General features: G+C 40.8%; 3 protein-coding genes across 15 annotated transcripts; all 3 read right to left on the bottom strand.

Annotated features, from left to right (window-relative positions):
- Window positions 1-46,326: 46,326 nt before the first annotated feature.
- Window positions 46,327-46,815, bottom strand: LOC133814693 (uncharacterized). Its single transcript, XM_062247623.1, has one exon. It carries the CDS (start codon window positions 46,813-46,815, stop codon window positions 46,327-46,329), a length of 489 nt encoding a protein of 162 aa, XP_062103607.1.
- A 2,761-nt stretch (window positions 46,816-49,576) lies between these two features.
- On the bottom strand, window positions 49,577-50,887 carry LOC133814683 (uncharacterized). Its single transcript, XM_062247613.1, has 2 exons — window positions 50,621-50,887; window positions 49,577-50,560 (listed from the first exon to the last, which is right to left on the bottom strand). Exons 1-2 carry the CDS (start codon window positions 50,885-50,887, stop codon window positions 49,577-49,579), a joined length of 1,251 nt encoding a protein of 416 aa, XP_062103597.1.
- A 2,928-nt stretch (window positions 50,888-53,815) lies between these two features.
- On the bottom strand, window positions 53,816-68,562 carry LOC133792342 (mediator of RNA polymerase II transcription subunit 15a-like). 13 transcript variants are annotated; one of them, XR_009874251.1, is made up of 9 exons: window positions 68,235-68,562; window positions 68,054-68,158; window positions 67,508-67,609; window positions 66,046-66,113; window positions 65,671-65,694; window positions 62,538-62,577; window positions 54,604-54,675; window positions 54,285-54,497; window positions 53,816-54,039 (listed from the first exon to the last, which is right to left on the bottom strand). XR_009874251.1 is itself a non-coding variant. In XM_062230247.1 (6 exons), the coding sequence occupies exons 3-6, from the start codon at window positions 67,593-67,595 to the stop codon at window positions 62,548-62,550; spliced, it is 246 nt and encodes an 81-aa protein (XP_062086231.1). In that variant the 5' UTR covers window positions 67,596-67,609; window positions 68,054-68,158; window positions 68,235-68,562; the 3' UTR covers window positions 61,287-62,547. The 13 variants fall into 13 exon arrangements, 1 of the variants encoding a protein (XP_062086231.1); XR_009874248.1 differs by having other exon boundaries at window positions 53,820-54,039; window positions 65,671-65,730; window positions 66,213-67,609; XR_009874249.1 differs by having other exon boundaries at window positions 53,820-54,039; window positions 66,213-67,609.
- Between the last annotated feature and the right edge of the window lie 3,527 nt (window positions 68,563-72,089).

Raw genomic sequence — 72,089 nt, 5'->3', positions numbered from 1 at the left:
GACAAGAGCATGAACCTCCTGGTCTTCCCTGACCCAGAATCGAAGAGGGCCGAATTCGAGGCCAAGGAGAAGGAAGACGCGGAGCTCCTCGGGGATGAAGCCTAGGCCTGGACCCTCACCTTTCCTTTTTTCTTTCTTTTTTGTAATTTTGTAACAACTTTTTCGGATGCGTACGCATCCAAAACACTTTGTATTGCTTTCTCCGGTATATATAATTTTTGTTATTTCTTGAGTAGAAATTTCATTTATTTCCGTGCCTGATTGATCCTGAGGGTTGGGTCTCGGTTCCAACGGCCTGGACTAGACCAACTGACTAGCTTGTCAAGTTTTCAGACTTAACCGCCTAGTTTCCTATCCCGGCTCCAACGGCCCGGGCCAGCGTGGCTTAAATAGTTTATTTTGGAACCTTGTTCTCCTTTTACCAGTTGTAGGCCACAGCTTTGCCTTGGGGCATATCGGATGCTTCTCTCTCCTGGACATCGCTCGTCCGGAATGGAACGGACCGGCCTTGGGCTCGGTCCTTTTAATTTATACCCCCGGACATCGCTCGTCCGGGATGGGACCGGCCTTAGGCTCGGTCCTCTTCAATGTATACTCCCGAACATCGTTCATCCGCGGTGGGACCAGCCTTGGGCTTAGCCCACTTACTTTATACCTCCCGGACATCGTTCATCCGGGGTGGAACCAGCCTTGGGCTTGGCCCACTTTACTTTATACCCCTGGACATCGTTCGTTTGGGGTGGGACCGGCCTTATGCTCGGTCCGCTTTGATATATACCCCTGGACATCGCTCGTCCGGGGTGGGACCAGCCTTAGGCTCGGTCCGATTTGATTTATACCCCCGGACATCGTTCGTCCGGGGTGGGACTAGCCTTGGGCTCGGTCCGCTTTGATTTATACCCCCGGACATCGCTCGTCTAGGGTGGGACCATCCTTCGTCTCGGTCCGCTTTGATTTATACCCCCGGACATCGTTCGTCCGGGGTGGGACCAGCCTTGGGCTCGGTCCGCTTTGATTTATACCCCCAGACATCGCTCGTCCAGGGTGGGACCAGCCTTCGGCTTGGTCCGCTTTAATTTATACCCCCGGGCATCGCTTGTCCGGGGTGGGACCAGGCTTCGGCTTGGTCCGCTTTGATTTATATCCCCGGACATCGCTCGTCCGGGGTGGGACCAGCCTTCGGCTCGGTCTGCTTTGATTTATACCCCCGGACATCATTCGTCCTGGGTGGGACCAGCCTTGGGCTCGGTCCGCTTTGATTTATACCCCCGGACATCATTCGTCCTGGGTGGGACCAACCTTGGGCTCGGTCCACTTTGATTTATACCCCCGGACATTGCTCGTCCGGGGTGGGACCAGCCTTCGGCTCGGTCCGCTTTGATTTATACCCTCGGACATCGCTCGTCCGGGGCGGGACCAGCCTTAGGCTCGGTCCTTTTAATTTATACCCCCGGACATCGCTCGTCCGGGGTGGGACCGGCCTTAGGCTCGGTCCTCTTTACTTCATACCCCCGGACATCGTTCGTCCAGGGTGGGACCAGCCTTAGGTTCGGTTCTTTTAATTTATACCCCCGGACATCGCTCGTCCGGGGTGGGACCGGCCTTAGGCTCGGTCCTCTTTACTTTATACCCCCGGACATCGCTCGTCCGGGGTGGGGCCAGCCTTGGGCTCGGTCCTCTTTAATTTATACTCTCGGACATCGCTCGTTCGGGGTGGGACCAGCCTTGGGCTGGGCCCGCTTTGATTTATACCCCCGGACATTGCTTGTCCGGGGTGAGACCAGCCTTAGGCTCAGTCCCACGGGGTTTGTATCCCCCGGACATCGTTGGTCCGGGCCGGGACTAGCCTGATCTTGCGCCCCACCGGGTATTTGCTCATACCCGGGATACCCCCCGCAAGTGAGCGGAGACTGGTCTAGGGTCACTTGAGTAAGATTTTCATTGTGTGATAAAATTTCTTTATGACGTTTTGTACACGCCATTTTTATTATTCAAGGGGGTCGCCCTGAGGCGTACATTATTTACAACGAAAATGCAAAATTGGAACACGTTCTCCTGACTACTGATAGTATTTACGGAGATGTTCCGTATTCCAGGCTCGCGGGACTTCCGAGCCATCGAGCCGCTTTAAGCGATATGTCCCGGGGCACACTTCATGTTGGATCTCGTACGACCCTTCCCAATTCAGGCCCAGAACCCCCACTCCCAGATCTTGAGTAGCAGGGAAGACTCTTCGCAAGACTAGGTCGCCGGTTCTGAACTTTTGGCTTTTTACTTTCGAGTTGAAATGCCGTGTGACCTCGCCTTGGTACATCTTTAGTTGCATCTGCGACTCTTCCCGGATCTCCTCGATGAGATCTAGGGACTCCTAGAGTAAGGCGTGGTTCTGGGCAGGATCATACGTGTCTCTCCGGTGAGACGGGATGGTCGTTTCGATGGGGATGACGGCTTTGCATCCATAGACCATGGAGTAAGGAGTATGGCTGGTTGATGTCCTCTCGGTCGTCCGGTAAGCCCATAGCACGCGGAGCAGCTCTTTGGGCCATTTGCTCTTGCAGGTCTGGAGCTTTTTCTTCAGCGTCCCTTTTAGGATTTTGTTCACGGCTTCTGCCTGCCCGTTCGCTTGGGGCCGGGCGATCGCGGAGAAGCTCTTGACGATGCCATGTCTCTCGCAAAAGTCCGTGAAGTGGGCGCTGTCGAACTGTTTCCCGTTATCAGATATAATTTTGTAGGGGAGGCCGTACCGACACACTATGCTGATGATGACGAAATCCAAGGCCTTCTTTGAAGTGATTGTGTTCATGGGCTCTGCCTCAACCCACTTGGTGTAGTAGTCCACGGCCACGATGGCGTACTTCACTCCCCCTTTCCCGGTTGGGAGCGATCCTACTAGATCGATCCCCCACACCGCGAAGGGCCAGGGGCTAGTCATCAAGGTTCTTTCTATCGGGGGGGCCCGCGGGACCTTTGCGTATCTCTGGCACTGTTCGCACTTGCGGACGTAATCGATACAATCTTTCTTCATGGTCGCCCAGAAGTATCCTTGGCGCAGGATCTTTTTGGATAGACTGGGCCTAGCTATATGATCTCCGCAAAAGCCTTCGTGCACTTCATGCAGGATGGCGCTTAGATCTGTCCCGAACACACACCTGAGGTAAGGCATGGACAACCCCCGGCGATAGAGTTTTTCGTCCATAATGACATATCGGTGGAACTGGTACTCAAGCTTCCTGGCTGTGGCCTTGTCGCCTGGTACCTCCCCGGCTGTCAGATAGCAGATAAGCGGTCCCATCCAAGATGTGGGGTGGTCGACGGTGTGGACCACGGGGGCCCTAATGCTTGGGACCGGGAGATGGTTGACGGGGACTAGCCCGGCCAGCTCTGCTTCGGCGTCGGTGGCCAGCTTTGCTAGTGTGTCCGCGAAGACATTTTGCTCTCTGGGGATCTGGCAGACGGAGTGCTTTGTGAACGCCTGCAGCATCTCTCTCGTCTAGGTCACATAAGCCGCCATTCTCTCTCCTTTAGTTTGATATTCCCCCGAGATTTTCCTGACAACCAGCTGGGATTCGCTGTAGATTTCCAGGTTCGCGACCCGTACCTCCCTTGCTAAATGCAACCCGGCTAAGACAGCTTCGTGCTCTGCTTCGTTGTTCGATGCCTTGAACTGGAAACGAAGGGCATTTTGTAGCTGGTGCCCCTGTGGTGATACCAAGATGATCTCGGCCCCGGCCCATTCTCATTCGAGGCCCCGTCCATGAGGACCTTCCATACGGGCGCTGCAGGGACCTCGGGATCATCGTCTTCCTGAGATATCCTGGAACACTTAATGATGAAATCGACCAGGGCTTGCCCCTTGATGGACACTCTAGGGACGTAGGATATATCGAACTGACTTAGTTCCATGGCCCACTTTAGGAGTCTTCCCGATGATTCGGGCTTCTGTAACACTTGCCGCAGGGGGTGGTTGGTCAGGACCTTTATGGCGTGGGCTTGGAAGTAAGGCCGGAGCTTCCGGGATGCCATCAGCAGGCAAAAGGTCAGCTTCTCGATTAATGGATATCGAGACTCAGCGTCCAACAATCGCTTACTCACGTAGTACACCGGGAGCTGCGTCCTTTCCTCCTCCAGACCAGCGCGGCGCTGATCGCGTGCTTGATCACTGCCAGATAAAGGTACAGAGGCTCCCCATCCACTGGCTTTGCCAAGATCGGAGCTTGGGCCAGGTGTTCTTTCAGTTTACGAAAGGCTTCTTCGCACTCGATTGACCATTCGAACCACTAGCTTCCCCCGAAGGACATTAAAGAACGGGATGCACTTGTCTGTGGCTTTGGAAACGAAGCAGCTTAAGGCGGTTATCCGCCCGGTCAGGCTTTGCACGTCCTTTTGCTTCCGGGGAGAGGGCATATCAATCAGTGCCTTGATCTTGTCCGGGTTGGCCTCTATTCCCCGGTAGCTCACTATGAAGCCCAGGAACTTCCCGGAGGCCACGCCAAAAGTCAGCTTCATCCCGTACTTCCGAATGACTGCGAAAGCTTCAGCCAGGTCATCTGAATGCTCCCCGAACGTCTTGGAATTGATCAGCATGTCATCGATATAGACTTCCATGTTTCGCCGTAGCTGGGCCCGGAACATTCGATTGACAAGCCTTTGGAAATGATGGCGGCCCGGACATCCGCCGACTTGGATGATCTTGGCTGGATTGGTGTCGCTGATGCACACCTCCTCAATCTCGTCCATTGGCCCCAGGACGTGGTCGTCCCCTATCCTCGGGTCTATGTCATCTTCTTCCCGGATCACTCTCTCAGCAGGTGGGGGAGGAATCGGGTCAATGAAGTCCCGGCGTTTTTCAGTCCGAAGGGCATGACTATGTAGCAGTATATCCCCTTGTCGTTTGGAAACTGGTGTGTTCCTGATCTGCCACATGCATAGAGATCTGGTTGTAGCCAGAGTAAGCGTCCATGAAGCTTAAGATCTCGTACCCGGACGTAGCATCCGCCATTTGGTCGATCCTAGGCAACGGGAAACAATCCTTCGGACAAGCTTTGTTGAGATCTGTGAAATCGATGCACGTTCTCCATGTTCCGTTTGGTTTCAGCACCAGAACGGGATTGGCCAGCCACACGGGGTATACAGCCTCGCGTATGAAGTTGATCGAAGACACCTTCTCTACTTCCAGCTTAAGGGCCTCGGCCCCCTCCGTCCCCAAAGGCCTGCGTTTTTGGCAGACCGGGGTCGCGTTCGGGTCGATACTCAACGCGTGGTAGATGATGTTGCGGTCGATCCCCGTCATATCTGAGTGAGACCAGGCCAGAATGTCCTGGTTCTCTTTGACTTGGGCAATGATGGCGGCCCGGACATCCGCCGACTTGGATGATCTTGGCTGGATCGGTGTCGCTGATGCACACCTCCTCAATCTCGTCCATTGGCCCCACGACGTGGTCGTCCCCTATCCTCGGGTCTATGTCATCTTCTTCCCGGATCACTCTCTCAGCAGGTGGGGGAGGAATCGGGTCAATGAAGTCCCTAATGGGCTCGTCCCAGACCATATATATCGACTTGGCAGACACATGGTAGCACTTCCGGGCGCTCTACTGATCTCCCTGGACAGTCCCCACCCCTCTTTTGTCACAGGGGAACTTCATGCAAAGATGACGGATAGAGGTGATGGCCCCGAATTCAACTAATGCGGGCCGGGCAAAAATGATGTTGTAAGCGGTGGGACAGTCCACCACTACGAAGGTGCAGAACTTGAACGAGTGCTGCAACTCACTTCTCAACGTTACGGGTAATTGGATCTTCCCCATGGGGAGTAGTGTGTCTTCGTTGAAGCCGTAAATCTGGGTTGGGCATGATGCCAGATCTGCTTCAGTCAAGCCAATGGTGGTGAAGGCGGGCTTGAACAAGAGGTTGACGGAGCTCCCGTCATCCACCAACACGCGGGACACCAACTTGTTGGCGATTTGCACATCTATTACCAGCGGGAAATGGTTGTTGCGGGCGTCGTCCTCCGTGAAGGTGATGGGGAGGTTTATCAACTACGGGCGCTAAGCCGGGGCCTGGACAAGGGCGCATACCTCCTAATCATGGTCCAGTTTGCTCAGGTAGCGCTTTTGGTCGTTCCTGTACGGTCCTCCCAGGTGAGGCCCGCTCAAGATGGTGGCCACATGCCCGTCCACTCGAGGGGGTGCGGCCTCGGATGGGTAAGGCATTCCAAGGTCGGGAGCTTGCGCGACGAGGGCCCCCTGAGGGGCTTGTGCCGTCGATCCCAATGCATACCCTCCCTGAGGCGGGTATGCCCTGGGTGCTCCCGGGACCGTGGATTGTCCAGGATCTACTGACAGGCCCGGAACTCCCATGGGCATCCTAACCCATTGGTGGAGATGCCCCAGCTTGATGAGATTCTCGATCTCATCCTTGAGCTGCCGGCACTCTTCGGTAGTGTGGCCCACATCCTTATGGTAGGCGCACCTCTTGCTGATATCCCTCGGATTTCTTCCCCCCTTGAACATGGGGCTAGGCTTCCGATAGTGAACCTCCCTTTCTGTGGCCATGTAGATGCTCTCCCTGGTGTCCACCAAATTGGTGTATTCTGAATATTGGGGCTTGTAGCCCCATTTTCCTTTCTTGGTCGGCTCAGGCCGATTTTGGCCTTTGCTAGATTGCTTCCCCCAAGAAGGGTTTACGCTTGCTTCTGTCACTCCCGCTTGCGACTGCTGGGCCCCAACAGGGGCGACGCTGTGCCCCGCCGGCGCGGCCCCATATCTGGAGAAGTGGGCGGATTGGGCCGGGGCATATCCTGAAGAGGCGGGACCATACACCGTAGGGGTGTAGGTGATTCCAGGAGTAACGGCCGGTCCCGGGGCGATCGGGGGTGCGACATAGGACTGCGCCGAGAACTGTACCCTGGGAACGCTTGGGCGCTGGGCTGTGGTGCTGGAGGCCATCCGAAAGCCTGGATCTGAGCCTCTTCCCAATTGATAAATCCTTGGGCCCTCCTGATGAACTCTTCCAGGGTAGCCGCCTTGTTACGCTGCATGTCATCCTAGAGAGGGGACCCAGCCCGGATTCCGGACTGCAATGCTACCAAGCGATGTTCGTCGTCCACCTTTGTCTTGGAGGATTCTTCAGTGAAGCGTTGGATGTAGGCCCTCAATGTCTCCGTGGGGAGCTGTTTGATATTCGTGAGGGCGCTGATCTGCATGTCCATTCTCATGGCGGCCACGAACTTCTTGTGAAATGCCGACTGCAGCCCTGACCAGGAATTGATGGATCCTGGCTTAAGTCTTTTCCACCACTCCTCGATGGGACCACCTAACGTGATCGAGAAACAGAGGCACTTGCCATCGTCACTGACCTGGGCCACCGTCATAAGCCGGTTGTATTGGGACAGATGGTCCCTGGGGTCGGTGTTTCCAGCGTAGGTGGTGAGGCTTGGCATCTTGAACCCCTTGGGGAGTACAGCGTCCAGGATGTGCCTCGCGCAGGGCTCTTTGTCCTTTTCGTCGGAGTTTGTATCCGCTCCTTCCTGCTTGTGAACAAAACGGTCCGTGACCTTTTTCAAAGCGGCCAGCTGCTCCATGAGCTGCTTTGCCACGCCATCCTCCAGGGGGATTCTTTCGTTCCTCCTGTCGTTGATGTTGTTCCTGAGGTCGCCACCTCGAGGGAGGATCTTTTCCTTACGGGCCCACTCTTTCTGAGCGTTCCGTCCGTCGCGTAGATCTATCCGGGATGTGTCGTCCCCTGAACTAAGGGCATGATGCTCCTCGCTTCGCGGCCGCTCCCGACGATTTTTGTTTACCGAGGCGCTTGGGTGCAAAGACCTTTCCCGTTCGTCTCGCCCTGGGGCGTGCCGGGGCCATGCGTTCTGCGACCGCATCCCCTGCGGATCGGTCGGGTGGCCTTATCCTGGGATGGGGCGTACCTTCTCTTTCCTAGGGAGCGGCCGGGAACGGGTCCCGGCTTTCGTGACGGGGGTGCTCTTTTCTTGGGTCTTTCCACCAGCCTTCTTTTTCTCCCTGTCCGGGTTTCCTGGGCTGGCTCAGGAAACTGCTCCGGGGGAGGGGTCGGCCTTGCTTCTTCGGGGACCCCGGCTCGGGCTTGCGGAGCGGGCTGTTGCGCTCCCGGAAGTGGGCCAGCTGAGGGATTGGTCACCGGACACTGCGCGGTTATGAATGCCTGCAGGGCTTGGAGAGACTCTTGCATCCGCCGATGCGGCTCTGCTTGCTCAGCAATCCTGGCCTCCTGGTTCAGGACTTGCTGCCTCAGTCTAGTCACCTCCAGGTCTTGCTGGTTGGGATCTCCTTCTGGGATCTCGGGATCCGCAGCTTTGTCGTGGTACTCCCCCTCATTTTCCTCTTCATAATATTCCTCATCGTTCTTCTCTTCGTACTCTGTCCTACCCTCATAGTCTTGTGACTCGTCATGGTGAGATGTTTGGGGTGGAGCGTCCTCAGGCGGATTCTGAGGAAGATGCTGGGAAGGCAACGAATCTCCATTGCCCTGCTCTGAGTTACTAGGGTCGAAAGTGGTGTGTCGTGTGTTCACCATTGTAGTAAAGGCTTGGTGTTAGCACTCACTTTCTCAGGCTCTCAATGAAAGCACCAAAATGTTTATCGAGATTTTCGGAAACTACACTAATGAATATTAGATAAGACTAATGATATGGAATTTAGGAGATTAACACAGGATTTTTATGTGGTTGGGGCGTTAATGAGCCTTAGTCCACGAGTCAGTTGTATTAGAGCTTGGAAAGTCTTTTACAATGGAAGTTCTCTCTATGTTTTGATAGAGTAACTGTATATAACTCAAAGAGAGATCCCTTTTTCCAGTGCTCTATCGCCTGTATTTATAGGCTCATAGGAACACTGGACCTGGGCCGGGTATGACCCGGGCCCATCAAAGATGTGGATACTCTTGGCTTCTCTGGCGGAAGCCCAATACAAAAGATAAAAATACACAAGCCCAATAACTATATGTCGCCCGACAAAATGGTGCTTTTGGTCTGGGCACTCCGAGTTACGAGGCAGATTCAGGGGACAAAACTAGTCATTGTACTTGGCAGCGCAGGTCTAAAACAGTGGCGTGCAATCCCGAGGTGGCATTTTCTGTAGGTGAAAAGTGGGGACAACCCCCACGCATCGTGGGGCGGCTTCAGGGTCACGGATGCTTTTCCTTCCCAACCGGGAGGAATTGATCCGGGTTCGTTTACCTCTTTCCCTCTTCGTTTACCAGGGGCCCGGACCGTTACCAGGCTCCGGGGTCATCTTCGCATATACTTCGACCGTAATCCCAGCTGGCCATAAATTTCCTGGGAGACTGTCCTGGATCACCTTCCCGGACACCAACCGGATTCGGAACTACACTTGGGCCGTAGCCCTTGATTACTCCCGTACCAAGCGGGCCTGGGCGGAGCCCATATCCAAATGCCTAGACCATGGGTCCTGGACCATCGTCCCGGGCCCAAGACAGGAAATGGGGATAACAATGATTAACGAGATAGGTGGGAAATACCGATTTTGCCCTTGGGAGTCTTTAGAAACCTTTATTAGACCTAGGGGTATTTTGGTCTTTTTATCCCTAGGATAGATATAAGCTCTTTATGGCTGTAGAAATGAAGAGAAACAGAGTATATTCAAGAGCTTACCCGTACCTTCCTTCTCCTTCATTTTCTTTGTGATTTTTGAGCCATTGTTGAGGATTCAAGCTTGGGAAGTAAGCCTTGGGAGTTTAGGAGAGTGTTCTATCATTAAAGAGCATCACAATCTGAGTTTGAGGTAAGTTTCTAGCCACTAGTTCCTTGGTTTGCTCTATTTTGGCTTTTAGCTTCAGCCTGTGGTTTTGTTGTGGATAGTTGGAATTAATGGAAGTTTTGGTTCGTGTTTAACTTGGGTTTTGATGAGGGTGTGATGTAGATCAAGTTTAGGGGTTGTATTGGATGTTTGGGTGGTGTTTTGGTGTGGTTTGGAAGGTTGGTTTCAAGGAAAATCACAAAGGAGGAAAAACCAGAGTTTTGGCTGAAGTGTAGGTTGGGTCGCGGCTCATGATGGGTGCTGAAGGAGGCCGCCTCTGTTTGAGGGGAGGGCCGTGGCATGGCCAGGGAGGGCCGCGGCCCTTAGTAGCATTTTGGCCAGAAATGAGATTTTGGCTCGGGGATTCTAGCCTTAGGCCTTGGGATCAATCCTACAACCCGATTTAGTAGGATTCGATGTCTCGGAGGCTAGGTTTTGGTTTAGGAACCTTTGTTATTCATTTTATTGATAGAATCCCATAATTGGCTATGACCAGGTAACTGCTAAGGGACAAAAAGACAGGTCGTTCTCAAGGGTCGTTCTTATATTAATTCTCGCTCGAACCTGAGGTAAGAAAGTTGCACCCTATGTATGTGACATGCATGATTGTTATTGAGGCATGTTGGTTGATAAATGTGGGCATGGATTGCATATTAAATGCTAGTGAATATTGTTTACTTGTATATGGCACTGACTAGTCAGGGATACTGACCTAAGAGTCAGAAACAGCATAAGCGTCCTGAACGCAGGGCCGAATGAAGATTAGATCTAATCGATATCAACATTGAATGGCTCTGAAGCATTAATGCTGGACCGACCCTAAGGTCGATGAAACTTATAAGCGCTTGGCTAGTCTAAGACTAGTTACTCAGAGCCAGGGCCCAAGGCCTAGGTGACTGCTTGTCACATGGCTAGGGAACAGAGTTCCATAGTTATGACTCTAGAGTCATGAGGAAGGTTATGTTGGTGACTAGTCATCATGCACCTATCCTGTTTAAGCTAGTGAAAGGTTCACTTATTTGTTAAGCCTCGGTGACCTTATCGTCACAAGGATAAAGGGAGCTATACCCAACTTAATGACTTTTGCGACTGTCACTCATCTGTTTTGGACTGAAAGTCCTAAATGATAATTATGATCATTGTTGATATTATATCATGCTATATTGTGTTTTCTTGCTGGGCCTTGGCTCATGGGTGCTATGTGGTGTAGGTAAAGGGAAAGAAAAGCTCACCCAGCCTTAAGTGGAGAGCTTAGGTGGTGTTGTGTACATATGCGGCCGCTTGACCACCACGGCCAAGGCGTTCTCAGAGGAACTAGGAGGTTTACCCTATTTTTGTCGCTTAGGTCGGCGGGTTTGTAAATTTGAAACAGTAATGACCATTTTGAGTTGTAAATAACTTGTAAATGTTCTTGTGGGCCCATGAACAGTTTTATGTATTTAATAAAACATATCCTTTCCTTTTTATTGGTTTTTCACCTTAACTTGTTAATAACACTTAGATGCACGTTTTTAACCAAAGGACTCGGGTAGCGAGTCAAATTTTCGGTTCATCGTAACTGTTCTGAGGTAACCAGGGCATTACATTAACAAGTTGCAAATGCTTACACATAGGATGAAATCTGAATTCTCTATGTTGAGAAACTTGATTAAGAAGCCTAGTGAGATACTCCATAACCAACACAAACAACAGAGGAGAAATTAGGTCTCCTTGTCTTAAACCTTTCCTCCCTTCAAAGCTTCCTTGTAATCTCCCATTCAACATAAGAGTATATGATGTACCCGTCAAGCATATCATTATCCACTGAATAAACCTTCTAGGAAAACAGAAAGCTGTCAAAATATCCTCCAAAAAAATCCAATCAATAGAATCATATGCCTTACTAAGATCTATTTTAATCAAGCACCTGGGAGAAATATTCTTCCTAGTATAGCCATGAAGTAAATCTTGAAGAATTAAAATATTATGAGCAAGCTGTATATTCTTGATAAAGGCTCCTTGATTTTGATGGATGAGCATTGGAAGAATTTTAGCCAACCTAAAACATAGCATCTTAGAAATACATTTATATAGTGTATTACAGCAAGCTATAGGTCTATAATCAGTAGCTGAAGCAGGTGAATCAACCTTAGGAATAAGAGATAAAATAGTCCCATTCAACTCAGTCGGTATCTCACCACACTCAAAGAACAGCAAAATCGCCTCAGAGATTTCTTCCCCTATATCTTTCCAAAGAACTTTATAGAAACCTGAGCCAAAACCATATGGGCCCGGGCTCTTGATAGAAGAAATACTAAATAACGACCTCTTAACATCCTTCTTAGTAAAAGGCTGAATCAAGTGAAGTTGTTGCTCCAAAGTCAGGATTGACCCCTGCTGGAAACAATTCAAATCAACCCGACTGGTTGTTGTGCTCCCCTTGCCAAGAAAGCCTTTGAAATGATTGTAAAAATGAGCAACAACTTTTGCATAATTTTCTACAATCTGACCCTCTTCATTCAAAACATAAGTGATTCGGTTCCTAATCCTCCTCTGCTTAAGACTAGCATGAAAAAAAGCAGTGTTCTCATCTCCAAATCGAAGCCAATTTATTTTGCTCTTTTGGCAAAGGAAACTCTCATACATTCTAGACTTATTATCAAACTCATTATAAGCCTCTTGCTCATCCTGCTGCAGAAAACTCGAAGATGGATTTTGCTGTAACAAGAACTGGGCCTGCTCATACTTTTGCTTAGCAGGTGCATATTGCTGGACAACATCTCCTACTTGCATCTAATTAAACTTAGACAACACAAGTTTGAGCCTCCTTAACTTCTGTAGAATCTGTTGTAAACCAGAACCACCAGTCAGCTTAGACCAATGACTAAGGACTTCACTCCGAAAATCTTTGTGATTAGCCCACGTATTAAAAAATCTGAAAGGTCTGGTCCCTGACACTTGAATGTGAACTGTTTTGATAATACAATAATAGTGATCAGAAATTGTACCCAGTTAATACGAGCTTCTGACTCAAGTAAAGCATCAATCCACTTTTCATTAATAAAACATCTGTCCAATTTAGAGAATATTCTTGATCCTTCCTTTTGCTTGTTAGACTAGGTAAAATGAGAGCCACTCGAACATAACTCTGTCAACATAGCATTATCCCTCCAAAGACAACTATCTTCCACTTCCATTTCAGTAACCGGTCTACCCCCAATACGATCATCAAAATCAAAAACAGCATTAAGTCCCCTACAACCAACCAATGAGAAACTGAAAACTGAGATAAAGCTAATTGAGACCAAAGGCCTTTCCTCTCCTCCACCAAGTTCCTGCCATAAACAAAAGACAAGCAATTTTTTTGAAAAACTCCCTTGATCTTCACTTCACAGTTTATAAGCTGGTCTATTGTCTGAGTAACAGTAACAAAGACTATATCCTCTTTCCAAACTAACAAAATTCTTCCTTCCACAGACAAACTACTATACCAATTCCAACCCATGAAAACATTTCTCATCATCTCCTCTACCTTATTCCCTTAGTTTCAAGAAAAGCACCAAGACCTATTTTATTAACATAACAAAAATCCAACAAGGACCTTTGCTTATTCCTACTATTTAAACCCCTTATGTTCCAACACAGTAAATTACACCCCTCCATTTAATTTCGGATCCTCTTGAATACACTTCTGAGACCTCTCTGTCTGTTTCTCCTGCAAAATACTGTGTTTGTTAGCTCTCAACATCATAGCAGTTGATACAGTTTGCCTTGAACCTCCCACTGTTTTAGGGGTAGACCATTTCAACTCCTGCCCTGTCATAGACTTACTTGTTTCCTTAACTGTTATTATCTGAGTTTTCTTTCCCACCTTCAGATCTCTCATAACAGCCATCTGCTCTCCCTTACCAGTCTTCTGAGCTTCCTTTCCAGCTACCGGAATAGGAATTTCCTTAGATCCAGCCTCGTCACCTGGCTCACACAATTCAGTAGATCCCCCAGGTTCCCCATTATTAGGACCAGCTACCTTCTGCTTTGGCTTCCAGACTGCCTCCAGAGCATATTTACAACTTGCTACTGTATGGCCTAAAATTTTACAACATGAGCAACGGGTAGGAAGCCATTCAACTCTATAGCTTGTTCCATCAATTGACCTCGTTCATTGATAAAATTAATACATTGAGGAATATGATCGGATATCTCAACATCCACAAGTACTCTAGCAAATTTCACCATTGACTTATCCTTAGTAACCTTATCCATCATCATAGGCTTACCTATAGTGCTAACAAGAGCACTCAGGCTTTTAAGACCCCAATATTAAAGACCCAGGTTTGGCAATCTTATCCAGACCGGAACAGATTTCACCAACCTCATCTTATCAAGATCTGTCGACCAAGGCCTCAGTAAAACAGGTTTTCTGTCAAAGTGAACCACTCCAGATTCCAACACCATGTCTCGAGTTGCTTCATCCCGAAATTTAACTAGAGTATGACCTGCATTCATACGAGCAATTCTCTCTATTCCCAACTTGCCCCAAATACGATTAATAAATCCTTCAAATACAACTAAAGAGGGATTAGCACCTAATACAACACATACCATAGCTGATTGCTAGAAAGAAGCTTCCACTTTTATCTCCTCCTTATCAACTTGAGCTATCAACTTCCCATCTCTGACCAGGGGTTCCTCAAAATTGAGTCGAGCACTAGCCTGAGAAGCAAAAGAATCCTGAAAGTTGGACCACTTTTCCTTAGCTAATTCCTGGAAGTCCTTCTCCTCTGTTTCATTCGCCCACAACCTAGAACCAGAAGTATTCCCAGGCTTGGACACATCGCAATCCACCAGAGAATGGTCCTCCCCAACCTTTAGAAAATCATCGACCGTATCAGCAAACACCTCCTCCAGGAGATCCCCCCTCACTACGTCTTCTACCTCCACTCGATCATGAGTATTCTTGACTGTGATCCTTTCAACCGGAGATGATCTGAGACCAGGCTTCTGAGCAATTTTCTTACGCCTCACCATGGGGAGAGAGAAAAACAGTCGCACGCCTGCTAAAAAATTTGACTTTTGATGCTTTTACCCTTTTTTTTTTCTTTTCAGTTTATTTCTCTCTTAAAAAAAATAAGTTAAAAGAAGAAGAATCGGTTAAAAAAAAGAGATCATGACAGATAGAGAAAAACAAGGTTTTGAATCTCTCCAAAACAATGATAAAAGTTTGTCCTATACATATGTAATGGTAGACAGATAGAGAAAAACAAGGTTTTGAATCTCTCCAAAACAATGATAAAAGTTAGTCCTATATATATGTAATGGTAGAAAAAGATGAAAATAATTTTGGCAACAAAAAAATCAAAGACAAAAGGTGAGAAAGAGAAATAAAATCTAAAGAGGAAAAAATAGTACATATGTAATGCATTCATTCCTCTTCAACTCTCTCCTCATGCATTCATGCACTTCATTTCTCTTTGTGTGTCGAATTCTTTTTTGTCGTTATGTTGCCAAATTTACTTCAAATTTTTATGTTTTCCTTTGATTCATTAAACTCCTAAAATAAATTGACATATGATACATAATCAAAGACACATATTTTATGTTTTTAAAGATTACATTTATGCCCACCATTTCATGTTTTTGTCCAAGAATATATTCAACAAATACATATTTCTATATAAGTTTTAATAAGATTAAAAAAATATATTAATACACTTGTTTTAATTTCTTAATTTAATTATTATATTAATTTGATATGAGTATTGTTGACGACATTTTTCATCAACTAAAAAATAAGAGCAATCAAGCAAATATATGATTCAGTAAGAAAAAAAGAACAAAGATTTTAACGTGGTTCAACAGTTGAAATCTGCATATATCTATGAGTCACTTTTATTGAACTTTGCGTGAAAGCTTCAAGGAAGAGTAATTTCACATAGTGTTTTTCAGTAGAGAATCACCTCCCCCTACAAATGATTATTCCCAGACTATTTATAGGCCTGGTTACAAGAATTCTCCCTTAATCTTAGGGATATTATAAGATACATATCAGGTCTAAATGGGGATAACATATCCCGTAGTATAAACACAAGTGATCACAATTATTGCGAATAAATATCCCTAAACAATTGGGTTGATTACACAATTTGGACTAAATCCCCTAATTATAGGGATTTCCCAATAGCACCCGCATGCAGTAACTTAAGCATCTTCAAGCTTGAATACTACTCCAACGCGCTTTTGAGATCACATATAGCTTCGAGCTTATCGTTCTAGTTGTCCATACCTCCCTGCTTGATTGGTCTTACAGACTCATCTTTCGGGGAATACCCTTGCTGCCTTCGAGCCTACTACTCATGCTCGAGCGCTGATGACGTAGCTCTGGAACTTTGTGACAAATTGTACAAGTATGATGTTAACACATGTTAATCCTGAGCTTACATTTTACAAGCCTACATTTCGAGGTTGTTTATTTATTCTCAAAATTTTGGTGTAACATTTTGCCCCCTCAAAAGTGTTGGTTCGAATCCTATGAGAGGGAAACTTTTGAACTTCACTTTCGGAAAACGTGTCCACCTACCATACTTGAGTATGGACACATGTCACAATAGGAATGGATGCTAAGAGTACTCAAGTACTCTTTTTTTGCACATGTCCTTTCCTATTCCCCTTTTTTCTGCCAATTCTCGGGATTAAACTTGGCCCCTCGAATCACATTTTCATCTGAATCAAGGGCTTAGATTCCCCTTCGAATTCGCTTTTTTTTTTTTTTTGCCTATTTAAACCCATTATTCATCTTCTTCATCTTTACTTTTGTTTGATCACATTTCTGAAAAGACTCACGAACAAGAGCTCCAAACTTTTGCCTGTTCACCAAGCTGAAAAAACAAGGCAATTTCCAATCCTTTGGTTCCATAGGATCATTCATGTCTCCGACCTTTCAATCGACGATCACTTCATTTCCACGATCAAATTTGTGTAAGTTTTCTAGCCTTACTTTTTTGTGTCCGTTCTTTTAGTTTTCATGCATGAGAAATTTTTCTCAGTTCTTGTCGTATTCTTAAACTCTTTTCTGTAAAAAGGGTGTTTTTGATCTTTATGGATGAGAATTTGTAGTGAATAACGATCTGTTTAGGCAAAAACTCTGGTTAAAACTGGTAAAAATGGTACCTTTTAGGTTACGGGGTCATAGGTTATAGGCTTCGTGCATTACAAGAAATAGGGTTTTGAATTAGGGTTTTAACGCACATAATCCGAAGAAATCCCCTTTTTGGGTAACTGCCTGTTTCTTCCTAGAAATCAGGGATATCCCAAATTGAGAGTGACAATCCCGCTCACACGTGGATCTACTCTCGGTGCCCCGAGCTTATAACAACTCGGTCTTGGCATTCGAGCAGTCTCGCTATTTCGAGTCTTCAGACTTGATATATTCTATCTCGTTATCTCGAGCTTGCGAGCTCGAGTTATCAAGATTTTCCCATCCTATTTTTTCTAAGTAATGGGCCCTCACCCATTTCTTTCTTGTTAGATGATCCAGTCTTTAGAGAATTGGTGGGAGCCCGAGCTTGCGATCCCTTACCACCCACTATTTCCTCGAGTTGAGTATCCATTTACTCGAAACCAACAGTTGATTCAGGAGCACGAAGAGTGCCTCAAACGGGAATATATACGAGCCCATTTCTGACGTTGGATCGACGAGGTTGAAGAAGGGAAAAGAAGGAGATTGCGATTCACCGTGTATCCTGATCCAGATCCCGAGGTTCGAACAATCCCCCTAGATCCCAAGTGTAGGGTTACTATAACGTCCTAAATTTCCTAATAAGGCTTAAGGCCTTGATTAGGGGGCCAGGATGGCAAATTATGTGATATTTATGTGCATCATTATGTGATTATGTGAGTTATATTATAATATGAATTGATATGCATGTTTATGTGCATTAAATATGCATGTGGGCCCATTTCTGTTTAATTGAGCAATTTTCATAATTTGGCCCGTTTTGGGAATATTTGGCATATATGTGATATATGTGTGTGTGAGACCACATTATTATGTGGGTATGTTTGGGTTACTCGGCCCGAGACGATCCCATGGGAATTTTGACTATTTTACCCCCAGGGGCGTTTTTGGGACCCCGAGCAGTAGGATTTGCTTGAGGTTACTTAAGCTTAAAGTAACCTGTCAGAAATAAAAAGAACGTTTAGAACGTTCTCTCTCTCTCTCTCTCGTTCCCTTTTTGACACCCGTTTGCATTTTCAAAGGAAACTTGAGTTTTTGGACTCGGATTCAAGCAAGGATTGAGGCATAGAGATTCTAGGGAAGATTAGAAGCTTATTAGCCGAAAGATTTAGCTGGGAAACAACTCAATCGGAGATAATCCGAGTTTTATTTTTAAGTTTTCAAGATTTTAAGCTTTGATTGGATTTTATGTTTTGATGAGTTTTTGGATGGTTTGAGGCTTGGGATTTAATGGTTTTTGGAAATTAGGATGTTTGGAAACTTTGTTTTTGAGATTTGGATATGTTTGGATAGGTTCTTGGAGGATTTTAAATGGGAAAAAAATGAAGAAAATGGCTGGGTTTGTGGTGAAGTCGCGACCTTGTTCTAGGAAGTCGCGACCTGAGTGAACCCAGAACCAGGAGGAGTCTACCTGGGGGGCGCACCGCGACTCAAGAGGGCCAAGTCGCGGCCCGCACCCTGAAGCCTAGGTAGAGGCTCTCTGTCAAGGAGGCAAGTCACGACCCTCAAGGCCAAGTCGCGACCCGCCTGTGCATTTTTAGCCAGATTTGGTTTTTAGTCGTGGGAACTTAACTCTATGGGCTTGGGATCGATCCTACTACCTAATTAGGTAGGATTCGATGTCTCGGATGCTAGGACTCAGTCTGAAAGTATTTATTTACTCGTTTGTGATGGGACTTTACATCATGGTTGTGACTAGGTGATCCCTAGGGGCTTAGAAATAGGATCGTGCTTGAGGGTCGTTTATTGGTAACCTATGCTTGGACCATAGGTAAGAAAACTGCCCCCAGTATGTGATGCATGTGATACATATGGTTATGGCATGGCATGAATGTTGAATATGGAATTGATCAATGCCCGAGTCTCTGTAATTGTGCATTGTTATGATTATGCTTGTGATTATTGATTAAGCATGTTGAATGTTTTATATCTGGATATTTGACATGTTATATATGTTTGTTTGCATTACCTCATTGAGGAAGCACTGACTTATTAGTTAGAAACGACAATGGTGTTTAGTACTAGTCGGGAAGCTCAGACTTATCAGTCATGATCGGCAATAATACTGAGCGCTGGTCGTTTGAAATTGACTTATGACTCAAGAGCAGCATTAGCGTTCTGACTACAGGCCGAAATGATTAGATCTAATCAACATGAGCATGAAATGCTTGACCGACCTATTGGTCGAAGAAAACTAAGCACTTGGCTAGTCTAAGGCTAGTTACTCAGAGCCAGGGCTAAAAGGCTCAGGTGACTAACATGTCAATTGGAGATCTCATCAATGCAATAAATGCCAGCAATCTCCAATTTCAACAGATGTCAGAGCAGGCTTATGTGCCTCATCCTCAACAACCTCCTACATGAATGTCACAAGATAAGGAACCATTCAATCTCAAGATTATTCAATGATGTAGCAATTTGTCCCATAGTACTCTCCAAATTCTTGAGGGACGCTTTTGTACTCTAAAGAATAACTTTGGTATGTATAAATGAAGCCACCAAGGTTTTTAGCATATCTGAAATTGATGGTTCCTGATCTTGTGACATTCCTGTAGGAGGTTGTTGAGGATGAGGCACATAAGCCTGCTCTGACATCTATTGAAATTGGAGATTGCTGACATTCATTGCATTGATGAGATCTCCAATCGATGGATCTGAATATTGTGGCACAAACTCATTATATTATGATATAGAGTAGTAATTTTGCTCAACATATTGATTTCCACCATATAAAGTATTAGAATATTCCTCCCGTTGTGAATTGTAATTGCTAGAATATGAGTCATATCTATTCATTCGAGGATCATAACAATGTTGATAGTGCATTGCCATGTCTCAAACCAAGTTCAATGCAAGCCCTAAAAACATCAACCACAACTAATAGACCAAGTTAGTAAAAAGAAAAAAAATTAACAACAAATTAAATAACATAGTCCCCGACAACGGTGCCAAAAACTTGATGGGTGTCGTATGTCGTATCAAATTTAAATATATTTATTCCTTATTACTCACTAAATTAATAGTAAAGTTGTAACGTCCCAAATTAGCTAATAAGGCTTAAGGCATTGATTAGAGTGGAGGGAAATAAGTGATTTATTGTCTTCATGTGTGAATTTAATGCATATGCGATTAGAAATGCATGTTTAGGTGAATTAAATATGCATGTGGGCCCCGTTTGGATATTAGGGGCATGTTTGTAATTTTTTCCCATTGAGGGCATAAATGTGATAAATGTAATAATTGTGATATACTTGTGATATATCTGTGATGGACGATCTGAGACAGTCCTAGGGAGCGGTTTAGCTAGAAAGTCACAACGGGGTCGTATACCCGACTCGAGGCGAGTCGAGAGGTATTTCGGGTATTAGATATTTTATTGGGTTATCAGGTTATGAAAATAAATATTTAGAGATATATTTGAGGTTAGAACTGTTAACCGAGATTTTCGGCAACTATATTAATAACTATTATTTAATGATAATTATAATGAAAGCAGAAGATTAACGCGGGGTTTTTACGTGGTTGGGGCGTTAACTAGCCTTAGTCCACGAGTCTATATTATTAGAGCTTGAAGAACCTTTTACAATGGAGTTTCCCTCTATATTTTGACAGAGTCACTGTATCTTAGGTGAAGAGAGACCCTCCTTTACAGTGTTCAGTAGCTTGTATTTATAGGCTTATTGGAACACTGGATCTGGGCTGGGTACGACTCGGGCCCACCAGAGAAATGGATATTCTTGGCCTTTTCAGTGGAGGCCCAATACAAAAAGTTACAACGTACACGAATTCCAGACCAGCTAAGGCCCAATAAGTAGACTCAAGAACTATATCTCGCCCGACAAAATGGTGCTTTTGGTCTGGACACTTCGAGTTACGAGGCAGATTCAGGAGACAAGACCAGTCAGAGTACTTGGCAGCGCAGACCTGAAACAACGGCGTGCAATCCCGAGGTGGCCTTTTCTGCAGGTGAAAAGTGGGGACAACACCCACGCGGAGTGAGGCGGCTTCAGGGTCCTGGACGCTTGGCCCCTTCAACCGGGGGTGAGGTGATCCGGGTCCGTTTACCTTTGTCCCTCTTCATTTACCAAAGGCCCGGACCGTGCCAGGGTCCGGGATCAGGACGCGTAGGCTGAGGGGTCTGAATGATCTGCACATTACCCGAATGACCGTCCCGGAGGACTGACCCCGGAGGTCCATGCCGGACCCCTCAAATGGGCCCAGACATGCACCCCCGGTCCACGCCCCTCCTTTCGGACATTCCCGTACCAAGAGGTCAGGGGCTGGGCCCGCAAGCTCACACGGCCCCTGACTATGGGCTTGGACGAAGTCCCCGAGTCCATGCAGGAAATGGGGATAACAAGAACGTTTAGGAGGGAATATCAGGGAAATTTACCATCTTGCCATCGGGGACGTTTTTGGTACCCTGAGCCTTTGAGGTAACCTTAGAAACTTAAGTTAAATAATACAAAACCAAGGAAGCTTTCAGAACTTTATGAACCGACCCAAGGCACCCTCTTTTCTCTCTCATTTTTCTCTAAGTCATACCAAGGAGAATTTTGAAGATCAAGCTAGGATTTGGGGCTCTAAAACTTGGAGATTGTTCAATATCAATTTGTGGATTCAAGCAGAGCTAAGGTAAGCATTAAACTGCGGTTTTAGTTATTGTAACGCCCTGGTTACCCTAGAACCGTTACGGTGAATCAGAAATTTGACCCGCTACCCGAGTCCTTTAGTTAAAAATGTGTTCTAAGTGTTATTAACATGCTAAGGTGGAAAATCAATAAAAAGGAAATGATATATTTTATTAAATACATAAAACTGTTCATGGGCCCACAAAAAAACATTTACAAGTTATTTACAACTCAAAATGGTCATTACTGTTTCAAAATTACAAACTCGCCGACCTAAGTGGCAAAGATAGGGTAAACCCCCTAGTCCCTCTGAGAACTCCTTGGCCGTGGTGGTCAAGCGGCCGCATATGTACACATCACCACCTAAGCTCTCCACTCGAGGCTGGGTGAGCTTTTCTTTTCCTTTACCTGCACCACATAGCACCCATGAGCCAAGGCCCAGCAAGAGAACACAATAAAGCATGATATAATATCAACAATGATCATAATAATCATTCAGGACTATCAGTCCAAACAAATAGGTGACAGTCGCAAAAGTCACTAAGTTGGGTATAGCCCCCTTTAGCCTTGTGACGATAGGGTCACCGGGGCTTAACAGACAAATGAAACTTTTATTAGCTTAAATAGGATAGGTGCATGGTGACTAGTCACCAACATAACCTTCCTCGTGACCATAGAGTCATAACCCTGGAACATCGTTCCCTAGCCATGTGACAAACGGTCACCTGGGCCTTAGGCCCTGGCTCTAGTAACTAGTCTTAGACTAGGCAAGCGCTTATAAGTTCATCGACCTTAGGTTCAGTTCAGCGTTAATGCCTTAGAGCCATTCAACACTGATATTGATTAGATATAATCTTCATTCGGCCCTGCGTTCAGGACGCTTATGCCGTTTCTGACTCTTAGGTCAGTGTCCCTGCCTAGTCAGTACCATATACAAGTAAACAACATTCGCTAGCATTTAATAGGCAATCCATGTCCACATTTATCAATCAACATGCCTCAATAACAAACACGCATGTCATACATACACAGGGTGCAGTTTTCTTACCTCAGGTTCGAGCGAGAAATATAATAAGAACGACCCCTGAGAACGATCAACCTTTTGGTCCCTTAAAGGTTACCTGGTCATAACCAATTGTGGGATTCCATCAATAAAATGAATAACAAAGGGTTCCCAAACCAAAACCTAGCCTCCGAGACATCGAATCCTACCAAACCGGGTAGTAGGTTCGATCCCGAGGCCTAAGGCTAGAATCCCCGAGCCAAAAACTCAATTCTGGCCAAAATGCCACTAAGGGCCGCGGCCCTCCCTGGCCATGCCGTGGCCCGCCCCTCAAACAGAGGCGGCCTCCTTCAGCAACCCTCAAGAGCCGCGGCCCTCCTTGGCCATGCTGCGGCCCAACCTACAGCTCAGCCTATTCTCTGGTTTTTCCTCCCTTACGATTTTCCTTGGAACCAACCTTTCAAACCAAGCCAAAACACCACCCCAAAAATCCAATACAACTCCTAAACTTGATCTATATCACACCCTTATCAAAACCCAAGTTAAACCCCAACCAAAACTTCCATCAATTCCAACTATCCACAACAAAATCACAAGCTGAAACTAAAGACCAAAACAGAGCAAACCAAGGAACTAGTGGCTAGAAACTTACCTCAAACTCAGGTTGTAATGCTCTTCAATGGTAGAACACTCTCCCAAATTCCCAAGGTCTACTTCCCAAGCTTGAATCCTCAACAAGTGCTCAAAAATCACAAAGGAAATGAAGGAGAAGGAAGGCACGGGTAAGCTCTTGAACTTGCTCTGTTTTTCCTCTTCTTCACAGCCAAAGATAGCTTATACTAATCCTAGGGGTGAAAAGACCATTATACCCCTAGGTCAATTAAGGGTTTCTAAAAGCTCCCAAGGGAAAAATTGTCCTTTCCAACCTATCTCGTTAATCATAATTAATGCTCTCCAATTCCCGCTATTCTCGATAATCCCAAACGCCAATAATTTATATCCCGTTACCCTTTAATTCCCGATAATGCTCTAATCATTAAAATCACCCCGAGACTCATCCCGAGCCCCGAACTTAAACCTGTTATAACTAGACCGCTAATCAATATTCCAAGATCGTCTCATGCCAAATAGCTCGAACAAACCCACATTATAATGTGGTCTCAACAATATACCACCGACATGCATACAATTATACAATTAAGCCCTCAACGGGCCAAATTACGAAAACACCCCTGTTATTAAAATGTGGACCCACATGCATGCATTTAACATCATATTATAATATAATTCACATATACATGCATTCTATCAATTAATGGCATAATTAAACAAGTATGGCCCTCCCGGCCTACTATTCCCGCCATTAAAACACATCAGAGAATTTAGGGCATTACAGTTATTTACTTCTGTGATTCTTGGCTGGGTTTCAAGTTCTTTTGAGGTGTTGAAGTTGAAGATTGAATTTTGGGTTTGATGAGTTTTTAAAGCTAGAATTTGTTAGGATTTGTTGCTGAGACTATTCTAGGACTTCTGTGATAAATGAATTGGATTGTTAGATTGATTTGAGGGGTAAATTGGCTTGGTTTTGGTAGAAAAATGGAGGATTTTTCTGGGTTCAAGGGGTCGGGCCACGACATTGTTCTTGCTGAGCAGCAGTCCTTTAGAACATCTGGGCGGCCTGAAAACAAGGGCGCGCCGTGGCGCCCTATAGGCAGGGCCGCGACGCGTGTGGGAAAAAATGAGGCTGGGCCTCTGGTTGGGCGTGGGGCCGCAGCATAGGTTCATGGGGCCACAACACTTAGTGTGCTTTCGGGCCTTAAGGAGTTTTAAGGCTCGGGAATCCAAAAGTTAAGGCTCGAGATGAATTTTATCACCCGGATTGATAGAATTCAAGGTCCCGAAGACTAGAATTGTGATCCAAAGTTATTTAATGGGTTAGAACTTGATGGCTGGATATTGTTGATGAGTTGTGACTAGGGTTTCAGCGAGGCTCGGACTAGGGGACTGTGCTCGGTACATCGATGTTTGGAAAGCTTGGGACATAGGTAAGAAAACTGCTGTACCCGTAGAGCAGGGCGAGGCCCTATAGGTTGTGTTGTAGGGCACGACCCTATATGATTGTGTTGTAGGGCGTAGCCCCATTGATTGTGCTTATGCATGTTTAAGTATTTGTTTAATTATGTTATGTGTGCATATATGTTAATGAATGACAAGATCCGGGAATGGCGAGGGCCGAGAACGGCAAGGTCGAGTATGGCAAGGGGCCGGGAGCAGCGTTTAGCACGCGGAGTGTGAGTTGTCAGGCCGAGACCCTATAGGATACCTGGGATATCCTCACGGTGTAGACCGCAAATCCAGGGCCTGGTAAAGTGCCTGGGACGGCAGGGCCGTATGTGTTTAGCCCATTGGTGGTTTATTTGTATGTTGAATGATAGAAATGCATATGTTATCTGCTTGTGAAAGTTTTCCTACTGGGCTTTGGCTCACGGGTGCTCTATGGTACAGGTAAGGGCAAGGGGAAAGTCGACCAACCATGAGTACGGAGAGCGTGAAGCGGCACGTACATGTTTGGCCTGCCTGGCTGCCACGACCAGGGGTATTTTTGGGAGATGATTGTACTAAACCTAGATTTTGTCGTTTAGTCGACTTTAGTTATATTTTTTAGTAGTAAATATTTCTAAACAGTATTTTGGGATCCCAAATGTTAAACGCTTTATGATTTTCATTGAATGGAATTATTTTCAACGTATAAGACTCTATTTATGGTTTAATTACACATTTGACTTAAAACCTCGATTAGCGAGTTAATTGCATGTTTTAAACTCACGTAGTAACGACTCTAAGGAAGTAAGGCGTTACAAAAGTGGTAGTAAGGGTCGAACCCACGAGGACTATTATACAATTAATCATTCAAAATAAAACAAGAATTAAATAGGGGATTTTGTTTTAAGATTTAATAACACAAAATAAAGTAATAAACAAAGAGCAATGGATAATACGATTTTAAAGAAAAAATTAAGAATTATTCTCCACCTTCGATAATCAATCTATCAACAATGACGAATAATATTCCCTATTCCCAATTAAACTATTAACCTCGCAAATAACACTTAAGCAAACAATTATCCCAGTTTCCTTAATATAATTAATTAAAGCTAAGCGCTTTTAATTAATCATTTTTACCAAGCAATAAACCCATTAAGCATGCGATCTATTTAACCCAGGAAAATCATTATATTCAATGGAAACAAGTTAATCTAGGCCACAAATTCATTAAGCATGAAATTAATTTAACCTAGGTTGTATTCTTCATCACAATTAAAATACCTATCACAATACCCTAATTGTAATTTATCACTCTACTTAGAATCCTAAACTACTAAGTGAATAGAAATGCTGAGATGATAGTAGAATAATGCAAAACCTTAATTAGTGGCCATCTAAACAAGATTTTACAAGATTCATAACATTCAAATAGAAAAATAGAAGCAATTTAATATAAGGGAATAAAAGGAATAAAATTCATAAATGCATTCAAGATCTCATGTCTAGGGTTTTGAAATAACCCTCAACTATAAAGAAAACTACTCCATAATCAAATTCATATTCACAAACATAAATATTCAATGAAAATAAATGAATTTTTAGAAGAAAGAAAAACTAGATTGAAGAATGTAGATGATGATGTCTTTTCTCCTCCTCTGCTGCTCTAGCCTCTAAAATTCAAAATCCAAAGTTGTATGCAAAGTTAACCCTAATCCATTTAATAGCCCTTTCAAAAATACATTTAAAATTCAAAAATTAAGGAAAAAATAGATCGCCGGCCGCGACCAGTGTTTCTTAGCGGCCGCAGCCACTGGAACATGTATTTTCTAGAAAATTGAGCTCCGACCGTGGCATGGGACATTACTGGCCGCGTCCACTATGTTTTGTCCCCTAGGCTGCGGCCGCAGTAATTTTTCCATTTTTTTGGTTTTTTTTCAGCTGCAGCCACTAACGGTATTTTAATCACAACTTCCTTGATATACATTAGAATTATACGATTAAAAAAGCTATGGAAAGGTAAGAAAAAGATCTAAAACTTGTATTTCTAGGTGGATTTCCAAAAGAGTTTTAGAAAATTATCAAAATCAAGTGTGAATTTTCACACTTGTAATTCCAAGTTTAACCATTGCTTGTAAAACATCGCAAATTCATTCTTTTTCATCCAAATGTCTTGAAAATCCTAAAAAGAATAAACTAATTAAACGTATATATAAATAAATAATGAAGTGCATATTTATAGAAGAATAATGAATTAAAAATAGATAAATTTGATACTTATCAGCTTGAATCCGTTCAGAGCTGAACAGTGGATGGGCATGATTAGCTCCATCCTTGACTATTGATCACCAAAATGTAACACGCAAGTATATGTGGTCTAATCAAGTAATATATGATAAGTAAAGTGTCGATCCCACGAAGACTACTATTAATTACCAATAATTAACCTCTAATTCTAATTGATTTGAATAATAATTTCAGATTGATAAATAAAATAACTTTTACTAAAAATTACGAAAACTACTAAGCACTTAAAGAAATGGAAAGATGCAATTTGATTTAATTCAAATAGATGCAAAAGTTACGGCTTTAGTTTCATCAACCATCCACTTATGATTTCTAACCAATTCTCAAGATTTCTTAAGTCTATTGTGGTAGCAGATTACAATTATAAATTATAGTCTTGTTAGGATCTATAATTCTCTACAATATACTATTTCCTACGTCTCTGTGGTAAATCAATATATTGCAGGCTTTAAACGCATAATCCATAAACTACACAATTCATAAAAGTACTTTCGTCTAATATAAAATTGTGATTATTTATCTATAGCATAATTATCCTTCTCTTTTCAGAGTTTAGGTTAAAATCATATAAACATGTAAATGATGATCAAACATTCACAAGCATTAAGCATATGATAAATAATCCACAGCAGATGAAAGAAATTCAGGAAAATTTCATTAAGATATCAAAAGTTTCAAGAAGAATCCACTAAAACCCTAATAACAAGATTAGTTCAAAGCAGACATAATAAAATCAATCAAATTAAGTATAAACATAAACGTCAGTAGAGAAATTACAGAAGAGAATAAGAAATCAAACTCTAGGTCTTCAATGTTCTCCTCTCTCCCTAATGACTTTTCTCCTTTTCTAATTATGAATAGAATAGAATAATTAACTCTAAAAACGTATTTAAACAAAAACCCTAAAAAATCTAACAAATTTGACAATTCTGAAAGACACGCTTAGCCACATGCGCCGCGGCCCTAGCATCCAAGCACCGCGGCGCGTCCCTCAGGCGCCGCGGCCCTTCAAAAATTCCAGAATTTGCCTTCTCTGTTTCTCCCTTGCACCGCAGCTCTCCATTCAAGCGCCGCGACCCCTCTAATTCTTTCAAAAATCTTGATTCCAAACTCCAAATCTACCCATTATCTCCACACATGAGTCTTCAACTTTCTTCTCGTCAACTTTTAGCACAAATTTCCCAATTTCAGCTGATTTTTCAGTCATTTCCCAAACTTCACATTGTCTTCAACTATTTCCTGCAAACATACCAAAACAAGCATAATATCGCATAACACTCCACCAAAATGACTCAAACTTATCCTAAACACATGTTAAAACTATGCTAAAAATAGACTCATCAACTATATGGGAGCGATAGGCAATGAAAGAGTGGCTTGTGCCACGTACATGCTGCAGGAGGATGCCCAAACATGGTGGGAAGTTGTATCCCAGACCCAGAATGTTGTATGATGGGATGGGAAGAGTTCAGACAATTGTTCAATGAAATGTATTATTGTGACGTTGTTCAAATTGCGAGGACCAATGAGTTTATGAACTTGGTTCAAGGTATCAAGACAGTGACAGAGTATGTCAATGAATTTGATGGGTTGGCCAAATTCGCTTTCGTTTTGGTACCAACAAATGAAGGAACGATTCATTCGAGGACTGAACTCTGGGGTGGCTCAGAGAGTTAGGATAGCTCCAGTACATGAGATTTCTACCTACCCTTGGGCGATAGGGAAGGCCTTTGCTATTGAAAATGGAGGAAGTGAGATATGGAGCGAGAGTGCCACCGGGCAGGAAGCTCAGACAATGGTACCCCCATTTGTAGGATCAGGTAGGGGTGGAGGCCCTAGTAACTAGAAAAGAAAGACCCTTGACAATTCTACTATTCCTGGTCCTGATAGGAGGGGTCATAGTACTCAGGGTGGCCGTCAGGGCAGCAACAAGGTCTGGAGAAGTTATCTAGTGTGCCCCAGGTGCAGGAGATGCCATCTTGGAGAATCTCAATTGAAGGCATGTTTTCTATGTGGAATAGTGGGGAAATTCAAGAAGGATTTCCCAAGATCGAAGAGGGGAGAACCAAGGAGTGCAGATAGCTCGTCTCCGACCCGAGTGTCCGCCATGATGCAGACAGAGCTCGATGCTAGTCCTACAGAGGTGACAATCCTTTATATTGTACTAATTGAGCCTGGTGCTACGTATCTCTTAGTAGAGACATAGATATGTGGTACATACTGTATGATTATTACGCTATGGGACTTGAGATCTTAGTGTCTTCCAGGGAAAGTTGGTAGTTTCCAGGAGATGGGTCAGAGTATTATGGGTAGAAAGTTAGCAGTAATAATTAATTGAGCTGGTTATATGAGGATTTTGATATGATCCCGAGTATGGATTATTTTGCCAAGTAAGGGACAACCATAGACTGTAAAGAAAGGATGGTGACTTCTGAATTTAAAGGGGAAGGACCCAATTGCATTCATGAGATGCCTAGCTATGGTGAGAATTATCACTAGGGTTATATCAGTTAGACCAGAGGGAAACTGGATCGGTCAGTGAGATTTCAGATAGGTTTACAAGGATTCACTGGGATTGTTGTTGCTTCTAGGAAATTAAGGGTGCTACGGGACTAAGGCAGGGATAGAACTGGTACCAGAGACATCATGCACAATGGCACTAGCTAAGTGGAAAGAATTAAAGGTTCAGTCGAAGAAGTCATTGGACTTGGGGGACTATTTGACAGAGCATCTCACCATGGGATATGTCAACATCATTTTTTAAAAGGGAGGACAAGTTGCGAGAATGTTTTGGTGTACTTCTGGTTAGGAACAGAACACGAGTAACATTTTTTTGCTGATACTACCGAGGCTGAGGAAGCGGAGATTACAGGTAAGGTTCCAGAAAAGATAGGTTCCGATTTCTCCAAATGATATTCAAGGTCATATTAAGGGAAGTGATGAGATTATGTATGATTTAGTTAAAATAGAAGCCGTAAGGAATGCCTTAGTGTTAGAAGCACGGTGAGACTGGCGAAATACATCAACTTTCACTTGAAGCGTCTTCAAGGACAGCCATACCCTTGAATAAAGTAACGTAAGGACCTAAAGTTTGTTTGAATGGATAGTTGCGTGTTAGATTTTTAGAAGTTGAAATATAAGGTTGATTATCATGCTATGGTATTAGAATATGCATGTGATGGGCTGATACAGAAGGACAGTACGGTGGACACTGTCCTTGCTTAAAATTATAGTGCGGTGCGTCAAGGACTAGGGTGTGTCGTGTGTAGACTGAAAAGGTGATGGTTCGTGTTTCGCGGTGGGTAAAGGAATAAGAACATAATTATCCTACACGGGACTTTGAGTTGACAGTAATGCCAGATAGCCACGATTAGGGTGAGGTGACGACACTTATGGAAAAGAAGTGTGTGCACTAGTACGAAAGTTAAAGCGTTTTGTCACCCATAGAGGGTTGGACATGAGACAGAGGCACTAGTGGGAACTAGTGAATGACTCATAGTGAGATCCTTTATTGCTCAGAGAAAACTAATGTGGAGGTTGATTCCTTGAGTTAGAAAAGTTTGTACTAGTTGTATGATTTGCAATGGACTACAGTAAAGTCAAGTGAGGTAACGATCGAGATTAGTATAGAGATTGTAATTGATAATTGGCAGACCTACCTCTATGAACAATGAAATATAGAAGGAAGATCTTGTAGGAACGGTTAAGAATCCTACCATTTTAGCATGGATAGGTTGAGATACGGGGATCAGATGAGTGATCCAATGGATGCTGGCGTCGAGGTAGAGATTCTGGATGAGTCTCATACTACCCCTTATGATTGTTGTATCCAAGAATTTGTAATGGGTGTTAAGACCTAAAATTTGTATACTGGGAGGTGCACTGCCTAATATTTTAGCAAGTGAGAGATGATAATCATAAGCCAGAATAGCTATTGGGACTCTGCGGCATCCTAGAGTTAGTATGGAGGGATATAGTTATGGACCATAAGAGTAGATCACCTCATATTGCAGGTGAGATGAGTGGATACAAGAAGTGGTGACTTGACATATTAGATTAGCACATTCTAGTTTGTGTGAGCAAGTTATCATAGGAATCAGTATATGCGAAAGGAGACAGTATGTCTTTGTTGGACACCGAAGTTGATAGTGTCGGATTAAGACCCTTTATTTCCTAAGTTCTGAAAAGGGTCATAGAGGGTGATGAGTATAAGATTGGGATTTGGAATTATTGGTTACCTTCAGATAGACTGACAACCTGAAGGAACAACTCAGACTCTAAGTATTTCACTTCAAATATGTAAATTTTAAAGACATTAAGGCAAATACGATCCCTGGATTGGATTGTCACGATGATGAACGTCGTTCGATGGCTAGAATGAATCTAAATAAGACATTGTGAGATAGGAAGTGAGAATTATTTATTCTGGGGGAATGAAATGAGAGATAGGAAGTATTCTGGTTCAGAATCGTTTTGGAGGATCAATGAAGTTATTAAGGATTGTTAGAGCAGGAGTGTCTACTTCATTGAAAAGACATAAGAGTTCGCAAATTTAAATATGGGGATGTGGAGTTCTAGGATTTGAGACTTTGTTCTTCTCCGAGTATTGTGCACAAAAAAAAAAAGATAAGATAGTTTGGGAAAGAAAGAGGAGATTAGACTCTAAATTGGTTAGACTTGTGAGATCCTAATAAGGGTTAGGCTAGAGGCCTACAAATTAGCCTTACCCCAGCACGGGTAGAGGCTCATAAAGTGTTATTGGTGCCAATGCTAAGAAAAGAGGTGTCGAGTACTGCCCCTGTTTGGGTGAAGAGACCTTGGAATTGTAACGGGACTTATTATGTAAGGAAAAGCCAATGGAAATCTTGGATAGAAGAGATAAAGTCTTACAGAATAAGACTGTCACTCTAGTGAGGGTGTTACAAAAGATAGCAAGGTAAAGGGCTTGAATCTAAAGTTATAGTCAGATTTGTGGGATTAGTATCACAAGACATTTGAATAAATTTCGAGGAAAAAATTTCGATAAGGAGGGGATAGTTGCAACGTCTCGAATTTGCTATTATGGTTGAGTGCCTAAATTACTGTGCTAGGAGGGCATAATCAGATTTTTATATGGGATTAATGGAATGTATGTATGATTATGTGGTATAAATGATTTATATGGTAATGCGAATATTTATGCATGTTTGTGTGTAATAAATATGCATGTGGGCCCGTTCTTGCAAAATTGGGCATATTTGTAATTTTTGACCCGTTGAGGGTATATTTGTATTATGTATGCGTTATGAGTGAGACCCTAGTGTTATGGAGATACATTTGAGATCTGTGATTTGAGGCAATCTTAGTGAGCGGATTAGCGGAATAGTCACAATGGGGTTAAATACCCGGCTCGAGGTGAGCCTAGGGGTATTTTGGGAAACTTAGCATGTATTTGGGATTTATCGGGTAACGGGTAGTTATTTGGTGATTAATTGGGTATGTGGGGAATAATTGGGAATTTATAGGAATACTCGAGGATTAGCGGGAAATGTGACAAATGACGATATTGCCCTAGGGGGCATTAAAGAGCAAGTTTTGATCTAGGGGCTTTTTGGTCGTTTTGCTAGCATTTGGTTGGCCTTAGTTGAGGCTAGAAACCTTGAGAAGTAATCAGAAAGCTTCTGAGCCTCTCAGTCTCTCTCTCTCTCTCTTTCTTTCTCTCTCTCTCTCTATTCGGTTCTCTCTTTCCCTCTAGATGTGCTTGGGAGCTTTGTGAAATTCTTGAGGAATTGGCCAGGGAATCCAAGAAGCGAAAGCTAGGATTAGGATCAAGGGATTATTTGGGGTCAGATTACTGTCGAGGTAAGATCTGTAACCTAATTCTGCTGTAAATTCTAAGTTTTTAAATTCCATTTTTTGATGTTCTTTAGCCTCAAAGCTCAAGGTAGGATTTAAGGGTTCTGTGGGAATTTTTGGGTATGTTGTGGTGTTATATTATTGCTCTGGATATATTGATTGGAGTTTGTAGCTCAATTTTGGGTTTAGTTGTTATTTAGAGTGAATTCTGGTGAATTTGGCTCAGGGAAAAACGTAGGAAAGCTCGAAAATTCTGGGTTTCAGGCTCAAGCCACGACGCTGTTCTTCAAGCACTGCGACCCATGTACATGAGATGGCCTTGGTGATTCTCTTAAATTACCTCAGTGTCGTGACATTAGCTAAGGCGTACCACAGCCTGTGTCTCCTAGGAGAGAGCCCCGAGCTCTCTGACTTGTAGCGCGTCGCGGCCCCTGGGCCTGAGCCGCGACTCTAATTGAGAAAAATAGCCAAAACAATTTTTCTAGCTTGGGAACTCAAACCTAAGGGCTCGGGAAGGATTCTATTACCCAGTTTAGTAGAATTTGAGGTCTTGGGGGCTAGTATATTATTCCAAAGCTTTTAATTGGTTTATGTTTTTATGCTTATTCATTATTGCGTTGTGACTAGGTTATATCGCTAAGGCTCAGGGATAACGGCCATGCTAGAGATTTCCATACGCTATCTGCTCGGGATTCAAGGTAAGAAAATTATCTGTGCGCGTAGAGTGGGGCATGGCCTGATTATTTGTGCTTAGTGTTATGTGTAAATGTTTGTAATTATTATGTCATATATGCGTTTGTGACTGAGCGGTAAGGGTCGAGATTGGTAAGGACTGGGAGCGGCAAGGGCCGGGATCGATATTAAGCATGCTGAATGCAGGCTGCCATGGCAAGGCCATCTAAGGGTGTCGTACTCACCCACTTGGTAAGCATCATGAACTTGGTGTCTGGTAATGCACCTTGAATAGCTTAGGTTGTTGTTGTGAATTTTAATGGAAACATGTGGATTGTCTACTGTGTTTGATTTGTTACGCATTTATTGAAATGAGTTATTTTATATGCTATGCCGGTGAAGTTTTCTTGCTAGGCATTGGCTTAGGGGTGCTTTATGGTGCAGGTAAGGGCAAGGAGCAGGCCGACCAACCATGAGTTGGAGGGCATGGAGCGGTGCATACATGTTTGGCTTACCTGGCTGCCATGATTGGGGTACTTTTGAGGAGCACAGTGTAAATGTCTGATTTTGTCGCCTAGGTCGACTGTACAATAACTTTGAGTTGTAAATATGTCTTAAACAACATTTTGGGATATCAATGTAACTCTTTTTATGATCTTAATAAAATTATAAACCTTTTATATGAAATTTTTATTAAATGAGTCTTTACGTTAATTTAATTACACTTTTTGGGGTAACACCTCGGTTAGCGAGTTAAATACACATTTTAAAACCACATAGTAACGACTCTAGGGTAGTAGGGTGTTACACACAGGACTTATGGTAGTTCTTCGAGCCATTTATCTTTAGCTTCCTCGAGCCTTTTCTTCATAAAACTCTTGAGAGTCTTGTTTACGGCCTCGACCTGACCATTTCCTTGGGGAAGGGCCACTGATGAGAAGCTTTTAATAATCCTTTTTTTCTCACAGAATTGTGTAAACAACTTGCTGTCGAATTGGGTTCCATTGTCTAAAACTATCTTCTTCAGCATCCCATACCCGCAAATGACGTGTTTTTTAACTACAAAGTCCAGAACCTTCTTCGAGGTGATTGTTGTTAGAGGTTCAACTTCGGTCAATTTTGTGAAGTAGTCCATGACGACTACTGCATATTTAACTCCACCTTTTCCCATTGGTAGGGATCCAATGAGATCAATTCCCCACACCGTGAATGGCCAAGGGGAACTCGTCATGGTGAGCTCGGTTTGTGGAGATTGTGGTACCCGAGTGAACCGCTGACTCTTATCTCAGCATTTTACGTATTCAAATGAGTCTGCCTTTATCGTTGGCTAGAAATATCATTATCTTATTACTTTTTTCAAGAGGTTGTGCCCTCAGTGTGATCTCCACAAAATCCTTCATGGACTTCTTCTAGAATTTTTTTAGCTTCGGGAGGGTTTACACATCATAATAACGACATGGAATGTACTCATCTGTACAGTTTCCCTTCCAATATAGTGTACCTTGTTACTTTGTTCATCAGTTTTCGGGCCTCGTTCCAGTCTATTGGTAGGTTCCCAATTTCGAGATAGTCAATTATGGGTGTCATCCATGTAGGTTGCGAATTTATCATGTCGACTTCGACCTTGTCGAGCTCGGTTATGCTAGGTTCCGGCAAGAACTCTACTAGTACCACGTTGAGCGTGTCAACCTCTCTAGTTGTGGCAAGCTGAGCTAGGGCATCTGCGTTTGAGTTTTGTTCTCATGAAACATGTTTAATCACGTAGAACTCGAATTGTTTGAATTCCTTTTTTACTTTTTCCACGTATGTTGCCATCTTAATCCCCCGAACCTGGTACTCCCTTAACACTTGATTGACTACTAATTGAGAATCGCTATAATAGTGTATGGCTTTAGCTTTTAGCTCAGAAGCCATTCGGAGTCCTGACAGCAGCGCCTCATATTCAGCTTCGTTATTTGTAACCTAGATGTCGAATCTTAAGGCCGAGTGAAACCTACTTCCTGAAGGGGTTATGAAGATTATGCCTGCCCCTGATTCGGTCTCATTGGAAGATCCATTGACATAAAGTCTCCACAGCTCGTGGGATAGGGTTATGACTCTTTTGTTGGTGATTCATGTAGATTCGACTACAAAGTCAGCCAAGGCTTGGCCTTTTATCTTCGTTCTCGGGTGATATGTGATTTCGAATTGCCCGAGTTCGACCACCCATTTTAATAGTCTTCTGGATGCTTTAGGTTTCGCTAGTATCTGTCTTAGCGGCTGATCGGTCAGCAGATGAATATGATGCATGTAACGCCCTACTACCTTAGAGCCATTACTAAGTGAGTTTAAAAACGTGCAATCACTCGCTAATCGAGGATTTTAAAACAAAAGTGTAATTAAATCATAAACAGAGTCGAAACTTTAGAAATAACTCTATTTCATTGAAAATCATAAAAGTTTAACACTTGGGATCCCAAAATACTGTTTAGAAATATTTACAACATATAAATATAACCAAGTCGGCTAAACGACAAAATATAGGTTTTATTACAATCATCTCCCAAAATCCACTGGCTGTGGCAGCCAGGCAGGCCAAACATGTACACACCGCCTCATGCTTGCTACACTCATGGTTGGTTGGCTTTCTCCTTGCCCTTACCTGCACCACAGAGCACCCGTGAGCCGAAGCCCAGCAAGAAAACCCACAAACAGATAACATATGCAAAACCAACACATAGCATATAAACAGGCCATCAATAGGCTAAACACATACGGCCAAGCCGTCCCAGGCGCTTTACCAGGCCCTGGGTTTACGGTCCACACCGAGAGGATATCCCAGGTATCCTTTAGGGTCCTGCCCTGGAAACTTGCACTCCACGTGTTCAACGCTGCTCCCGGCCCCTTGCCGTACTCGGCCTTGCACTCAACGTGCCCAACGCCGTTCCCGGCCCCCGCCGACCTCGGCCTGCGCCGTTCCCGACTCTTGCTGAACATTTATACAATAGCATTCATAGCATAATAAACAAGTACTGAACACTAACAAATTCAACCAAAGGGCTACGCCCTGCAATTCAGACATATTGGGCTCAGCCCTGCATACAAGCTCTATGGAAGCAGGGGTTTTCTTACCTGCGTCCCGAGCTCTCCGAGCACCGTTATCCTGAGTACAGTCCTCTAACTTGAGCCTCCCCGAAACCCTAGTCACAACACATTAACAATATCCATCCATTAAGTTCTAATCCACTAAATAACTTTGAGTCATATCTCTAATCTTCGGGACCTTGAATTCTATCAATTCGGGTGATAAAATCCATCCCGAGCCTTAACCTTTGAGTTCCCAAGCCTAAACACACTTAAAAACACAAACTGGCACTAAGAGCCGCGGCCCTACCCACAAGCGCTACGGCTAGCCCCGAAATAGAGGCTAGCACCTCACTGAAGCACACACGGGCCACGGGGTGCTTGGCCAAGCGCCGCGGCGCGCTTCAAACTCCTTGGCCTCCCATGGCCGCGCACGCACACGGGCCGCGGCATGCCCCTCCTAGGGTCGCGCGCCCTCACCTCCAAACCCAGAAATATTCACCTTTTTCCTGCATTTTCTTCAAATCAATTCACCCAAAACTAAACTAGCAGTCCCAAATTATCACCACAAGAGTTCTAACACAGTATTAGCTTCAAAACCCAACAGAGTCTAGCACGAAATTCAGCCAAACCATTAAGAACAAACTTCAAACTTAGCTAACATGCAAACTCAGATATTCAACCTTAAAACCAGCTGATAAATTGATACAATTCAACATATTAGGAACTTACCTTTGCTAGATTATACTTCTGAGCCAATCCTCTAGATTCCAAGCTACAATTCTCCAAATCCCCAACTTGAAACTCTGAATTCCCTAGCTTTCTTCCTCAAGATTTCCCCCTTAGTGCAGCTTTGCGAGTAAAGAGAGAGTATGGTAGAGTCTAAGGTCGGTTTCTCCAAGTTTCCCAACAGTTCCCTTATTTTGTTTTATTTAACTTAAGCTTTAAGGTTACCTCAAGGCTCGGGGTACCAAAACGTCCCCGAGGGCAAAATGGTAAATTTTCCCCAATATTCCCTCCTAGACATTCTATCCTCAAATATATCCCCAAATATTTATTTCCATAACCCGATAACCCCATAATACATCTAACACCCAAAATACCCCTCGACTCGCCCTGAGTCGGATTCTCAACCCCGTCGTGACTTTCGGGCTAACCATTCCCCAGGACTGTCTCGGATCGTGCTACACATAAATATATCACATGCATGTCATATTTATCACATTTATGCCCTCAACGGGCTTACATCACAAACATACCCATAATATCCAAACGGGGCCCACATGCACATTTAACTCAACTAAACATGCATCTCTATCACATACTCACATAAATTCACATATTAACACATTAAATCATTTATTGCCTTCCAGGCACGCTAATCAAGGCCCTAAGCCCTATTAACGATTTTGGGTCGTTACAATGCGCTTGAAAGTAAGGTCAAAGCTTTTGAGATGCATGGACCAGGCATAGTGCTAGTTTCTCCATCAATGGATATCTTGATTTAGCTCTCAACAGTCTTTTCATGATGTAGTAAACTGGTCTTTGTACTTTTTTTATCCTCCCGAACGAGCGCTGCACTGATTGCATGATCGGTTGTAGCGAGGTACAAGTACAATATTTCCCCCGTGACTAGTTTGGATAAGATGGGTGGTTCATCGAGATGTTTTCTGAGAGCCTGGAAGGTGAGCTCGTGCTCGTCTGATACTCTAGCTTCTTGCCTCCTCTCAAAAGATTAAAGAATGGCAGGCACTTGTCCGTAGATTTTGAAACGAACCTACTTAACGTCGCCATTCATCCAGTTAGGCTTAGAACATCTTTATGCTTTCAAGGAGAAGACATATCAATTAAGGCTTTTATCTTATCTGGGTTTTCCTCGATGCCTTGAGCGTTTACTATAAATCCGAGAAACTTCCCTGAAAATACTCCGAATGAGCATTTTTGTGGGTTAAGTGTCATGTTGTATTTTCGAAGTATAGCAAAGCACTCCGTGAGGTCACCAACATGGTTATTACTGTGTTTGGAATTGACCAGCATATCATCCACATACACTTCCATGTTATTTCCTATCTGTTTAGCAAACATTTTATTCACTAGTCTCTGGTATGTGGCCCCAGCATTTTTGAGTCCAAACGACATCGTTGTAACAATATAACCTTTTATCTGTCATGAAGGTCATATGCTTTTGGTTGAGTGTATTCATGGCTATCTGGTTGTATCTAGAATACGCATCCATGGATGACATGGTGTCGTGTTCCGAGGTTGCGTCCACAAGCTGATCGATTTGAGGCAACAAAAAACAATCTTTTGGGCATGCCTTGTTAAGATCTGAATAATCGATGCAAGTTTGCCACTTGCCATTTGGTTTTGGGACCAATACTGGGTTGGCTACCCACTTCGGGCAGAAAGCATCTTAGATAAATTGGTTTGCTTTTAATTTGTCGACCTCCTATTTCAAGGCTTTCTTCCTCTCGTCGTCGAGAATTCTTCTCTTTTGATGTTTCGGGGGGAAGTTTTTATTGATGTTCAGTGCATGGCTTATAACGTTGGGATTGATCCCAACCATATTAGAGTGTGACCATGCAAATACATCCTAATTTTCCCTCAGGAAGCAAATTAATTTCTATTTCGCTTCCTTTGCGAGGTTCTTCCCAATCTTTACAACCTTGGTGGTGTCCTTACCATCGAGCTGAATGTCTTCTAGCTCTTCAATGGGATCGAGATTGGCTCTATCTTCTTCTATTATGGGGTCGATTTCTTCTTCAACCTCGTACATTCTCTCTTTAATTTCCTCAAAGATTACCAGTGCATGTGCACTGGTTTGACCTTTTCCCCTCATGGAGATATTGTAGCATTCTCGAACTGCTAATTAATCCCCTTTTAACGCCTCGATACAACTGGGCATTGGGAACTTTATAGCCAAATGCCTAACAGATGTGACTGCCCCAGCCCAATCAGGGCTGGTCTCCCAAGCAGGACATTGTAGGCTGATGGGGTATCCACTACTCTAAATTCCAACATCTTAGTTATTGAGACTAGATAGTCTCCTAAGGTGACTGAGAGCTCGATGGATCCTAAACTAGCGATTCCCTCCCCTAAGAATCCGTACAGGGTTGTTGCACATGATTTTAAATCTCGAACAGACAACCCCATTTATTTCAGCGTCGCCTTATAAAGGATATTGACTGAGCTTTCGCTATCAATGAGGACTCAACAGACCATCTTATTTGCGAGTTAGAACTTTATGACCAAGCAGTCATTGTGAGGAAATTGGATGTGGGAAGCGTCCTCTTTGGTAAAAGTGATTGGTTGGGTCTCGACCCTCTATTGCTTTGGAGCTCACGACTCAGGCATGTAGGGAGATCCATCTCCCGTCTTTAGCTCTTGGACATACCTCTACTGAGCATTTCGACTCGCCTCTGCAATGTGAGGTCCCCCAACAATGGTTATTATGTCTTCTCCATCAATCAGGGGAGGTCGATTATCCTTCCTTGCAGGCGGTGCCGCGGCCTGTTGGTCAGGTTGAGCTAGAACTGCCCTTTGATTAGGCGGAGCCTGGGTTTGATTCCAGTTTCAGACATACTGTCCGAGGTAGCCTCTCGAGATCAACCCCTCGATCTCATCTTTCAGCTGTCTACATTCCTCAGTTGTATGACCTATGTCTTTGTGGAATCTACAAAACTTATTTGAATCCTTCTTGCTATGTTGATGTCGCATTCCTTCAGGTCTTCTAAATGAGACTTGATTTTCATTTGCTACAAATATGTTCTCATGAGTGTCTGTGAGCTCGGTTTACACAGGGTATATGGAGAAATGCTTATCTCCCTTTTTCTTTTTACCCTCATCTGCCTTGGGGTTATTTCCCTCGTTCTTTTTTCTTTTAGAAGAATTGTCTCCTGAGGGTTGAATCGTAGATGTCGTAGCTGAGTTTGTAGTTGAGTTAATGTTGGTCGTTGTAGTTATTGAGAGGGGAGGAGTCAGTTTAAGTGCTGACCTCGCCTCTTCTACATTGACGAACCTCTGAGCTCGAGTGTTGAACTTGGTTATCATTCTCACAAGCTTCCTTTGCATATCGTCCTAGAGGGACTTCCTTGTAATACACCAGCTCGTACTGCCATGAGGTGGCCGTTGTCATCAACATTGCAAGCTCAGGCTACTTCTATGTTAAACCTTGCCAAGTAACTTTTCAGCGACTCTCCTGGCTGTTGTCTTATATTTGTCAAGGAGGAAGCCTCGGGCTTGATGCTTTTCGCAGCTTGAAATTGCTTCCTAAATTCCTTGGAGAGTTGTTCCTAGGATGAGATCGAATGTCTATGAAATTCTTCGAACGAATTCTTTGTTGGTCCAGTGAGTGTGGTTGGAAATGGCATGCATCTGAGCTCGTTTCCAACATTGCTAGCCCTCATTATCATGTTGAAGGTGCTCAGGTGGCTATCTGGGTTGGTAGTCCCATCATAAGGCATCACTTGAGGTATCTTGAACCCATTAGGGAAAGGCATGCTTGAGATATGTGGAGCAAAGGGTTCGAGCTCCTCATCTGAGTCATAAGCCTCCTCATTCTTTTTCCCTTCTCGAAGAAGCCTTAATGCTTCCTTGAGTTGGTTAATTCTTTATTGGATTGATCCCATTGGGGGGTTAGGCTATACCCTCGGGAGCTGGTTATTGTTCCTAGGAACTCCAACTCCTTGTTGTTATATATGGTTAGAATAATTCCTATATGCTGGCTGTATGGGTTCCATTTGAGCATTTAAGTGTACCCTCAAGTCTGAGTTTTGCTGGTGGAATTGCCCCCAGCTCTGGTTCAAGCGGTCTCGAAGATTAGGACGATCATTCAGATAATTCTCATAATACCCAGGCTTGGTGTTATAGACACTCACTAACCTGCTATAATCCTCTAGGAAGCTAACAGTCCTTTGTGGCTGTCATTATGGGGCATCTCTTCGAGGTGGATTATTCACGTACACCCTAACTCCAGTACCACCTGACCTCCATACATGACTTCCTGACGATTAGGGTGGCCTACCCTGTCCTTGTCCTTGGTGTACCTCCTGTGGACCTCACGATCATTCCTTTGTACAAGACGAGCCTGATGACTTCTGCCCCTACTTCCACTCCTTGCACTTTGGGCAGGCTCTTGTGGTTCCCATCCCCCAGCTTGAAGCTTGCTTTGGTACGTCTCGAGCTGGAGATGGATGTATAATAGGTGATGGAGGATGCCTAATTGGAGAGGGAGACGGTCTCTCATTGTTCAGGGTCAGCCTTGGTGGTTCTAGGTTATGATTCCGGGCTACTTGAGGGGCAGCTCGGTTGTTCCCAATGGGGACTAGAACTTTTCTTGGTTGGTTGGTTCATGAGGGATTTTGAGATGGCACCTCGGACTGGTTAATTCCAGCACTCGCTCCAGTTCTTGGTATTTTATTTTGTTGGGTTGCCATCTGCTCAGTTGCCCTTGCCGCATTGCTACCTTGAGGATGTCCCCTAGCCTGATGTGGGGGCGCCTGCACTTTTGCGGCCTTCCTCATCATCTCTTCATTCTGCCACATTGCCTCAGCCAAACTTTCTCACAGCCTTCAATTCTCCAACTCCACCATTGGCACATATCTCTTAGGATTATAGTGATCTTCGTTAGGTGTCCTAGACCCCTGGCTGGGTTCTTGTGGAGTTGATGATGCACTCCCTTCGAAAGGACTTTCCTCATTCATTGGTTGTTTGCCAGGCCATTAGGGAGGTGCCTCCATTTGGGGAATGTTCCCTTGAGGAATTCAAGCCAATGGTGGACCATTCCTAATCACAAGAATGTTTCTAGTGGGTGCAGACATTGCTCGTTCAATTGGAAGGTTTGGGAAGAACAAAGTTGCTTAATTCTCTCAACGAAAGCACCAAACCGTTGATGACATTTTTCGTCAACTAAAAAATAAGAGCAATTAAGCAAATATATGATTCAGTAAGAAAATAAGAACAAAGATTTTAACGTGGTTCAGCAGTTAAAATATGCCTACATCCACGAGTCACTTTTATTGAACTTTGCATGAAAACTTCAAGGAAGAGTAATTTCACAGAGTGTTTTTCAGTACAGAATTGCCTCCCCCTACAAATGACTATTCCCAGACTATTTATAGGTTTGGTTACAAGAATTCTCCCTTAATCTTAGGGATATTATAAGAGAATATTCAAAGTATGAATGCAAATCTTGATAACTAAAGAATAAGTAAGTAAATAATTAAAACATGAATTTAGAAACATTTAATCACAATATAACCATGGATTTAATGAGAGAATAACACAAATTATATCAAGAGAAAGAGTAGACCTTTGGAGAGAAACCCTTAGTTACATAAAATTACAAAATGGAACAAGGGTTTCTCTCCAAAGGCTTGAAGCTACTACAATGGAATGAGTTTGAGATTCACAAGTCTTGAATTTTCATGCAAGTCAAGCTTTCTTGATAAAGATCTTGGAGAAAAATGGTAATCTTGAGAGCTAGAGAGAGAGAGAGAGAAAGATTTAGAGAGAGAGAAAGAGAAGTGAGTGATCAATCTACCAAAAATTCAAGTGACCCCTTTAAATAGTATAGGAACCCTCATTAGACTCAACCAATGAGATTAGAGCATTAATTTTGAATTTTGGAGCTGAAACACGCCATTGCATGGTCATGTATGGACCACATAAGCGACGCATCGCCTGGACCTAGGCGATGCATCGCCACCATCTAGGAGATGCGTTGCCTATGTTGTGTTTCCAGGGACCAGCAACACATCACCTCCCAGAGGCAACACAATGTAGGTCCCTCTAACTTGGTTTCCCAAAACTTGTCTCAAAACATCCCCAAATGCCTCCAAACTTTTTGGGTGCTCTTATATACTCCAAAGAAACACTTTGGACCCAAAAAGAAGATTTATAGATGCTTGTACCAAAAGTCAACTCTCATATGTTGACTTTAGCAAAACCATTATGGTTTTTGCACCTCTTCATGCATAACCAATTTCACTATGTATTTAGCCAATCATAACAATCCCCTACTTGGTTAAACACATCCTTAATCCTCTATCCCAAATGATACTAGTGCATAAAATAAAGTACATTTTGGGTTTGACCTTCATCTTAGTGAAAACAAAGCTTCTATCGAAATGCTAAGGTATTCTTACAAGATTAAACCCAACTTTCTTAGTGATAAAAACCAGTAATGTCTCATGCTTCTATACCTGATTACTCATGTATTTTCCACTTTTGTGCTTAGCACTTTTATGGCCTTGTGCTTACCCATTCATGAACAACCCGAAGAGAAAACTCCTACTATCTTGAGAGGTGGCACTACCTCTAGGATCACATAGGTAAAATTCTTATAGCATCTTTGCTACCCTTAGAGATGTTTGTTGCTCTTAAACTAAATTTCATCAAAAGCCTATGGCTTAACCCTCATGTGCGGTAATAACCAACATTAACTCATCCTAGATGAAACTTCTAAGTCGTTAATGTTGTAACTATTCCCTTATCAACAACTTGTTCTTATTTATTAAACTCAACACTTAATGTATACAAGCTTTGAGTTGGGTTGCCATCATTGAGGAATCTATTGGTCAAGGAGTCTTAGTCTCATCCCTCAATTTGTAGAACTAATCAAATCTCTCACTAGAGGTTTGGTAAACAGATTCGTTAAGTTCTCACATATGATTCCATATTTGAATCAATTATATCACATATTCATGGCTATGACTTATTTGTCTAGAATTTTTCATAACCTATGCCATTTGTAGGCTCTAGCTTATGTGGCTTAACTATCACAATGTATCGAGATCGTTAATGCCTTATACGTGGATAATGGGATATTCCTCATGAAATCCCTAAGCCACTTTACCTCTTTGCCAATTGTCGCTAGAGCTATAAACTCATTCTCCATGGTTGAGTGTAATTTATGTTTGTTTCTTTGGGCCCTAATAAACCTCACCTCCTTTGAGCTTAAACACCTAACCGATGGTGGAGAGATTATCTCCAACACTAGATATCCAACTTGCATCAGTATATCCTCAAGCATCGTAGAAAACTTTGTATATTGTAGTCTTAGCTTCTCGGTCCTCTCTAGGTACCTTAGAACTCTCCCAATTTCCTTCCAATGTTCAATACTTGAATTTTTAGTGAACCTACATAGTTTACTAATTGCATATGTCGTACATTAGACTCCCTAATGCACTTGCATTCTCAAATTGAGCCATCGCTCTACCATTTGTTCTTTTCAAGCTTGATGATTGAATCAAATAGTGTATTCACCTCTTTGATTTTGAGATGATTAAACTTGTCAAGCACTTTCTCAACAAAGTGAGCTTGACTCAAGGCATAAATCCCACTATTTCTTCTCACTTTTATACCAAAAAGGTGTCGACCTCTCCAAGGTCCTTCATCTAGAAAGTTGAAGACAGAAACCTCTTCGCTTCTATGGTGGCTCTTATATCATTACTCAAAATCAACAATCATCAATATACAGACACACCAAGATGACATAGTCAATACAAGTCTTAGAGTATAAACACTTGTCCACATTATTGTGTCTAAAGCCATTCAAAACTATGACTTATCTTGCCATTGTTTTGGTGCATGTTTTAATCCATATAAAGATCTAACAAGCCTACACACTTTATGTTCATTTTACCTTAGAACAAAACTGTAACGGCCACATTTATTCAATAAAGTTGTAGTGTCCCAGAATATTTACTTAGCTAGCTAGATAGTAGTAGTGGTTAGTATTAGTTAGTAGTATGTTAGTTACCGTGGATTTTGGTTCAAACCGGGACTTAGTTGGAAACTCATAGAACCAATTGTGGATTTTATAAGTTTAACCTATAGTTTAAGAATATTAATTATAACATAAGGTTTGATTAATGTTGCTGGTCCTAGATATATTATTGATTATAACCTATGGTTTAGATAGAGCTAATAAGAGTGTGACACATGTCATAATTATGATTATTAAGGAATTAAGTATTTTTGATGCATAGTTTTAATAAAAGAAAGATCTAGAAGCTCTAGAACCTTCCAGCAGTTGTTAGGATCGTATTATGACTCAGTCAAAGCTGTTTATCCAATTCAAATTATGCTGAAAAAGTGCAAATACGGGTTTGATATATCAACGTATGCTGATATATCGCAGCATAGGGGTCGATATATCGCCTACGGAAGATACGGAAAACACGTCGACTTTGCACGAATGATCGAACGAGGCTCGAGAATACAGGGGGAGGCGATATATCGTCTACAGGGGGTGATATATCGGCTCCATGTATGTATTTTTGAAAGTTTGATTTTTGAATTTTAAAAATAGCCTTAACCACCTAGATCTGCCTTTGAACAATTTTGACCGAGTTATGGGCGTCAGTTGAACAAAAATTCAAATCTTTTTCATTTTATAATCATTTATTTATTAAAATTAAAAGGGTTTAGTTTCACTCCTTGAACTCTATAAATAGGATCTAGTGCTCAACCATTTTCCTTTTTTTTTTTTATCAAGAAGAAAGGGACTTCATTAATCAACCAGCCAATCTGAACAAACCAGCCAAACTGTACAAACACAGGCTGCAAACTCAGCCCACCCAAACTACTTACAAGGGAAAAACCCCACCAATTCTACAAACACAAGCAACAAAAACAGCCCACCCAAGCTAATTACATTGTAATCTTAGCTATAAATCTCTGTTCCTGTATAGACAATTTTATATTTTTTACAATGTATAATCTGTGTTGAATTATAGACTTTATCTCAGTGGCAATACCAACAGCAGTCTAAGAAAATCTGTCAAAAATACATCTGTTTCGGTTCCTCCATATGTCATAGACAGCAGCTGCCAATATCATGTTTGTGATAGAAAATAAGATACCAGGTTTTCTGCTAGTAAGCCAAACCTTCCAACCAGCAAACTCAGTAGGCCAAGCTTTAAAAGCCATCCAATCAAAGATAAGCTCCATAACCTGTTTGGAGAGATAGCAGTCAAAGAACAGATGGGAGTGACTCTCAGCAAAGCTTCCACAAATAGGACACATAAGTGATTCAATTGGCACACAAAACCTGAGCATATTGTCACGGGTAAGCAGCTGAGAGTTAACAGCTTGCCATAACAGAAATCTGTGCTTAGGGATAGACAACCTACACCAAACAACTTGATGATAGCCAACCTGTTGTTGGCAAAGGGTACTGTTGTACAGTTTAGATGTTTGAAACTTTCCTGATGTACCAGTAGCTTTAATCTCATCACAGCTGAATTTCCCCCTCATATTACATAACTTCCTCCAATACCAGCTTGTATCAGGAGGCAGCTTATAAGACCAGAAATTAGAACCTTTCAAGTAGATTGAATTAATACATTTAACCCAAAGCAAATCGTGCTTCTAAAAAATAGCCCATATATACTTTGCTAAGATGGCACGGTTCCAAACTGAACCAATTCTGAATCCAAGACCTCCATAAGCTTTAGGCAGACAGACCTTCGACCAAGATGCCACATGAATCTTGCTCCTATTACCATTAACTCCTCAGAGAAAACCACGACAAAGCTTTTCAACTTCCTTAATAATACTTTGGGGAAGAACAAAAATGCTCATCCATTAGTTCCTCAGCCCTAAGAGAACTGAATGGATGAGTTGGATTCTACCAGCAAAGGATAAGTGCCTACTAGCCCAAGTATGTAATCACAATTTGAATTTTTGGATGATAATGTCACAGTCTTCATGCTTCCATTTGGTTGGTCTCATAGGGACACCAAGATACTTAAGAGGAAAGGACCTTTCTTAAAGCTGTATCTCAGCAGCTATCATCTGTCTGTCAACAGCAGAAACTCCCCCAAAGTATATATGAGATTTGCTAGCATTAATTTGGAGCCCTGTAGCAGAACTGAAATCCCCTAGAGCACCCTTGAGCACTTTAACAGCTGAAAGAGATCCTTTACAAAATAAAATCAGATCATCTGCAAAACATAAACTAAGAAGTTTAAGACTTTTACACATTGGGTGAAACCTGAAAACCGAATCTTGAGCTGCCAGTTGGAGTCTCCGAGTGAGATATTCCATGATTAAAACAAACAAAAGTGGTGACATTGGATCCCCTTGATGAAGCCCCTTCTCACCCTTAAAACTGCCTTGAACCCTTCCATTCATAAGCAAGAAATACGATGTGTTTTTTAAGCAAGTCATAATCCAGCCTATAAATCTAGAAGGGAAACACAAAGCCTTTAGGAGATCCTCAATAAACCACCAATCAACTGTGTCATAAGCTTTGCTTATGTCAATTTTAATTGCACACCTAGGCGAGATAGAAGATCTCCCATAATTCTTGATAAGATCTTGGAAAATCAAGATATTATGAGCTATTGATCTACCTTGAACAAAAGCTCCCTGATTTAATTGAACTAAATCAGGAAGGACCCTGGCCAATCTAGAGCATAATAGCTTTGAAATACATTTATAAATGGTAGAACAACAAGCAATAGGCCTATAGTCCACAGCCCGAGAAGGATTATCAGTTTTAGGGACCAAGGACAGAGTAGTATTAAGAAGCTCCTCAGGAATACTGCCTGTCTCAAAGAACTGTCCTACTGCTCTACATATTTCACTACCAATTTCCTGCCACAACACCTTGAGAAATGCAGAACCAAACCCATCTAGACTCGGGGATTTGATATTGGGAATACTAAATATAGCATCTTGTATTTCCTTGTGAGAGAAAGGCTTCAACAATTGAAGTTGCTGGTCTATTGAGAGCTTGGATCCCATCTCTACACACTGTTTATTTATCTTCTTAGTAGCTGAACTAGGGCTACCCATAAAAATTCTGAAATGATTCAGAAAATGAGAAACCACATCAGAAAAATTATCCACCACCCTACCTTGTTTAGTTATGTAAGTAGCTATTCTATTCTCCTCTTTGCGCTTTTTCAGACAAGCATGAAAATAAGCAGTATTCATGTCACCCTTCCTTAACCAAGTAAGCTTGCTTCTTTGAGCCAAGAAGCTGTGATACATATGCTCCTGAATTAGGAATGCATCAGCAGCAGCCTTGGCTTTATCTTGAAGAGTAAAGTCTCAGGGATGTTGCTGAGCATGGAAAAGCGCAGCCTGATATTGATCTTTAGCCTTCTGAAATTTCACTCCTATGTCTCCAATATGATCCCTATTAAATCTTTTCAACTTATGTTTCAGCCGCATTGTCTTCAAATAGATAGCCTTCAAACCAGTCCCCTTAATCGGCTTCCTCCAACTATCTAAGGCCACCTCTTTAAAATCTTTATGTTCAGTCCAGAAATTATAAAAATGAAACAACTTAACACCCAAATTCTCCATGGCCAGAATAGAAACTGTACAAGAGCAGTGATCTGAAACTGTTTCCCAACTGAACATAGCTGTTGTATTAGGAAAAAAATCCAGCCACTCCTCATTAGCAAAAACATGGTCTATCTTAGAATATATGCGAGCAGACCCATCTTGATTATTAGTCCAAGTAAAGAAAGAGCCAGTTCTTTTAAGCGAATCCATTTGATTCCCAGCAAGCCACTAAGAAGAATCTAATAATTCCACTTTAGACACAGGCTTACCTCCATTTCTATCCTTTGCTGTAAAGATTGCATTAAAATCTCCTAATATAACCCAAGAAGAGGCTAGAAGAGAAAGCTTTGGTAATCTTTGCCATAAGATCTTCTGTTCCTCCATAGTATTGAGCCCATACACAAATGTAGCACTAAACAGATGTTTCTGACCAGCCATTTTAATATAACAGTGAACATATTGATTTGTCTTCTCTAGAACAATAACCTTGACAAAGATCTTCCTCCATATGATCAATATTCTACCTTCAATAACAGGACTGGAATAAAAATCCCAGTTCATAAATTTATTAGTCATCAACTTCATGACTTTATTCCCCCTCATTTTAGTTTCCAAGAGAGCTCCAACCCCCACTTTATTCCTACTACAAATATCTAACACAACGGTTTGTTTTTTCAGACCATTCAACTCCCTTATATTCCAGCTCAAGATATTACAATTATCCATAAGAAGAGCTAACATTACCTATTCCTCCTTTCTCCCCCTCTAACTGCTCTTGGAGCACCTCAAAATGATTTGTCAGATTCTGTCTTGTTTCCACAGATTTACTTGCTCTCTTATTTTTACTCTTTGTTGGCCCTTGTTTATACAAAGGAACCATTTTCTTAGGAGATTGCCACTTATCTCTAGCATTTAGGCCCTCAACAACATTAGGAACTTCAGCCAAATCCTTAGGCACATCAGGTATAGCACCCAAAGATTGTTCATCCTTGTCCCGCCCATCCTCAGGAGAAGTTCTAGGAAAATTGTCCTTCTTAACCCACTGAGTTTTCATCTCCTTGCGGCAGTCAGCCATAGAATGACCATAACCTGAGCATGTTTTACATTTAACAGGCAACCATTCATAGTCCACCCCTTGTTCCGTTAGCTGACCTTGTTCATTCAGATAATGCATAATCCGAGGAGGATTATCTGTGATTTCCACCTCCACCAGGATCCTAGCAAATTGAACTCTAGATCTCTCTCGAGTAAATTTGTCTACCATTATCGGCTTGCCTATCGTACTAACAAAGGCACTAAGGCATTTGCTTCCCCAATACTGAAGACCTAAATCATGTAATCTAATCCAAAGAGGCACTGAGCAGATCATGCGAAATGCACTTAAATCAGTTGTCCATGGGCGAATTATCATTGGTTTTCTATCGAAATGAAGGATACCATTTTCCAACACATGGTCTCGAGTAGCATCATCATTAAACTTGACCATAATCAGTCCCATTGTCATCCTGGCTATTTGGGCAATCCGTAGATGACCCCAAACCCTTTTGATAAACCCTTCAAACACAGCCATTGGAGGATTAGCACCAAGAACCATACAAATGACAGCAGAACTCCAATTAGTCGATTGGATCTTCACTTCATCAATATCAACCCGAGCAATCCTCTTACCATCTTTAATCAATGGTTCAGCATATTCAAGTTTCTGGTCACAAAATGAAAGTTTACTCGTTGTAAATTGTTGCTAATGAGTTTGAGCTGATGCCTGAAAGTCTCCTGCCTCCACTTTGTCCGCCCAGCTAGATGGGGTAGCCATTTCAAAAGCCTTTTGCGCATCATTTTGGGTTTCTCCACCGTCCGTCACTCCCATCTCTACATCATTTAGGGTCACACCCTGAGTCAGTTCTTCACCATTCATGTACACATCTTCAAGAACGAGTCCATCCTGATCATTCTCATCTTGGATTGAAGGCAAGCGCTGAGCAATCGATCGAGTCACAGGCTTCCGAGCCAATTTCTTCTTCTTCACCATCGAAGAGAGGGAACCGCAGGAAAACCTTTTAGTCTAAACTCTCTCAGCCATTTTCTTCATTCTTCAAGCATTTGATCAGAGCCTCCAAGGTGCTAATGTTACTATAGAGAGATACACTTGGGTTTTGGGTTAAAGCTTTATCATTCTAAGCTTTTATAAACACTTGGGAAGTGAGAAATAGTGAGATTTTGGTATTAAGGTTTAGACCAATCCATAAGATCATTCAAGGTATTCCTATTCCTAAGTTCAATTCTATATGGTTCTTTAGTTTTCTTTTATTCAGATCCTAACTCTTGTTATTGATTCTTGATTAGGTATTTAAGTTCTTGAAACTTAAGGTCCTTCTTGGTAAGTTTCTTCTTGATGGTTTAGTTCTCATATTTATATTTTCTTTGGATTTTCACCATTTTACTGTTGGTTTATAGCAGTGTTCTAATCCCGTTCTTGTTCCCAAATATCCCGACTTTTGGTAAGGAAAATAGGATAGATTTTATGTGCTTATATGTTGTGATATGATATTTTTATGTTATGATATATTTATTATATGATATGTATATGTATAGTATGTCTTATAGTCCTTGGGCATATGATTTGTTTAGATAACAAGCCCCACAAATTTATGGGCATATGATTTGCTTAGCTAGCAAGCCCCAAGAAGTATGATGGCCATTGTAGTCCTATATGATATATGTTTTTGATAGTCATATTGTTTTATAGTATATGATATAGTGTTATGCTTATAAATTATGATGTATGTTTTAATAGATTTTCTTTACTGGGCATTAGGCTCACTCCTTTATTTTTAGTGTGATGCAGGAAAATGATATGGAAGACGAAAGGATTCTTGGTTGCTTGGCTTGTGTGTTAAGGATGAATGAATTCAATGGACTGCGTGTCGATCGAGGATGGCATTATTTATTTTATGTCTTTTAAATTATGTTTTGATGTAATTCCGCTATTAGTATTTAAAGTTATATTTTATGATTTATAAACAATGGGTGCCCATACCATATTGTACATCTTATTTTGTAATTTGCACAGTATTTATTTTGGGGTTTAATAAAGTTATGATTATTTCTTATGTATGTTTTCTCAAAAATAGTAGCTATGTCTAGTAGTTTTAATGGTCCAAGGTCTTAGAAATAATTTGGTCATTACAAAAATCACATAATAAATTCAAGCGTTGAAAACTAATAATAAATGTTGCTTTTTTTATTATAAACAATGCAATAAGGTACCTAGTCAAAAGAAAACATACTTTAGATTCTTTAATGCATAAAATAATGTAAAATAAAGCAACAGTATTAATCTCTTATTTAAAATAAATAAAAACTAATAAAAATTGTGTGTTCCCTTTGACTACCATCAGCTATACGATCCTCACTGATACTCATACTGCTGGTTGGAATCAACTTGCACTCATCAGTCTAACATTCTATCTGGTTTTATATGCACATATAAAACATAAGGAGTGAGCTTCTAAGCCCAATAAGGAAATACATACAAACAGATAAGCATAACAATCGCATAATACTTAGCAAAAAGTTTACTTAACAAGTTATATCACATACCTATACCTATTCAACATAGCCATACAAAATCATACATAAACCTTACTAATATCATAACTTATTCCAAAGTGAACTTAGGAAAGGTCAAGGATATCTTTACATACATAATAACAAAACAGACACTTTATGAGGGTAGAGATAACCATAATAGGCAAACAAGAGCCACATTACCTCACATACACATCCTGTTCCTGGATAGTTAGCCATACATATACCATACATACATATCACACATACATATTCTACATAAATATCTACCTAATTTCCTTACCTTGAAAATCCAAGGCAACTTGTGTGAGAGATCGCAGAACTAAAATCCTAAATTAATCATGAATTCAAATTAGATCTCAATGACCAAAAGAATCTAAACCTCACTCAAAACTCAATAAGAAGATATAAAACTTACCTTAACAACTGAAATCCTCAAGCAAAAGATGAAAGAATGCCTCTTGTCTTTGTGTTATTCTCGAAACACTTTCCCTCGGTTTCAACCACTCTCTTTCTATATTTCTTTTATTCAATCATCTTCAATAACGCTTATTTATAGAATTAATAAACTATCACATTCTTTAAAATTTAAAATCCTAACCACTCGTATTTTAAAATCCCTAAAATATCTAAAAATTTAAAACAGCTAGTCTAGCTGAAATCTACACTAACTACCACCACAATAATAGTAAGAATATCTTCTTAGTTAACTATTGCTTGAACTAACATTATTATACTTTTAGTCAAAGGCCTAAAATATCTATTTTTAAGAATTTAAATATTTGATCACCACACTTTTAGGCTGGCCGAAACTTACATACTAGAATATTAGAGCACATTTTATTTATTCATTTAATTAATATCCAATTAAATCCTCAATTCAAACTTAAATCCAACACGTTAGATAAGAATTTATTTTCTATAGCTCTTAGTTTCTCTAATAAATAGCCAATACATTTATATATATATAATCTATCTTAATTAAAACTCATATAGCCGAATATATACATTATATAAACCACTTTATCTTATTAACCTTATCTACTAATTGCCTAACTCATTTTATTCAAACTTAATTACTTATTTGGCTATACTAGAATAATAATAATAACCATAATTAACTATATATAATTATATATCCATTTGAAAACCATATGACCAAAAATTGCCTATTCCTATGCTATGATCGAATCTACATCCTCTATTATAGGAATTTCATTATTTTATTGTAACGCCCTGGATAACTAAGATCGTTACACTGTGTGTTTAAGATAATGCTTAACCTGCTAAGCAAATCGTTTGAACTTAAATGTGTAATTAAAGACTAAGTCAAGGTCAAGTAAGAAAAGATTTGGTCAACAAAATGACTATTTTTCATTAAAATATTAAGTTCGTACATGGGATCCCAAAAATCAGTTTACAGATTGGTAAAAGATAAACAGATACAATTTAGCCATCCTAAGCGGCAAAAACAAGGTTTAACCCTAGTTCCTCCCAAGCTACCCCGACCGTGGCGATCGAGCAAGCCGCATATGTACACACAGCCCCTGAAGCTCTCCAACTCATGGCTGGTCCAGCTATCAACTACTTTACCTGCACCACATAGCACCCGTGAGCCAAGGCCCAACAAAAAAACTTAAAACAACATGCACAACTAGGCAATAGTATAAAGACAGTAAATACAATACACCAAATTCAACTGATAAATAAATTATAGGCAATAATCCCAACCAAAGAGCAACAGTAGCATTTAATCAACCTTGACCCAACCAGTCCAATTATTCAACACAATACAAGCATTAAGCTAAACAACGACAAACATATATTCTCAAGCATACATCTTAATCAGTAATACAAATGATTAGGTGTTGAAGCCCTTAGGTCGAGCCCTCTGTTTATTTAGCTGACCCTGGCTCATGTAGGCCGAGTCCTTTGACTATTTAGCTGACCCTGGCTCGCTTAGACCAAGTCCTCTGATTATTTAGTTGACCCAGGCTCACATTGGCCAAGCTGCGTCCAGTGCGCTTATCAACAGCCCCCAAACCCTTCAACTGTACTATCATATAAAGCATATCATCAATACAGTCACACATTGCATATATTCAAATATAGGGAACCTTAGTCCCAAACACAACCACATGGGTGCAGTTTTCTTACCTCGGATCCCAAGTAGCAAGCATATAATGGCCCCAAGCATGATTCTTAATTCCTGAGCCCTTGCGGTAAAACCTAGTCACACAGCAAAAATGAATAACCATAAGATTCTAAACCATTTAAAACTTTGGATTCAAATACTAGCCTCCAAGGCATCAACTTCTACTAAACCGGGTTGTAGAAATCATCCCGAACACTTAAGTTTGACTCCCCAAGCCTCCCCAAGCTTAAAAAAAACCCTAGACAAAAACTTCCTAGGTGGGTCATGACCTGACCCTAAGGGTCGCGGTGCGCCTTAAGTCAGAGGCACGGCCTCTTGCATCAGGGGGAGGTGGGCTGCGACTTGCCCCTTAGAGTCGCGGTGTGCCCTACAATCAGCAGCCCTCCCAGGGCCATCTAGGGCACGCGAGCCACGACGCCCATGAACTGGGTCGTGGCATGCCCTCGTGAATCCAGAAATCCCTGGGTTTGCAACGTTTTTCTTCATCTCAAAGGCCTAGAACCCAGCCTACTTATACACCCAAATCATAACCAAACCTGAAAATCAAGCCTAGAATCCATAATAGCACAACATAGTTATCATAATTACCCTAGGAACTAATCCATATCTTCAACAAAACTCAGATTCAGACCCAAAGTTAGAACTTAAATACGACTAAACCAAAACTTAGAATTCAGTCAAGAATAGAGAGATTCACTTACCCCTACTGCAGATTAAGCCCTTGAATTAAACCTTCAGTGATCCTAGCTTCAATTCTCCAACTCCAAAGCTCAAATTCTCAGCCTTTTCCTCAGCTATTCTCCAAGAACTCTACATGCCTCAATGCCCACCAAAGGAAGAAGTTTAAACCGACCAAGGAGGGGGAGAGAGAGAAATTGTAATGCCCCAAATTTCCTAATAAGGTTTAGGACCTTGATTAGGAGGTCGGGAGGGACATAATTGATTTAATATGTTATTAAATGATAATATGCATGTTTAGGTGTATTAAATATGCATGTGAACCCATTTCTGAGTAATTGGGTGATTTTTATATTTTGGCCATTTCGGGCATATTTGACATATATGTGATGTATGTGTGTGGTGCTTTATTATTATTTGGTTATGCCAGGGTTACCCAACACGAGATGATCCTAGGAGGTAAGCTAGTGGGAAAGTCACAATGAGATTTATTCTTGACTCGGAGTGAGTCAAGGTGTATTTAGAGCATTACCGGGTTATTGGGTAATGGGAATCGATATTTGGTGATAAATTGGGAGTTAGTAAGATCAGGGAAAATTCTAGAGATTTTGACTATTTTGCCCCCTAGGAGTGTTTTCGGGACCCCGAGCGTTAGGATTTTTTTGAGGCTACTTAAGCTTGAAGTAACCTTTTAAGAAATAAAAAGAACGTTTTGTACGTACTCTCTCCCTTTAAGTTTCCTTTTCGTCTCCCGAGTGCATTTTTAAAGGTAACTTGAGTTCTAGGACTTGGATTCAAGCGAGGATCGGGGAATAGCGATCCTAGGGAAGATTAGAAGCTTATTAGCTGAAGGATTTAGTTGGAAACAACTTAATCGGAGGTAATTCAAGTTTTAAGTTTTAAGTTTTTTAAAGTTTTTAAGCTTGAATTGGACTTTGTGTTTTGATGAGTTTTTGGGTGATCTGAGACTTGAGTTTTATGGGTTTTGGATCATGGGGATGTTTGGGAACTTTGATTTTTGAGTTTGGAGATGTTTTGATATGTTTTTGGGAGGTTTTAAGGGGTTGAAAACGGAGAAAAATGGCTGGCCCGAAGTTGGGCCGCAGCCCTGTTCTTGGGCGCTGCGACCCAAGCTCGATGAAGCAGGTGGCAGGGTTTTGTGTGCTCTGGGGGCCGCGGTGCTAGGTGTAGGGTGTCGTGGCACTTGGCCCTGATGCCCTTGTTTTGGCTGGGGGCCGCGGCTCAGCGAGTTGGGGCCGCGACGCTTGAGGACAGTTATGGCCGAAATGATGTTTTAAGCTTGGGAACTCCAACCTTAGGCCTTGGGATCATTCCTACTACCCGGATTGGTGGGGTTTGATGTCTCGGAGGCTAGGTCTTGGTTCTGGGATTGGTTTTAGAACTTGAACTCATTGGATCACCATTTGTGGTTGTGACTAGGTTATCATTAGAGGCTTGGAATCGGGTTCGTGCTTGTGGCTAGTTTATTGGTAACCTGTGCTTGGACCAAAGGTAAGAAAACTACACCCTATGTATATGTGACATGCATGGTTATTCTTGATGCATGTTGGATGTTTAAATGTGACATGCATAGTTATTGTTGAGGCATGTCAAGTGATTAAATGTGATGCATGTGTTGCACGAGAAACATGTGATTAAGGCATGCTATGAATATTGAATATGAGATTATTCAGAGCTTGAGCCTCTGTGTTTATGCATGATCCTAATTATGCTAGAAATTTTTAAGTAAGCATGTTGAATGCCCTATATTCAGATATTTGACATATGATATATGTTTGGTAGCATTGCTTCCTTGTGTATGGCACTGACTAGTCAGGGACGGCACCGGTCGCATATTACTGACCTGAGAGTCAGAAACGGCATAAGCATCCTAAACGCAGGGCCAATAAAAGATTAGATATAATCGATATCAGCGTTGAATGAATCTGGGAGCATTGATGCTGGACCGACCCTAAGGTCGATGAAAATTATAAGCGCTTGACTAGTCTAAGCTAGTTACTCAGAGCCAGGGCCAAAGGCCTAAGTGACAGCTTGTCACATGGCTAGGGAGCGGAATCCCACGGTTGTGACTCTATGGTCATGCGATAAGTTATATTGGTGACTAGTTCATCAAGCACCTATCTTGTTTAAGCTAGTGAAATGATCACTTATCTATAAAGCCCCGGTGACCCTATCGTCACATTGCTATTGGGAACGGAACCCACCTTAGTAACTCTTACAACTGTCACTCTTCTATTTGGGGCTAAAAGCCCGGGATGATTATTATGATCATCGATTGATGTTGTATATTCATCATTACGTGAACTCATTTTCCTGCTTGAATAGGGCTATATTTGCTAAGCGTGTGCCTTATGATTTGATGTCATTATATAACTGTTCATGAGCATATTGAGTTTTCTTGCTGGGCTTTGGCTCACGAGTGCTATGTGATGCAGGTAAAGGTAAAAGAAAGCTGGACCATCCTTGAGTTGGAGAGCTTAGGTGATGATGTGTACATATGCAGCTGCTCGACCACCACGACCAAGGTTTGAAGAGGAACTAGGGTTAAACCCTGTTTTGCCGCTTAGATCGGCTGGTTGTAAATATTTTCTTGTAATATACCTTTAAATTATATTTTGGGATCCTAATGTATATAATAAATGTTCTAATGAAACGTTACATCCTAACCAAAAAAATTTAATCCTTAAACCGCTAATCATACTTAGTTACACGATTTTAGCCCAACGACTCGATTAGCGAGTTTAGCACTATTTACAAGGCACACCGTAACGGCCCCTGGAGTTTAGGGCGTTACAAATTGGTATCAGAGCGAGCCAAGGTTTATGGTTCCTGAAGACAAGCTGGGCATGTACACTCGTCACTGAAGATAGCTTCACTCAGGGAATGGTAACTATTTCTGTAGTTATGTGCTTAACTGCTTAAATAGAATGTAAATGCTTTACCTGCACATTGTATTAGGGAGCATGAGATTCTGATAGAGTCTGGCTCTTGACTATATGATTATATGCTCTGTGAATATGTATATGAATGTGATCATATGATTACCTGCTTCATGAATATATAATTGTAATATTTGCATGCTGGAGTTGGAGGCATGATGTGAATGTTGGAAGAGCAGGGATTATGATTGATGTATGAATGTCATGGGCATGCTTTTAGCACTGCAAGTGGTTTGTAAATGTGGTGTGGTAAGATTGTTCCCGTGGGGAAAGTTCTTGATATGCTCATCATGATTAATGGGTCAAGTTATTGACTGCAGATTCAACTCGCAGATTTATATCCAAGGCAGATATGAAGCCTGGTGGTGGTTATACAGAGGCTGGGAGTTACAGCTAGGGTATTAGTTCTTCATCTGCTCCTATGAATTTTCAGCAGATGTTCACAGATTTGCAATCAAGATTGCAGCGACATGAGGAAGAGATTAGGTGTCTGAAGCAACAGCAGAATCTGTCGGGAAACATTTCTTCCTTGGTTATGCCAGGAGTGGCATCAGCTTTGGCTAAGCCTAGGGTTGAGAACAGATAGGAATTTCTCCGTAGAAGATTCCAGGAGTATTACCCTCCAATCTTCAAGGGAGGCCTAGATCCATTCAGAACTGAGCAATGGATGGCCATGATCAGTTCCATTCTTGATAGTATGGGACTTGTAGGTCACGATAGGGTGGCTTGTGCGACATTTGTTTTGCGGGATGATGCCCGGACGTGGTGGGAAGTAGTATCCTAGACACAAGACACAGCTGTGATGGATTGGAAAGAATTTAGGCAGCTGTTTAATGAAAAATATTATTGTGATGTGGCCAAGACTGCTAAGATGAATGAGTTTCTGAATCTCGTTCAGGGTAATGCAACAGTAACCGAGTATGTTAACAGATTTGATGGGTTGGCCAAGTTTTCTTTAGACATGGTACCCACAGATGTGGCTCGGAAGGAAAGGTTTGTTCAAGGATTGAATCATGGATTAGCTCGAGGCATTAGAGTTGCCCCAGTGTATGAAATCTCTACCTATGATTAGATGGTAGAGAAGGCTCTTGCTGTTGAGAGCAGGAGAAATGAGAAGAAGAGTGTATCCACAAACCAAAAAGACCATATTGCCCTTGATATTAGCTCAACCTCCTGATTTCCCTTAAGGGCAAAATGGTCATTTTTCCCCCGTTTCCCGCTAATTCCTCTAGTCATCCTTCCAATTGTCAATTAATCCTGTCAAGTCCAACTAATCATCAAATATTTACCTATTACTCAATAAACCCCAAATATACATTAAATTTTCCAAAATACCCCTAGGCTGGCTCCAAGCCGGGTATTGGACCCTGTTGTGATTTTTCTGCCAATCCGCTCACTAGGATTGCCTCGAGCCGTATACTACAAATATATCCCCATAATAATGTGGTCTCAATCATTTACTCACATATATTAACATTTATGCCCGCGACGGGCCAATATTACAAATATGCCCCAATTATCAAAAATGGGCCCACATGCATATTTAATACTCATAAACATGCATAAAATCATACTCACATTATCATATATATCATGCATACCACATAGTCATGCATTTATTCAGTTAATCACACATATATCCAGTTATGTCCTCCCGGTACGCTAATCAAGGCACTAAACCCTATTAGCATTTGTTTGGGACATTACATTTATATATACTCAATAAAAGACTAAGTAAAACATGTTGAATTAAATAAGATAATTCTTCCCCATAATAACACCATGGGTGTGACACAACAATTACATAAATATAGAAATTTTATACTTAGAAGGATACCATATTTTCTAATCTATGCAATCATCTCACAGTTTCTAGACTTACTAAAATAATACCACAACTAAGAGTGTTATTTGAAATATACCAAAATATATAAACATGCCAAACCTAAAAAGGATATAAGTAATTTATTCAGGTATTACAAAATCTTTCTGGTTGTTCCATATAGATCTCCTCATCGAGATCTCCATTTAGGAATGTCATTTTGACATCCATTTGATTAACATAATTTTTATATATTGATGATATGGCAAACAAAAATCTTACTATGGTTGTCCTAGCAATCAATGCATATGTGTCAAAATAATTAATTCCTTCCTTTTGTTTAAGCTATTTAGCGACTCATCTAGCTTTGAAGGTTTGTATGTGCCATCGGTGTGATATTTCCTCTGAAATACCCACTTGCACCCAATTGGTTTTGAACCTTGTGGAAGGTCTACCACTTCTTATGTGTGGTTTGATAATATTGAATCCATCTCATTATTTATTGCCTGCTTTCAAAAAGCAGAGTCTCTCAAAGACATTGCTTCTTGGTAGGTTTTGGGATCATCCTCAACTTGAAGAATAAAAAAGGATTTCCATGAGACTTCTTTAAGTTTACCGCAGAGTATCTCTACTTGAGAAAATTTCTCATTTGATCCCAAATATTAAAGTTTTTGGCTTTGTTGAGGCAATATAAGTTGCTCATTAACCATTGGATCTTTTCTCTTTACGAGATTCTCCAATACTTAGGGCTTTTGAGAGTTGCTATCACAATACTACAAGAAAAAATGTTTTTAATAACACCGAAAATGTATTATCAAAACATACAATAACACTTTCTGATGTGTTAAGACCGACTATGTTATCGTAAGTCAGGGTACTTTACATAACACTTTATCAGTGTTATACATGTGTTATTGTACTGTCAACGATAATACAATTTTTGTGTTATTTTAATATATAGATAAGTGTTGAATTATGTTATTTATAGTCAATTATATAACACTTTTTTGTATTATACTACACTTTAGTATAACACTTTTTTTGTGTTATACTACACTTTAGTATAACACATTTTTTGTGTTATACTACACTTTAGTATAACACATTATTTGTGTTATACTGCACTTTAGTATAACACATGTGTTATATTAGCTTAGAAAAACATAATCTTTTTTTACTTACACAAAACTAGGAAAACAAATATGATAGTTGAAGCCAAATAAGGTAACATAAATAGATTTTTATTAATTACTCAAATGTAATTACAATATTTAATCTACTAGTCTAGGCTTAAGAAATCATATTACAACATAATTTATGCCCAATTCAGATTCCTTTATCACTAAATACAAAACAAGAAATGTATACAAAAATTAGTGAAATACATTCTTCCATTCTAAAGGCGTCAACTACAAATGTTGTCAAGAATTGTTCCAAAGAAATCATCTCAATATACATGCACATTGTAAAAAAAAGTCCTTTTATTATTAAGAACATAAGATGTAAGCTAGTTTCCACCTGTAAGCATATAAAGTTTAAATTAAATTTGTAATAACTCCAAAACTTGACGAAACAGCAGGGTATAGCAAGATATACTACCATGCAAAACAACGACTGAAGCAACAAAACATGCAACTTAAAACAAGGCTTGTGAAATGTATCAAGATAACAAATATATCATTCTCAATGATCAAAAAGTATGTGAGGAAGAATTGATTCCAGAACTCTAAATTCTGTCAATATATCCCCAAATAAATTAAAGAATAAAAACAGAATCACACTTTGACTTCTTATACAACAAAATCATAAAGAAAAACAATAAAATAAAAATGCACCTGGAAACTTCTAGCTATGATTTATCACTAGCTAGAACTTGTTTCAGGACATACAGTAAGAACTTGCACTCTTAACAGTGGACCAATTCAACATCAAATACTAACATACAGCACAGAAATTAGATTACCTTATAAAAGATAAATAAAAAGGATGAAAGAAATGTATATTATAACCCTGATGAACACCAAACACAAAAGTGAGCCCCAGTTGATTAAAAAATATAAATCTTTTGTCTAAATCATTATCTTGATTACTCAATCAACTCATTAGTCATGGAACCCAATAGTGATCTAAGACCTCTTTCTGTTTTTAAGGCCCTTGAGTGGGGACATTGGGATATATGGCCACCAAACTATGCCAGCAACTAAAACCTTGTTACTAATGTACAAACACTTCTGTTACCCCTAAAACACAGGTAATTCAAGAAATTCAAGAAAAAGTAAATTCAACCACAGAAACAAGATCTTAAATTCTAATGAGTCCATCTTGATATTTGCAAAACAAAACAACTAATGGCTCAAAATAAAATTTGAATGATCATATGCCCTATGCAATGAAAACAACTCTTTAAATCTCTGAATTTTAATTTACAGCCATTCAATTGGTGCAGTAACAGAATAATCATCAGAGAAATACTCACATTATCCTGATCAACTTCTTGCATCATTCTTCAATTTTCTCTGTCCATTTGCGAGAAGAGTTAGCATTAGTGAAATGATATTTTAAAGTAATAAAACCAGCACACACAAAAGACTAGTTATACATTAAAGTGACCTGCAAGTTAGATAACTGCTACAATATATATACTCTCTCTTCATGATCATGTACCAGAATGCATGGAAAATCAAACTCGCTACTGTTAGAAGCCTTTTTTGTGCATTAATGGTACTCACATACCTTGATCCAGAGTGAAGAACAATCAAAGTTTGTCAGAAGCCATTTATGTGCATTCATGTTAAATGAGTCAACTTCTTCAACACAATCAATGTATTGGCAATATTCTGGACATATACAAGCACTTCCAACATATGCAGCATCCACATGGAACCACATTCCATGGCTCTAAAATGGCCACATTACAACTACTGTAAGACTGTGTAAACATTTAGTTTTCTTTATTCTAATTATCTGAACTTTTCAATTGTCCCAAGTGACCTAAGTTTCCATTATCCATGTTTTGTTTTAGATGTTAGGAAATGAAATATATATGCTCAGTTAGTTGCAGAGGAAAACAAACGAAATTACCAACTAAAACCAGAAAAAGCAAATATACTTACCAAAAATTATTGAGGTCTTGACGGTCATGGTGGGAATAGTATTATCTAAGCACATCTAGTTTCTCACAAACAATACTCCTTTACTCATTCGAAGATATTCAAAATATACTTACTAGTTACTTAGAAGATATTCAAAGTCATCAATAAAAAAATAAATAAAAGAGTCAAACTTATCAAAGTGAAAAAGGGCACTGAGTTTTAAAGTGGGAAATTGATCAAATATACAATTCATAGAGGAATGCTTAAAGACCACAGGTGACACTAGAAGGTCAACAAAAACTCATCTAAGCAGAAGCTCATGTCCAACTACTCTTTAGAATGGTGCTTAGTAAAAGACTAAAAAATCTTCTAAAGCTAGCTGGGTATTTCTACAATGAAACATTTTTTAATCTCCTCCACCACTATACATAATAAAACATAACATCTCAATTCAAAGTATTACTAAATTAACTACACACAAGAAACATTTGGACAAGATATTTCAGCAATATGCTTGTGGTACACAAATTTCAAATCATGTTAATGAGATGTATAGTAGCCAGAACCTGCATATGTATGGATTCAGTAGCTTATAACAGATAGAAAATCTACAATTATATCCAAATATATATGTATGAATGCAGTAGCTTATAACATAAGGTCTAAAATTATGTATATATATTATCCAACATAAGGTCTAAAATTGATTGCAGAACTTGAAACTCTGTCAATATGTACCAACAAGATAAGAGAATTATCTACACTTGCTTATTATCCAACATAATCATATAGAAAAACAATAATAAAAAAAATGCACCTGAAAATTTTCTGTAGCATTTTAATCAGTTAAAGGTTTTAGCCCAATTTCTTCAATATTGCTTACTGTTAGCCAAAATACCCATATAAGTGAATCCATAACAAGTTTTAGTTGATGAAAAATGCACCAAAAGCACCCCAATAAGGGATCAAAATCATTGGGTCAGATCAAATCATTAGTTCCATGTGGTTGTTATTTCAATATTGCTGCAAGCCCAAATATGAATGAAAGCTAAATGGTAATTGGCACCAATCGTTCCATAACTTCTACAATTTATTTTAAAATCACAATAAAGAAAATGGAAAGGGGATATTTTTAATATAGAATAATGTACACTAAACAAATAGAAGAAGAAAAAACATATTTAATGTCATAAACAGAGAAAATAAAATATGATCACCATTAGATAACATTATAAAAGATTCACCCAATTATTTAAAACAAGTTTTTCTATTATAAATTAATATTTTTAATGAAAAATAAACTTAATCTAACTAGCTAATGCTAAATGTCCAAAACAAGAGAGAAATACACAAGCAAAAACATAAATCAATGTTTAAACCAATGAGAAACTATATATACCATGGACATGAGTGCAAGGAGTATTCTCAGAACAATATATAAATATATATATTCAATTAGTACTGTATTATATATGTTCCAATAAATTAACAAGCAGGAATAGAAATTTGAATGTCACATAACCACCAAACATTTGAATGGAGATTCTCTTGCAAACAAGAAATGAATAACACCAAACAGCTTCAAAGTCTCATTTCCTAAAATAATAAAATAACAACTAACTTGCCTGTTTTAGTAAGCAAGAACCAGAGCAACGGTTCTTGGCTTCTAATTTAGGAAAGCCTTTATTAAAAAAGCTAGAGCTTTATTCATTTGAGGGACACAAGTCATTTTGAGAAAACTTGTTGACCCGTGAGAAAGAGTGCAAAGTTGTTGTGAGTTTGAGAGTTTTGGAACTCAACTGTTGAGAAAGTGCTTCCATGGTTGTGCTGGGGGTTTGGGATAACTGAGTGCAGATTGTATAGTGAGATTTATTATGAGGCTTATCACTCAACTGTGAGGGTGTATTTTCATTGACTTTGATAGTGGATTTTCATGGTGGTCCTCCAGACTGAATGGATGTAGGCTTTTATAAGCTGAGCCAGTATAATTCTTGGTTTTCATTGTTCTTTATGTTTCAGTTTTATTTTTCTGTTCTATTATTTGTGTTTGTGTCGCATTGTGTGAACAGGTTCTTAGATCTTGAGGTTCAACTTACAACATTTTTCATGTCCAATGAGTTCACTCATTCATAACTATATGGTGCTAACAACAGTAAAAGCAACTGAAACAAAGCTTTCCCAAGAAGCCCACTTTCAGAAAATGAATGTATTTTGTTTAGTAGCAAATGAGAACAGAAAAAACACCAAGCAAATAAATCCAACAACACAACCCAATTCTAAAATTATTATATATACCAAAATGAAAATACAGAATTAAGGACCCAAAAAGGAAATCATAGTATACCAAAGATACCTTCAAGTAAGCTTACAGTATAAGAAAAGGTTCACTTAAGCTAAAAAAGTTTCAATTTCTTTCCCTTTTCTACTTTTATACTATGGGTTTTCATTAATTTGTTTATTTTAATTAAATTTCATATATTTTTTAACAGATCCTTGTAAGTAAAAATGAGAACGTACCTGCTGTAATTTGCCAGCAATTTTCTGATACAATTCATGAAGTTCAGGTAAGTACAGTTCCTTCATTGTTTTGATTTGCCGACAAATGGAAAAAAAATAGTTAACTTTAACTTTTTCAGGTGCCGATAACTTAAATTAACATGCATCAGTCAGCTACATAGTACATGCTTTTATGAAATATAATAACAACCATAATTTCTATCATTCACATAATGTCTTCATCATTTTTTTATCCTCCCAATCAGATATTTATAGTTTATTACTGCATGTATGTTTCACATTCTTGGTCATCCACAATTATCTTAATTACTTCCATAACAGCTACAGAATCCTAGCTTGATAGGTGGAATTAGTTTGATGAACAAGTCATATTACCTTCTGGTAAACCTCTTCTTGCCAATCAACTCCACTCGCATGTCCAGTTGCAGCTGAATTGACAGATGCTACAAAAGGATGTTCACATAATATCATATGAGAAATGCAAAATTGCTAATTATAGAAACCTTTAAAACAATGCAAAACTATACAAGGCAACAACATACTTGATGATGTCTCTAGAAGAGGTCTCTGTGGTTGATATACTGATGATAAAGAACCCACAATCTCTTTCTATTGAACCCATTTACTTTCAAAGAGGAATAACTAAACAAGACATCTAAAGCTAATATGGAGTTAAAAAGAAAGAAGTGCATTTAATTTATTTTATATAAATTACTTCTAAAATAATGTAAAAGCTTGGCAATTTATTATATAATAAGTATGAACTATGGTCAGAAATTTTTTCAGAACATCATAAATTAATTATATAAAAGTGATACTATGATGCTTCCTTGAAATCATTTAACTCACTGGTCCAATTTGACTCTGTAACTATTTCTTTAGAAATATTTGAAAAATTATGGAACAGAGCACATCCCACTATATATAACTAAAACTTACCTCATTCACACTCATAAAGCCATTTATATATATTTATAGCTAAAGAGCATAAATACATGGGTCTTACACTAACACTTACAATTATGGACTCTTAAATAATCAACGCTAAGAAAAAATTCAGGGCCAAAAATCCAACTTCCTCACTGATAAGAAATTATTCACATATATCTTAGTGAATCATTCATTCAAACACCTCTAAGGCATTATTTAAAAGCTTAGTAATATACTTTAAAAAAGCAATACAGACCATCATAAGCAGTCAAACTAAAAAATTTACAGACAAATCGTTACAAACATTAATTAACACAAATACACTATATATATGTCCACATTAATAACTCTATTATTAACTTTTGATATGGGTAGAATTCCTTTAGTAATAACATCATAATAGCAAATATTAACATATCAAGAAAGCAACCAAAAGAAATCATTGCCTTTTTAGTTCAACTTCTTCTTTCTTTCAACATCTTTGATCTTTCTCTGCCTCTTGTTGTTGCTTCCTCAAATGTTTCTTTATCTCTAACACAATATCTCTTTGAAACATTTTATCAAACAGTATTCTTGCACCAAAAATACAACAATTTTCAAAGTATGCCTTAATCAAAGAACTCCCAACAAATACACCTACTTCCAATACTATGAATCTAACTTAATCAAAGAAACATAATGTGACTATCAAAAAAATCAATTTAACACATAAACAAATGAAGTGCAGAGCAGAGTACTAAGTACCCAAATTTTCAAGACAATAATGAGCGACCACCATTTCTGTTTATATTTTGGATAGTGAAGTTGGAATTACTGGCAGTGAAGTTGAATTTTGTGAGCACTGTTGAGAACATAAAGATGAGGTTTTTATTTATAATTTATAATTTTGGGAAAGAAATTTGCATACCCTTTGGTGAGGAGAACCAGGTCGATGTTCTGTCGAGTGCCAGTGTCAGCATCGGGTATCCGAAGGTCGACACAGGCCTTCCCACCATAAAGCTTTTCAATTCTGCAAACAAAAACCCAGAATTGAAATAAGTAATAACAATAATAATAATATTAATAATACTAATATTCTTAATACATAATAATTACAAACTTTTCCACAAAATATGAGCAAAATGAGAGCTGAATAAAATGACTAAAAATCAATCAAAAGAAAACAGAGATAAACTATATACACACGTACATACATACATACATACATACATACATACATACATACATACATACATACATACATACAATGTGTAGTAAATAAAATATAGTAGTATTATATTTAACTAAATATCAATCCTAATATGGCTGAAACATGAACTCCTTTCTTAAGCATCTCTGACACTGTCTGATAATGGTTTCTGAAAAAGCTACTGCAATATGGATCAAAATAACTATTGTGCTTAGCAGAAATTATGTGCTCAACAAGCAAGCATTAATGATGTAAATACTTTACCTGATGACAGGAAAACTTTGATTGTAAAATTTTTAGGAAGCCAATAAACCTAGGCTTCCAGACCCAAACCATTCGAAACTCCACCGACCCTCCAAGAATGGCGACCTGATTTGCTTAAACAAGTAAAAATCCCATAAAAATTGAAGCTTGGAAAAAATCCTCAGCTCAAATGAGCACTTACGTTGTTGGACGAGGCGTCGGATTAAGCCGCTCAAGGCACGAGCTTCTTCGGTCGATGACGGGAAACATGGGGAGGGAAGTTGTGGTAGACCCACGAGTCGAGCCACGCCGTAGACCCACCGCCGCAAGCACCGTCGCACCCATGAGCGAGCCACGCCGTAGACCCACGAGTCGAGCCTCCCTGTCACACGACCCAAGTCGTAGGCCCCCATCACCTGTCTTCCTAGTCCGGTGCTTGAACGACGGCGACAATCAGTGGTTGGCAGCGAGCAAGCGAAAGAGAAAGGGAGAAAGGGAGAAGATCGGTTATGGAGGGAGAGAGACAGAGATTTGGGGATTATATTTTTTTATTTACTTATTCAGAAAAAACAAATTTTTATATATTTAATGGACCGTGTGAAATTTTTTTGGGGGTACCATGGGAAATTTTTTGGTGGGTGAAAAATTAGGCGCCAAAACCCACCTACACCTATATACTTATTTACCTATTATAATACTTTTTAAAAAGTATTAAATTTTTGTGTTATGGAAATAGGTTTTTGTTGTAGTGATATAACATAGGGGTGAGCATCTAAACCGACAAACCGCGGTGACCGACCGCACCGCACCATACTACACCGCAAACCGCGGTGTCAAAAGTGTAATGGTTCGGTATGGTTTGTATTTTAGCTAAACCGAGTGGTGCGGTGCGGTGCGCGGTTTGGCGGTGTGAAATTTTGGTTTGCACCGCACCGCACCGCATACTTACAAATATATTAAAAAAAATTAACTTTACATATATACCATTTTTTATAGTTACCCAATATGGGAGACTTGTATATTTTTTTTGTGTTTCACTAAACTTAATTGATAACTTGTGATGTTGTTTAGAACTTATTAAGGATTTGTTATGAACTAAGGATTTAATATTTTAAAAAAAATTTAAATTTTGTTATGGCATATTTTTTAACACAAACCGTGGAAAACCGCCCAAACCACACCGCAAAAAATGGTTTGGTTTGGTCGGTTTGGTGCAACCAAATCACACCGCATGGTGTGTTCTAGTTACTAAACCGCACTTGTGGCGTGGTGTATTAAAAAGTGTTCAAACCACCCAAACCACACCGTGCTCACCCCTAATATAACATATTCTCAAAGAACTCCACTTCTCTTGATTCAACTATCACAATAGACTCCAAGTCTAATAGCCTTTAGGCCTTGCTATTTGAGGCATAGCCAACAAATGCACACTTAACGACCTTTGGACCCAACTTGGTCCTTTTAGGCTCCATGCTCTTGCAATAAGAAAGTCACCCCCTGTAACGCCCTAATTTGACCTATCTCAATACAACAAGTATTTTGAAATAAAACTTACTTTAAACTTAAGAATGGAACATTTATTCTTAAAGATAATAATAAAACAAACATGTAATGACATCTGGATGCTCGTTTCAAATAAAATAAAACATAATTTCATGCAATAAGTATTTGTCCCATAATGAAAAAGCTAATAAAAATAACATTAATAGATCCTATGACATTCTTGATCGCTTTCGTTCATAAGGCCCTTCACAATGTTCATACGTCCCTTTAGAAGGATCTCAACCCGCCATTCATCATATAACATGCATTCACTTATTACCTGGAAGGGGAAAATGTAAGGGGGTTAGCTAACAGCCCAGGGAGAATCAAATCAAACAATCAACATATATGCAAACCTTACAAGCAACCATAATCTCATATCATAACAAGACATAGCATCATCATACAAAAAACCTATGCGCCTACTACACATGTAAATGGGAGAGATACTACAAGGAAGCACTGTGGTCCTCTCTATGACCACTATGGTCTAAATTATGGAAACCTTTGTCCACATTTTACCTTCCCAAGTACATGCTCTGAAACATTCATCATACAACATGCATTCCATAAACATTAGTGTTGACTGCGTTTTTAGCCAACGACGTGAGAACGTCAAAAACGACAAGCCTTCAAGAGAATGTAAAACGACACAGACAGTTTATGAACAAAAAGTAAATAACATAAGAGATTTTTATAGTGGTTCAGCCCCGATTGTCGGTAATAGCCTAATCCACTTAGAGTTGTGATTTATAGGCCTATACTCAAGATCAGATGGACTGAGCCAACTGAGTTTCTTCAGTAAAAATACAAGAGTTCTCTCAAATATCAGCACTTTCTCTCTCTATAATACTCAGACCCTATTTTCTCTCTCTAGGAAGGAAGAAGCCCTTCTCTCATCCCCTAAGCCCTCTATTTATAACCCTGGGATACTCAACTGATATCCCCTTTAGATAGGGATATTTTATTATTCATCTTATATTTAAATTACAAAAAATATATAAAATACAACAGATTCCTCAATTTGAGTGAGGAATGAGAGATTCCCGGGTGCTTAGACCAATTCTTGCTAAAGTCGTTCCGAGGATTTTGACGTAGTCTCACATGCATGTTGATTACTCCTTCAAGATTTCTTTGGACCAAGGTGATATATGCTTGGCTCTCCTCAGACCAAGGTGGTCCGAGCCAAGCACCTCTTGCCTTCTCCTCGGACCAAGGTGGTCCAAGGCAATTTCCTCTTGCTTCTCACCTCGGACAAGTCCGAGCATACCTCCTCCAATCAAGGTCCGATCGGACCTTGTGGCCTTCTCCTCGGACCAAGGTGGTCAGAGGCATCCTCATTGGCATCTCTCCTCAGACAAGTCCGAGGCACTTCACTTGGCATCTTATCCTTGTGGTCTCCTAGGATCACTCTCTTGGGGTCTCCTAGGACCACATCCTCCTTGGGGTCTCCTAGGACTACTTTCTTGAGTTCTCCTCGGACCTCATCCTTGGGGTCTCCTAGGATCACTCTCTTGGGGTCTCCTAGGACCACATCCTCCTTGGGGTCTCCTAGGACCACTTTCTTGAGTTCTCCTCGATGCACCCTCCTTAGCTCTCCTAGGATGCACTCCCCTTAGCTCTCCTAGAATGCACTCTCCTTAGCTCTCCTAGGAGGCACTCTCCTTAGCTCTCCTAGGAAGCACTCTCCTTAGCCTCCTAGGATGCATTCTCCTTAGCCTCCTAGGACCAAGGTGCACTTGGCTTGGTTATGACATCTTTCAAACAGTCCAAATTCTTCGTCCGTCTACCAGGTCACTTTATCACAACTTTGAGGAGTCAATGTATTTATTGACTATTTAATGTGTCTTTTACGGACCATGTACTGCCATTTGTCACCTCTATTGCCACGTTATTGATCTCCAATTTTTGGGTATAACAATTAGCAATCAAGCAAACATGTTTACCATCCTTACCTTCGTGCGAGTGTAAGTCTTGACAAGGAAAATATCCTACTTCAATGATCAAAACCTAATCATAAAATAAGAACCTTATTGTAAGAACAACATCATGCCCAAACATCTAAGCCACAAGCCCAAACCTTTTTGCATGGGCCGTGCAACACGTGCACCAAACCCAATATCATAAAAACATGCTCATAATGTTCAACTCTTAAACATAGTGCAAACCCTAATGGAAAATAAAACTTAGAAATACCATTGTACCTTTAGAGTATGTGTAGGTCGAACCTAAGTTTTACCACCTTGGATTCCTCAATCATGAAGAACTCGGAGTTGTCACCAATCAACTCTATGTTGATATTCTGCTTCCAATTAAGGAAGTTTTCTCCAGTGAGTTTCTCCATCGAAAGTTGAGAGAGGATGGGAGTAGACACAGACACTACTTAACTTAAAACTACAATTTATCAATAAAATAGAAATCAATCACATTTTCTCAATAAAACTTCTATTCACACAAATTTCAAGAAATAACACAACATATACCAAAGTATGTAAGATATGAGAAAAAATACCAA

This window comes from Humulus lupulus, chromosome 1, assembly GCF_963169125.1.
Source record: "Humulus lupulus chromosome 1, drHumLupu1.1, whole genome shotgun sequence".
NCBI lineage: Eukaryota > Viridiplantae > Streptophyta > Magnoliopsida > Rosales > Cannabaceae > Humulus > Humulus lupulus.
This window is presented reverse-complemented; position numbering and strand designations above follow the sequence as displayed.

Coding starts and splice junctions, on each gene's coding strand:
- LOC133814693 (XM_062247623.1), bottom strand. CDS start 46,815: ATGAGGGGGAAATTCAGCTGTGATGAGATTAAAGCTACTGGTACATCA.
- LOC133814683 (XM_062247613.1), bottom strand. CDS start 50,887: ATGGTGAAGAAGAAGAAATTGGCTCGGAAGCCTGTGACTCGATCGATT. Junction 50,561..50,620: donor TGGAGGCAGGAGACTTTCAG/GCATCAGCTCAA, acceptor TTTTGTGACCAG/AAACTTGAATATGCTGAACC.
- LOC133792342 (XM_062230247.1), bottom strand. CDS start 67,595: ATGGTGGGAAGGCCTGTGTCGACCTTCGGATACCCGATGCTGACACTG. Junction 66,114..67,507: donor CTGGTTCTCCTCACCAAAGG/GTATGCAAATTT, acceptor ATCCTTTTGTAG/CATCTGTCAATTCAGCTGCA. Junction 62,578..65,670: donor TTGCTGGCAAATTACAGCAG/GTACGTTCTCAT, acceptor GCAAATGGACAG/AGAAAATTGAAGAATGATGC.